A 72,089-nucleotide genomic window follows, 5' to 3' on the forward strand; every position below is an offset into this window, starting at 1 on the left:
ACTCAAAAATGAATAAGCACACGTTATTTAAAAATGAAAAAAATAAAACTAACAGGCATAACTTGCGGGACATCAAAGTCTGAAGAATCTTTCGCAGGCCAGCACCACTAATCCAGAATCTGGTTTCCAGCATCTGCAGTCATTGTTTTTACCTAACTGGTCGCAGCCAGTTTGGTTTGTGAGGCCTGTGGATGCACTGTCTCCACATGGAGTGATGTGTTGCTGTTGTGATGCTCCTCAATGACGCTTTCAGAGTGTCATCTCAGAAATACTTTGAAGGAAGGATCCTCACAAAGACCATCTCTCAGAAGTTCTTGGAAATGAACTAACCGAGGGCAGGCGGAAGGGATTGGTTTAATTTGGCATCATGTTGGACACAACATCCTGGGCCCAAAGGGTGTGTTCCTGTGCTGTACTGTTCTATGTTCGATGATTGATCATTCAACTCAGAATCCTGTACTTGGTTTCTTAGACACAGAACATAGAACTGTACAGTATGAGAACAGTATGATGTTGTGTCCAACATGACGCCATATGATCCCTTCTGCCTGCCCTTGGTCCATATCCCTCCATTCCTTGAATATTCATGTGCTTTGGAGAAAGTGAGGATGCAAATTCTGGAGATCATCGTTGCTGATGAAGGGCTTATGCTCAAAACATCAACTCTCCTGCTCCTCGCATGCTGCCTGACCTGCTGTGCTTTTCCAGTGCCACACTTTTTGATTCATATTCATGTGCTTATCCAAAAGCCTTTTAAACGCCCCTATCAAACTGCCTCCATCACCACCCCTAGCAAAACATCCTATTCTTTGTGTAAAAAACATGCCCTTTACTGCACCTTTTAACCTTCCCCTCTATTATCTTAAATGCATGCCCCCTAGTATTAGATATTTCAACTCTGAGGAAAAGGCTTTGACCACTAACTCTATGCTCTCGTAATTCTAAAGATGCCTATCATTTGATGATGAGGCAGGTTCAATGGGGCCGAATGGCCCACACTTGTTCCTATTTCCTCAGCTTCATCTGCGCAGAATGTTCCAGATGCAGATCGGCCTTAACTCGCCCACTGGAACCCTACCCCAAAGTCTGAATGATCACCACTAGCAACAAAAATAATTCCCTCGATCAATATCACAAATTATCTTCGCATTATTATTTCGCTGTGACATGAAAATTTGCAGTCGTTGTTTTTCTTAGAATGCAAATGGTGTGGAAGCAGGCCATTCAGCCCATCAAGTCTACACCGCCCCTCTAAGGGTCAACCCACCCAGGCCCATCACATAACCTTCCCCTTCCTGTAGCTAACCCACCCAGCCTGCACATCCCTGCACAATTTAGCATGGCCAATCCACCTGACCTGCACACCTTTGGACTGTGCGAGGTAACCGGAGTTCCTGGAAGAAAGCCGTGCAGACATGGAGTAAATGTGCAACTCCAGCAAAGAGTTACCTGAGACTGAGATCAAATCCGGATGCCTGGAAGTATGAGATATCAGTGCTAACCACTGAACCACAATGCCAACCATGCTTTTGTTCAAAAGGGCCTACACTTCAAAGGTGCTTTGTTGGCAACAGGGTGTTTTGGAACATCCCAAAGGTGGAGAAAGGTACTATAGTCAGGTTTTTTCTTTATTTAATATTTGGATTGTTACAAGATGAAGGAATTGGTGTTCAAGGAGAATAAAAAAAGCACCAAGGTGAAGCCACCAATATATGTGGCAAAAAACCCTGAAGAAGACATGGCTCTCTGAGACTTCAAGTCAGAATGGAACCAATTGATTCGAAGAAGTGACCAGCACAGAAAAGGCAAATGTAAGGGGTGGTCAGATTCAAAACTCATGCACGACATATGTTTTCACTAAAAAAAAGGTCAATCAGACACAAGAAGCCATTAATATGAATTTGTTCAATTACAAATTAAATGGATTTCTTCCATTAAATTGCATTTCCGAAACAGCATGGTCTGCGCCTCAGAGGCATTCATTGGAGGAAATTTCTTCATCTGCCTCTCCTGCTCCTTTAATTTTCTCCCACAAATTACAGGGAACACGAGAACATTTTCCAAATTCCTGTAGCCACTAATGTTAATGTGCATGGAGCCAGTGCTCTGAAGTCGCCCAGTGTCAGCGTCACACTACACTCCCCGATCAGGTCAAACGCAGACTTGGGACAAAGTAAATTTCAAGTGGAATTTGCCCCAGAAATGTTGAGGCACGGCTAGTTCCATTAATCCCTGCACTCAGCTAGCTTCCTTGTCTGCTGCAAGAACAAATATCGCCAACTTCACTGAATCTGGACAAAGAATACTACAACAAAGGAACAGGCCCGTTGGCTCACCAAGTCTGTAGCGATTCGTGATGTCTTCCGAAACAAACAAAAAACCTTCTGCCTCCACGCAGTCCACATTCTTTAATTGCCTGCATATAAAGCATCTTCAATGTTGCTACTGTAACTGCTCTGTGTGGCGGCCGTGGAAAATTGCTTGTTCCAGTCCTATTCTGGACTCCACCCACAACTCTTTCTCCAACATATCGACGATATCATCGGTGCTGCTTCCCTCCTTCATCCAGAATTGGAAAAGTTTACCTATTTTGCTTCCAATTTCCTCCCTGCTCTCACTTTTATCTGGTCCATCTCTGACTCTTCCCTTCCCTTCCCTTCCCCGATATTACTGCTTCCATATCTGGGGGATAGGCTGGTCACCAGTAACCATTGCAAAACCACTGACTCCCACAGTTATCTTGACGATACATCTTCCCAACCTGCTTCCTGTAAAACCTCTATTCCATTCTTCCAGTTCCTCCTTCTTTGACGCCAACTTTGACAAGGGTGCCTCTGAAATGTCCGCCTTCTTCCTCAACTAAGGATTCCCCAGCACCAGGGCCTTCAGCCAGGTCTGACTAATTGGCCCCCAACCTGTGTATTCCCTCCCACAACAGCGGTAAGGTTCCACTTGTCCTTCCCTACTATCCCACCAGTTTCCACATCCAGAGGATCATTAGATGTCTTTTGGAATATTGTGTGAAAATCCAGTCTCCTTCCTACCGGAAGGATGTTGCGAAACTTGAAAGGGTTCAGAAAAGATTTACAAGGATGTTGCTAGGGTTGGAGAATTTGAGCTACAGGGAGAGACTGAATAGGTTGTTTCCCCTGGAGTGTCGGAAGCTGAGGGGTGACCTTATAGAGGTTTATAAAACCATGAGGAGCATGGATAGAATAAAGAGACAAAGTCTCTTCTATGGGGTGGGGGAGTCCAGAACTAGAGGGCATAGGTTTAGGGTAAGAGAGGAAAGATAGAAAAGAGACATAAGGGGCAACTTTTTCACACAGAGGGTGGTACATGTATGGAATGAGCTGCTAGAGGAGGTGGTGGAGGCTAGTCCAATTGCAAAATTTATGAAGGTATTTGAATGGGTATATGAATAGGAAGAGTTTAGAGGGATATGGGCCGGGTGCTGGCTAATGGGACTAGATTGGGTTGAGATAACCGGTCAGCATGGACAAGTTGGAGCGAAGGGTCTGTTTTTGTGCTATACATCTCTATGACTCTGTGATTCTATTTCCATCACCTCCAGTGGGATGCCACCACCAGGCACATATTCCATTCCCCTTCTGTCCCTTGTCAACCTTCGGCAGGGAATGTTCTCTCTAGGACTCCCTGGCCAACTTTGCCTTCACTCCCAACATGAACCCACAGCCTCAGGGCAGTTGTTATATTCATTCATAGGAATAAGGGCAACATTGGCTAAGCCAGCATTTATTACCATCCCTAAATACCCAGAAGGTAGTGAGAGTCAACCACATTGCTGTGGGTCTAGAGTCAGATGTAGGTCAGACTGGGTAAGGATGCCAGTGCTGCTGAAGTGGAGTTAAGACCAGGATAACATCAGCCACAGTCATGTTAAATGGTGGAGTGGGCACAATGCGATGAATCGCCTACTGTCACTCCTAATTCCCATGTAAAAGAAGCTGCTCACTGTGTCTTGGTTTTCAAAGTCCACCTGATAATGTTCTGGTTAGGCTGCTTACTTCCAGAACATAACCTGTGGTGTTCCAGAATCTTCACTCAGCAACCATGAAGGAACAGTGATGAGTAGAGAGATAAATCAGGATCCGGATTAGTGGTGCTGGAAGAGCACAGCAGTTCAGGCAGTATCCAAGGAGTTTCGAAATCGACGTTTCGGGCAAAAGCCCTTCATCAGGAATATTCCAGCTCTTCCAGCACCACTAATCCGGAATCTGGTTTCCAGCATCTGCAGTCATTGTTTTTACCTCCTAGATAAATCAGGATAAAGAGTGATGTGAAGACAAATCTTTGGACTGTGCAAGGCACATAGAACATACAACATACAACAATGCAGCACAGAACAGACCCTTTGGCCCTCGATGTTGCGCTGAACTGGAACTAATCTAAGCCCATCCCCCTACACTATCCCATCATCATCCATGTGCTTATCCAAGGATTGTTTAAGTGTTCCGAGGCGGAGACTGGACGCCTCCTAGCAGAGTGCTTTAGGGAACATCTCCGGGACGCCCGCACCAATCAACTACACCACCCAGTGGCCCAACATTTCAACTCCCCCTCCCACTCTGCAGAGGACATGGAGGTCCTGGGCCTCCTTCACCGCCACTCCCTTATCACCAGACGCCTGGAGGAAGAACGCCTCATCTTCCACCTCCGAACACTTCAACCCCAGGGCATCAATTTGGACTTCAACAGTTTCCTCATTTCCTCTTCCCCCACCTCACCCTAGTTCCAAACTTCCAGCTCAGCACTGTCCCCATGACTTGTCCGGACTTGTCCTACCTGCCTATGTCCTTTTCCATCTATCCACTCCACCCTCTCCTCCCTGACCTATCACCATCATCCCCTCCCCCATTCACCCATTGTACTCTATGCTATTTTCTCCCCACCCCCACCCTCCTCTAGCTTATCTCTCCACCCTTCAGGCTCACTGCCTTTATTCCTGATGAAGGGCTTTTGCCCGAATCGTCGATTTCGAAGCTCCTTGGATGCTGCCTGAACTGCTGTGCTCTTCCAGCACCACTAATCCAGAATCCATTTGCCACCTCTCAGTCCAATTGTGCAGTTTATCAAAGTCCCCCTGCAACTTGTAACATTCTTCCAAACTGTCCACCATTCCACCGACTTTAGTGTCATCTGCAAACCTACTAACCCATCCACCTATACCTACGTCCAAGTCATTTATAAAACAGCTGTGGTCCCAAAACAGATCCTTGTGGCACAGCATTCCAGGCTGAATATTGTCCATCAAACACCACTTGCTGGCTTCATACAGAAAGCCAGTTTCTAATCCAAGCTGCTAACTCACCCTCAATCCCATGCCTCCACATTTTCTCCAAAAGCCTACCATGTTGAACCTTATCAAAGGCTTTACTGAAGTCCATGTACACCATTTCAACTGCCCTACACTCATCCACATGCTTGGTCACCTTCTCAAAAACCTCAATGAGTTTGTGAGACACAACCTACCTTTGACGAAACCATGTTGACCAATCAAATTATTGCTTGCCAGATGATTATAAATCCTATCCCTTATAATCCTGTCCAAAACTTTTCCTAAAACAGACGCCTTACGTCTGTTTATAATTTCCTGTGTCATCTCTCCTGCCTTTCTTGAACAAAGACACATTTGCAATCCTCCAGTCCTCTGCTACTTAACCTATAGACAATGATGACTCAAATATCAAGGCCAAAGACTCTGCCATCTCCTCCCTAGCTTCCCAGAGAATCCTTGCATAAATCCCATCGGATTTATCTACTTTCACATCTTCTAGAATTGATAACACCTCCTCCATACTAGCCTCAATCCTTTCAAGTCTAATAACCAGTATCTCATTCTTTTCCTCTACACTATTCTCCTTTTCCTGAGTGAAATCAGATGAGAAATATTTGTTTAGCACCTCTCCGATCTCCACAGGGTCCATACACAACTTCCCACTTTTCTTTGACTGGCCCTATTCTTACCCTAGTCATCCTTTTATTCCTCACATACCTATGGAAAGCTTTAGGGTTCTCCTTTATTCTACTTGTTTAAAGACTGCTCATGTCCCCTCCTCGCTCTTAACTCTCTCTTTAAATCCTTCCCAACTAATCTGTATCCCTCCATTGCCTCATCAGAACCATCTCACTTCAATGTCACATAAGCCTCCCTCTTCTGCTTAACAAGAGGTACAATTTCTTTAGTACACGATGGTTCCCTTATTTTACTTCTTCTCTGCCTGACAGGGACATACCTACCAAGGACAAGCAATATCTGTTTCTTAAACCAGCTCCACATTTTGAGTGTGCCCATCCCCTGCATCTTGCTACCCCTTTCTATGCCTCCTAGGTCTTGCCTAATCGCATTCCACACTTACAGTGGAAACAGGCCCTTCGGCCCAACAAGTCCACACCGATTCGCCGAAGCGTAACCCAGCCAGACCCATTCCCCTAACACTACGGGCAATTTTAGCATGGCCAATTGACTTAACCTTCACATTTTTGGACTGTGGGAGGAAACCGGAGCACCTGGAGGAAACCCACGCAGACACGGGAGGATGTGCAAACTACACACAGTCAGTCGCCTGAGGTGGGAATTGAACCAGGTCTCTGGCGCTGTGAGGCAGCAGTGCTAACCACTGTGCCACCGTGCCGCCCACTATGTCCTTTCCCCATCTATAACTCTTGCCCTGTGGCATGTACCTATCCTTTTCCACCGCTAAACGCAACTGAATTATGGTCACTCTCTCCAAAGTGCTCACCTACCACTAAATCGAACACCTGGCCTGGTTCATTACCAAGTACCAGATCCAGTGTGGCTTCCCCTCTTGTCGGCCCTTCGACATACTGTATCATGAAATCCTCCTACACACATTGAACAAAAACTGATCCACCTGATGTACTAGCATTTCGAGTCAATGTTGGGGAAGTTAAAGTCCCCTGTAATGACCACCCTGTTCCTTTCAATCCTACCCAGAAATGATTTGCCAATCCTCTCCTGGATCTTTGCAGAGGCCTATAAAACACTCCCAGCAGTGTGACCTTTCATCTCCTGTTTCTAACCTCAGCCCATTCCACCTCAGTAGGCGAGTCCTCACAAAAGTTCTTTCAGCCACCATTATACTGTCCTTGATGAACAAAGCCACACCTCACCCTCTTTTACCACCATCCCTGGTCTTAATGAAAGATCTAAATCCTGGAACCTGCAACATCCATTCCTTACCCTGCTCTATCCATGTCTCCAAAATAGCCACACCATTGAAGTCCCAGGTACCTATCCTTGCTGCAAGTCCACCTACTGTATTCTGGATACTCCTGGCGTTGAGGTACACACTTCATCCAGCTTGCTCTCTGCCAAGCACATTCCTGTGACCGTGAAATGCTGTCCATGTCCTCCCTACTCTCATCCTCCTGTGCACTGGATTACACCTCAGGTTCCCATTCCCCCCCCCCCCCCCGCTGAGTTAATTTAAACCCACCCAAATAGCATCAGCAAATTTCCCACCCAGGGTATTAGTACCCCTCTGGTTCAAGTGAAGACAGTCCCACCTTCCCTAAAATTGGCCCCAATTATCCATATACCTGAAATCATCCCTCTTGCACCATCTTTGCAGCCACGTGTTCAGCTGATATCTCTCCCACATGCTCACCTCGCTATCACGTGGTACGGGTAACAAACCAGAGATAACAACTCTGTTTGTTCTAGCTCTCAGCTTCCACCCTAGCTCCCTGAAATCCTGCCTTACATCCCTATCCCACTTCCTACCTATGTCGTTGGTGCCTACATAGACAACGACTTGAGGCTGATCACCCTCTACCTTCAGGATCCCAATACACAATCCAAGACCTCACGGACCCTGGCACCTGGGAGGCAACACATCAAACGTGAGTCTCGTTCGTTCCCAACAAACCTTCAGACTATCTAACTGTTGAGTCCCCAATGACTGACACTCTCCTCCTTTCCTTCTGTGCCAGAGACCTGCACCCCAGTGCATGTCCACAGTAAGTTGTCCTCCCCAACAGTATCCAAAATGGTATACTTATTTTTCAGGGGAATGACCACAGGGGACCCCTGCACTTTTTTTCTCTCTTCTAACAGTCACCCAGCTTTCTTTGTGCCTAGGAGTAACTGCTTCCCTGTAACTCTCACTTCCATAGACTCTGCCTCCCGAATGATCCGAAGTTCATCTGGCTCCCGCTCCAGTTCCCTTATGCAGTCTTGGAGGAGCCAGAGTTGGGTGCACTTCCTGCAGATGTATTTGGATGGGACAGTAATGGCGTCCCTCACCTCAAACATCATGCAGGAGGAACATTCCTCTTCCTGCACTGCCTTATCAGAAAGGAAATAAGAGATCTTACCTGATGTGTCCCTAATGTTTAATATTAAAGGAGGTGGATGGGTGGGATGCTCTACAAGGGTAGATTCTCGGGTTTAGAAAACACTCCCTTATATAGCTGAGGGGGAGAAAAAGTCTCTCCTTTCCCAGAAACCTCTGCTCTCTGATGTCAGATGTAAAGATTTAGAATTAGTGACTCACCTTTCCCAGCAGGCCCGTGGTCCAAGCTCCTGCTCTTCCTGCTGCTGCAGAAGCCCACAGAGACATAGGGAGAACACGCAAACATGACACAGACGGTCACTTGTGGGTCAAATTGGACCCAGGTCCTGTGAGGCAGCAGTGCTCACCACTGAGCCAACCCAATCTGAAGCAGTGATACATACTGACTGCTTATTCCCTTCCATGCCTTTCCAGAAGTTTGGGAGACAGTGGGAGCAGGCGGGAAAGTGGAGACGATGTGACAATCAGATCCCCAAAGAACTTACTGAATGGCCAACCACGCTCGGGGGAGGGGTGAACTGAATGGCTGTTCCCACTCCTTATTCCTATGGTTTCTCATCTGTTTGCACCCTCGGGCATGGTAAAAATTAAACTAGCCGGGATTGCCTGCTGCTCAGTTACCCTTTGTGCTGAGTGAGAATGAGACTCTATGCCACTCGGTAATCCCCATTATAATGAAATAATTTTGCCCGGTCTTGGACAAGAGTAAGAGTGGCAGGTTCAGGATGGACCTGAAGAAAAGGCAAAACTAAAGGAAGCATATTGCTGTGAGTTTGTTTGATGAAATGGGTGAGGGAGGGGGACTGTTTCAACACAAGAAATGACAAACATGGGAACCAATTTAATGACTAAACAAAGTAATCAACAGAAGTCTTTCATTACTCAGGTTTAATTACTTTTTACACTGGGGGTTATAAGCTGAAGCATATTTACAGATCTTTTAATTGCAAAACTTAATTCCAGTCATTAACTATTAAAAAGGGATCTCTCTCATATACCATCACGGAGCGCCCTCATCCAGTGAGGTTTCTGGTAGGTAATCAGACTGGCAAATGATTGGAGTCTAGATAACGAAGATCCCACTATTTTGCTCAAATATCTTTGATCCTGAAGAGCTTTGGAATTTTTCCAAGTCCAGTCACTAATGCGCTTAAAGTGGACAAAGCTCTTCCTGATTTCATTCCTAAATTAGCAAGGTCCAGGTATTTGTTAAAGAGAGAGATGGTGAAAATCAGATGCAATGTCAAGAGCGGGCATTTCCACTGATTGCTGGTTGTGGGAGAGCTGCGCTATTTGGGAAACAGAGACTGGAGAAACTTGGACCTTTTAACTTCCAAAGGCAGAAGCTGAATGGCAATGCCGCGGAAGAAGGAGCAGGGCATATTGCAAAAAGCAGGAACTGCAGTACTGGCAATGGGACCACTAGACAAAAGAGTCAAACTTAGTAAAACGTCAATTTAAGAGCAACATTAAAAAGCCTCAAATAAAAAGTGACTCCTGGCTACAGTACTGGAGGTAAAAGTCATGCTGGCATTTTAAAAAGGTATTCTTAGGAGAATTCGAAACTAAAATAACCCTCACCTCATCATCATCTAAATACTCACTGCGATGGACATTATCAGTTTCAGATGCCAGGTTCACTAGAATATTATATTTGCTTAACTGGTGCAAAAAAAAATTGGTTTGCACTCAATGTCCATTCAATGACTATTGTTCATTTCAGAATAGTTATGGGGTGTGGAGATTTACAGGCCTGAAAATTCAATGGCTGCTTGCTGTTGAGTTTGACCATCTTTGTCATGGAGTTAAGGAGTCGGCATTACCTGGTCGCCAGTAGGAACACACGAAACACTACCCAGCAACAGCCAGATATCGTTGCAGTTGCTATAATCCCAGAGGACAATGCGGTTGCTCTCTCGCTGGGCATCTCAGTTAGCACAGGACTCAAATGCACACCACTGGCATTATTGTGCATTGCAAACTAGCTGTCCAGTCAACTGTTCTAACCGACTCCTTATATCAGGCGTGCAGGAAATCATCCCACAAAACCCAGTGAAATCTGTTTGGGCCCTGGGTTGTGGTGACAGAGGCAGGGGGCTAAGGTTGCTGATTAGATGCCCTTTTAGCTGTGGTTCAGTCAGTCAGTGACAGCGCACCTGACTCAGAAGGTGGTGAGTTCAAGACCCACGCCAGAGACTTGAGTGGAAGATCTAGTGCCGTAATAATGGAGTGCCACACTGTCAGAGGTGCTATTTGAGAGGCTTTTGGTTTTGTGGTATCATTTTGAAGAGCAGGGAGTATAGCATCCTGGTCAATATTAATCCCTTCACCAAAATCACTACAAAGCACATCCTGGCTGTTATCTGATCACTGCTTGTGGGATCTTGCTGTGTGCAATCGGTTTCCCACATTAGTACAATGCTTCAAGCGTAGCTTTAAGGTGCCCTACGTTGTGAAAGAGCCCAAATTAGTATTTCTTTTCTATCAGCTGCAGTCTTTTTTCTAAGCTAGAAGCACTGTCACTAAAGCAGCAGACCCTTTGTTGTGAAGGGATAAGGGGAAAATGTAGTCCCTGAGTTCTGCCTTAAACAGGGGAAGGGTGGGCTGAGAGTTGAAAGCTCCACCTGCTTAAATTCATTTACTGAAAGTGCCTTCTGTGGGAGCCGGGAGTTACTTCAGTCCCAAACTGAAAACACAGTGTCTGATCTATCCAGCCACTTGTTACTGTGCCCACGAGGTACTGCCTTGACCAGAGTAAGGGAGGGAGGCACCTGACCCTACTGAGCTCTAAATGGAATGACAGAATGTGACAGATTTCACAGCTGTATCAAAATTAGCACAGTCCTGCATCGGAGCTGCCCAGGAGCTGAGCGAGGTCAACCAAGAATTGACTTCATGGAGACAAGCATCTGAAGGTTTAATTCACGTTCGGGTTCAGGTCATTCTGGGTTCACTCACCAATCAGTCAGCAGTGTGTGGATGTATATCATCTGACTTTTGTGCGCCGATCAACTCTCACCTTGGTGCTAAGAGAGTTGCACAGCATCAGCAACTGGTTATGCAAACCATTCCATTCTCAGTCAATCCCCCGTTCTCCAACAGGGAGATGCAGCGAAAAATCTATCTTCTGCAACAATGGTCTGCAGGAGCACTGTTGACGCCCACCCCTCCACTATTCTCCTCAGACTGTGTACCAGGATCATTTTTCTAGGGTTCACATCCAACTGGCTCAACCTGAACTCGCTGATTTATACATCTTGCTTGTATTCACTTGCAGGATGCTGACAAGACCAACACTGTGTTCACGGCTCTTCCCTAACTGCCCATCTTGAACTGGTTTCCAGCCAATTTTTGGGTTTTTTTAAAAAAAGAATGCATAATAATTAATTTGCTTTCGTTGCCATTACCATGACAGCATCACAGATTTCCCAACAAGTCTGGATTGATGAGCGCTGGTCAAAGTGAAGCTGGGGTTTTCTTTTTGGCAACACCAGGCAGACAAAATCACTGTCAAGATGCATCGGTGTTAATGTGGAGGGAGGCCAAGTGACTTTTTTTTTAAACCCTCAGATAAAATGACTCAGGGTCTGGGGAAACATGTTTTCCAGGACTTGAATACAGGAGGGACGTGCATACGTGTGGCCGTGCGTTGACCCGAGTGCACACACCTACACACTCACGCACATGGGCTACACACACACAGACTGCGGCAGAGGTTCCGAGTGCAAGACGTGTGTTAGTAAGAGAGATTCCACCTGCACCCGCGAGAGCCGAGGAACAGCAGCAGCCAACTACCCGTGCTGCCGGAGATAATGCGTATACAACGAGGATAATTACAGGGTGGGGTGGGGGAGCAAAGCAAACACTCAAACGAGGAGTCAGGGTGGGTCGAGATGGGGTGTAAAGTAACTGCGAAGACACTTCGAATCACTGTAACTTTTATCGGGGCCTGCTGCAGATGTCCGTCGAACCGAGGGACGACTGAGGAGTTCGGTGTCAAACCTCTGCCATTTGTCAGGTACGGACCGATCTTCTCGGAGGGTACTTACAAGGTGCTCGCTGGTGATGCAGCCAATCGCTTGCCGATATATATTCTACAGTGGGAAATACAGAGCAAAATCAAACAGCATCAGGTGGGTTACAATTGCCATCGAGCCGCACAAATTGGCTGCTGCGTTTCCTACACGACAACAGAGGCCATGCATTGAAAGGGCTTTCTCCCCTAATAGGCACTTCAAGCATCCCCCGATTGGGGCAGACGTCACAGCCTGGGTCATTCAAACCCCCATCACCCCAAAACATTAAATGGCCCAGACGGCTTTCTCATGGGTAACATCACAGAATATGGGAACGGAAAATTCCCCTGTTTGTACTGTTCCAGAACATGTTTCCAAATGCAATCAGTGGAGAACCATGGAGACTATACATATCAAATCAGCACCAATAAATTCAGTAGGGATTTCAGGAAAAACCCCTTTACCCACACCGTGGTATGACATGGAGGTGCCAGTGTTGGACTGGGATGGGCATGGTCAGAAGTCACATGACACCAGGCTATAGTCCAACAGGTTTATTGAAATCACAAGGTTTCGGAGCGCTGCCCCTTCATCAGATTAAGTCATCATTACCTGTCGAACGAGCAGCACTCTGAAAGTTTGTGATTTCAAACAGACCTGTTGGACTATAACCTGGTTTCATGTGACTTCTGACCTTGCCCCATAGAGGTAGGCATGTGAAAAGGCCACCCAAGAATAGGTGAAGTGAATAGCATAGATATATGGTAGAGGATATAATTTCAGAATAATTTCATGTTCAAGACAGAGGATGGTGGCTCAGTGGTTAGCACTGCTGTCTCACAGCACCAGGTAAGCAGGTGCAATTCCCGCCTCAGGTGACTGACTGTGTGGAGTTTGCACATTCTCCCCGTGTCTGCGTGGGTTTCCTCCGGGTGCTCCAGGTTTCCTCCCACAATCCAAAGATCCAATTAGCTGAACTGGCCATACTAAACTGCCCATAGTGTTCAGGGATGTGTAGGTTAGGTGCATTAATCAGGGGTAAATGTAGGGGAATGGGTCTGGGTGGTATACTCTTTAGAGGGTTGATGTGGACTTGTTGGGCTAAAGTGCCTGTTTTCACACTGTAGGGATGCTAAGGACAACATCTTCTCAAAGGTTGGTGAACCTGTGGAATTATTTACTACAGACAGCTGCCAAGGCTGGGTCTTTAAGTATATTCAAGGTTGAGGTAGATTTTTAATCGGTATGAGTGTCAAGGATTATGAAGAAAAGGCAGGAAGGCGGACATGAGGATAATCAGATCAACCATGATCTCATTGAATGGCAGAGCAGACTTGATGGGCTGAATGGCCTACTTCTGTTCTTCTGACTGATGTTCTTATTTGAGGAAAGGTTAGACAAGCACAAGGAGGAGAAAATAATAGAAACATATGCTGAGAGGATGAGGTAGAATAGCAGGAGGTTCATGTGGAGAATAAATTCCCGCATTGATCAGTGAGACTGAGTGACTTGTTTCTGTGTTATAGATTCAGTGGAACAGATAGTCAAAACTAACAATGGTGGCTTCAAATTCCTGAGACTGTGTAATGAAATAATCAAATGATAGCATTCTGTAACAATAGGTATGTATGTATGTGTGTTGAGTGTATGGTGCCATTTAGGAAAAAGTGAGAGCTGCACTTCCTGACGAAGGGCTTAAGCCCGAAACGTCAATTCTTCTGCATCTCGAATATTGCCTGACCTGCTGTGCTTTTCCAGCACTACACTCTCAACTGTGTGGTGCATTTGTATGTGTGTGCATTTGCATACATGTGAGTGTGTACAGGCGTGCTCGAACGTGTATGCGCGTGTGTGTGAGGTAGTGTCTTCAAACAAGGGTTACACTTACTCACGACAAGAACCTGTGTAATGAGTCTTTTAACATGAAAATGCTGCTGTACTGCCACAGTTCTGACTGATGGGGGATTTCTCCTGCTTTTATTACCTGCCCAAGGACTTACTGATTGAGAATCAAATTATTCGGTTGCATTTAAGATACTCCCACTCGCCCCTCCCTGCAAACCAAGTTCTGAGGTGGAGCTTGAACCCGGAGCTTCTCATCAAGAGGGTGGGGTGTTACAAACTGTGCCAAAAGACCAGGTTTTTAAGGATACGCTATGTGCAACACGAATGCAAAACATTAATCATGGACATACCCGACTCCCAGCACTAGCAGGTGAGTGATCAGGAGAGAGGGGATGAGGAACACTACAAACTCAGAACTGAAGATCCCTCCTTTCTTCATCACGCCCGTCTTCCGTACACTCAAGCTTGAACAATATTTTGGATGTTTGAACGCAAATTCCCTAAGAGCAACAAAAAAAAACAAGATGCATTTGTCACTTCCATCCAGTCAAAGCACAACTGCATTTACTCTGAGCCTCTACAATGTTATCTTTTGGATGAAGTGCTCATACAGTTTGTCCTGCATAAGGTAATTTCTGTCAGAGTAGCAGTGTGAGTTGCTTTAGGCTAATGAAAGGGACATCCATTATCTAGGGCTAACCATCCTCCTATGATTCTTACTTGGTCACAACCCAATGATTATCCACTGGGGTCACTGAAGTTCTCCTTACATTCTGGGCTCGCATTTGAATTGGCCCATTGGTTTCAGAACTGCCTTGCTTCAGATTCATGTAGTTGAGCGGCCAACCTGTGATCCAAGACGAGAGTAACAGGAAAGTTGATGAGAGTTTGGTTCCAATGGCTGGAAAATGGGGTCACCACCTCACAGTAAAAGAGTTTCAAATTCCCTACCCAAGATTGGTTGATGGATTTCTGAATGACTTAATGACTTTGAAGGATATGGGAACAATTTAGGAAAATGGCTGTGAGGTTAAGAGATCAGCCATGATCTAATTAAATGATGATGCAGGTCGAATGGGCCAAATGGTCTACTCCTGCTCTGGTTTCCTGATACATAATTCTATGGACACTCAGTCATTGAGCAGATTCAAGATAGAGAAGGGTAAATTTGTGGTCACTAGGAGATTTTTTAAGAAATGTGTTGATGGAATGTGGGATTTGCTGGAAAGGCCAACATTTATTACTCATACCTAATTGCTCAGAGGGCAATTAAGCATCAACCACATTGTTGTGGGTCTGGAGTTACATGTAGGTCAGACCAGGTAAGAATGGCAGTTTCCTTCTCTGAAGGATGTTCGTGAACCAGACGAGGTTCCACAACAATAAACAGAATCCCTACAGCATGGAAGTAGCCATTCAACCCATTGAGTCCAGACCAACCTTCTGAGGAGCGTCCCACCGAAACCACCCCATCCTTATAACTACGCATTATGCCCATGGACACTATGGGCAATTTAGCATGGCCAATCCATCTAAGCTGCACATCTTTGTACTGTGTTAGGAAACCCATGCAGACACAGGGAGAGTGTAAACTCCATAAAGACAGTGTCCCAAAGGTTCTCTTTGATTGAACCAAGGTCCCTGGCACTGTAATGCAGCAGTGCTAAACACTGAGCCACCATGCCATCCCACAAATAATAGCTTTGTAGTTACTACTGGGTGACTGTCTGTGTGGAGTTTCTCCCCATTGCACCTTCTCCCCGTGTCTGCGTGGGTTTCCTCCAGGTGCTCTGGTTTCCTCCCACAGTCCAAAGATGAGCAGGTTTGATGAATTGGCCATGCTAAATTGTCCATAGCGTTAGGTGCATTAGTCAGAGGGAGATGGGTGGGTTGCTCTTTGGAGGGTCGGTGTGGACTTGTTGGGCCGAAGGGCCTGTTTCCACACTGTAGGGAATCGAATCTAATAAAAAATTATTAAGACTGGCATCTAATTACAGAATGTATTAATTCAAATCTTACCATCTGCTACGACAGGATTTGATCCTATGCCCCAGATTATTAGCCTGAGTTTCTGGATTACTCCTCAGTTAAGGAATATGGGAGTAGTGGGACAAAGTGGAGTTAAATTAGAAGACCAACCATGATCTCACTGAATGGTGGAAGTGACTCAAGAGGTGAAATGACCTTTTACAACTCCAATTTCATATGAAGACCCTGGAGACTGGAGTTACAAGAAGACTAGATCAAAGGGCTTGGCAGACTGGCATTATTGAAGGACATTTGTGAACCAGTAGGGTTTTTAGGGCAGTTCACCAGCTTCTTCCTCATTTCTATTCAGATGCCAGCCAAGAGATTCACAGATTCAATTAACTGGACTTCACATTTTATCCGGGTGAGATGTGGACTTCAGACCCTTCCAATTGCACCGCAACCACAAGGATTACCACATCTAAAAACACCACAGGAAGAGAAATACTTTAGACAGCCCCTTCTAAACGCTCAGCCACTGCTAACTAGAAGGACAAGGGCAGCTGATACATGGGAACACCATGATCTGCAAGTTCCCCTCTAAGCCAGTGTCACCGGGTGAGATAATATTGTGGGTCTATCTACAGCACATAGACTGCAGTGGTTCAAGAAAGCAGCTCTCCAACAGCATCTAAAGGGCAAATAGGGCTGGGCAATAAATACGGGCCCTGGCAGTGATGCCCACATCCCACTAGTCAATAAGAACAGTGTACAGAATTGCCACTCACTTTGGAGGTACATTTTCAGGTCGACTGGACCAGTACCAGATCCACTCCGCATTGCTCCTCAACAATTGCTCAATCTCTCCACTTCTCTCCTGGTTCTCATCATCAGACTGTGAAAAGATGCAACAACAGGATTAGTCACTCTAGGAAGAGGTCAGTTGTAATCCACAGCATTCCCAGTGAAAGTACGATCACAGGAAGGAATACCCTGAGATTTTCCAGATGGCCGGATTTGCAGTTCACATGGAAAATGCAAAACAAAAAGAAAAGATATTGAAACAGCTGTGGAGATACTCTGCAATACTTGGAAAAATAAACAACAGATTCCACTCATTCCCAGATAACTCTGGCAGCCATTTTTGGTTCACTAATCTGGGGCAGCAAAGGCATGGTAAGAGGACGCGTGTGGATTGGACACCAAGGTGAGAAAACAAAGACATAAACAATGGAAGAATGAAGACAAACAGAGGGAAAAAAATACTTGAAAAGGGACAAATTGATAAAAAAAACACTTCCCATTGAGCCACACCCCTACGGCTAGTACCTGCCATAATTTCGAATCTAAGTGAACACATTCCTATTTTGGTCAGAATCACAGAGCTGTACAGTGCAGAAATAGAACCTTCAGTCCAATTCATGCGTGCTGACCAGATATCCTAAATTAATCTAGTTCCATTTGGCCCATATCCGTCTAAACCCTTCCTATTCATGTACCCAACCAGATGCCTTTTAAATGTTGCAATTGGACCAGTCTCCACCACTTCCTCTGACAGCTCGTTCTATACACACAACACCCTCTGCGTGAAGAAGTTCTCACTTAGGTCACTTTTATATCTTTCCCCGCTCACCTAGTTTCCAAGTCATCCCAAAGTGATAGCATTTATAATATCCCTGTTGCATTTTAGACCTTCTTCCCCATTTGGCTGGAGTTTCTTTTAGCTCCTATGAACTACCAAAGGAACTGGTAGAGAAGGGTACAATGAAAAAGAAATTGAGACAGGTACATGGATAGGGAAGGTTTAGAGGGACATGGGCCAAATGTAGGCACATGGGACTAGTTCAGTTTAGGAAACCTGGTCAGCATGGATGAATTGGGCTGAAGATCCTGTTTCCATGCTGTATGCCTCTATACAATCAGAGAATTTGTTGACAAAACTCTGACAGAGGGGAGGAACACCATCACTGGCATTAAGAATGGTTGTTTCCTGGTTGGGTATTCCTATTTTCCCATCCAGACCAGATCTGACATTTCTCGTTCTCTAGCCAATACAGACCTTCCCTGGGGAGCAATTAAGTTCATTCTCCAAAACAGCAGAAACACTATTACTTCAGAGTCACTCTAATTAGCCACAAAAGGCTCGAAATCCCTCTCCTTGTTGAGTCCTCACATACCTGAGTACTGTTGGTATCTCCGATGCTTCCAGTCTCAAACTCGGCAGGAACATGAGATGTCTGGGGGCTCATCAGTAAAGGGGGGCTGTAAAACAGGTTAAACAAAACTTTGTAACATGGGATGGATTCAAGGCTTCCTTTTCTTTCTGTCAGGACACCACAATCCGTCAATATGGTCAATCCTTCTCTCCTCACTAGGTCCCTTCTTGCTGGTGAAATGGATACCCAGGTGTACTGGTTACAGTAATAGATAATCACAACCTTCCACTCATCTTTAACCACCCACCCACCCACCCCACAGCCTGGCAGAAAGATATCTTTATTCAAAGATTACAATTAGGGCCCACTTGTTAAATATGAAGGGTCTCTCATTTAAACTGGAGTTGAAGAGAATTTTTTTCCTCTCTGAGGGCCTTGAGTCTTTGGCGCTTTCTTCCCGAGAGAACGGTGGAGGTGAGGACACTGAAATATTTAAGAGGCAGATAGATTCTTGACTGACAAGGGAGTCACTGGTTCTCAGGGATAGGCAGGAATGTGTAGTTGAGGCAATGATCAGATCAGCCATGAACTTATTGAATGGTGGGCTCAGTGTGAAGGGTCAGATTACCGACCCCTGCTCCAACTCCAAAATGTTCCTACATAAGTTATTAGAAAGGTAAAGTTCCCATAGTCTGACCAGACCGTAGGCTTGCTCTCTAATTAGAGAGAAAGAGAGAGAGGTGGTGGTTAAACCTAAGGGTCACCACACCTTAGGCTGGGGGAGAAGGTGAAAAGCAGAGTCCTTCATGGTAACCTCAGACAGTGTGGGAATTGAACCTACAAACCAGCCATCCAGCTAAATGACCCCCCACTCTGCCCTGTTAGTTATTGTATCACAGGACAGATCTCATTTCCAGCCGACATTCCCCAGAGTATTGAAGATTAAAGGGGTGTTCTCATTGTGATGTATGCATATGCTTTAAGGTGTTGATTGGGTGTATAGGCAAAATCTCATTTACCTGGTGGTGGCAGAGTTTGGAATGAAGTGATATAATTACAGCAAGGCCATTCAGCACAGATATCAGGAAGCACTTCTTAGAACAAACAGGAATGCATGTTTAGACATTCCCCGTCCCTCCCATTCCTCAATAAAGCTGTGGATGTTGGGACAATAGAAGCTCTTAAACGGTGAGACTAATAAATTGTTCTGAGGAAGTGTAACTGAACCTGAAACGTTAACTCTGTCTCGTCTCCACAGATGCTGGCAGACCTGCTGAGTTTTCCCAACAAGTTCTGATTTACAGCGTCCATGGTTCTTTGTTTTTTTTTTAACTAATAGATTGTTTAAGGGCGTGAAGGGCTACAGAACCACAATAGGTGAACTGATCAATGATGGAGAGAAGCATAATTGTTTCCAATCACAAACTAAAAGAGATGAGAGAGGGCTTAGATGGAAAGTGATGTGGAAGTGAAATAAGGGTGATCTGAGAAAAAGCTTTTTCACTCAGCAGGAAAGAGTACGGAATTCACTGCCTGGGAATGTGATGGAGGTAGGTTCAGTTGAGGCGTTGGATGGTTACTTGGACAGAAGTAGTGTTCAGGGATGTGGGGTAATGTGGGAGATTGGCACTTGATAATAGACTGGTGCAGGTGCGATGGGCTGAATGGCCTCCCTCTGTGCTGTACTGACTGTGTGGAGTTTGCACGTTCTCCCCGTGTCTGCGTGGGTTTCCTCCGGGTGCTCCGGTTTCCTCCCACAGTCCAAAGATGTGCAGGTCAGGTGAATTGGCCATGCTAAATTGCCCGTAGTGTGAGGTAAGGGGTAGATGTAGGGGTATGGGTGGGTTGCGCTTCGGCGGGGCGGTGTGGACTTGTTGGGCCGAAGGGCCTGTTTCCACACTGTAAGTAATCTAATCTAATCTGTAAGTAATCTAATCTAATCTAATTCTGTAATTCTATGAAACCACAATTGAATTGAAGAATGAGGGTTGAGTAGGTGACTCCTACTTCCACATTCCAGTGACTGCACAGTTGGAGGACATTAATGACCTGTAAGTTGCGAGTAATGTGCTGAAGAAAGCAGGCAAAGTTAAAAATCTCTTTTTGTAACAATCAGACAATCACAGATACTCACTTATTTCAATTAGAGCTTAATTAAACTTGAAAATCCATCTCAGAATATGCCATTCAACTACCAATGTCTTTCAAAGTCAACGCATGACAAGAGTTCTTTAAGAATTCAAAAGTGTTTGATCGGACAGGTGCTAATAAGATATTTCCACTTGCTGCAAGACCAGAACTAATGGCCGTAAGTATAAAGTAGTTACTGTAAGTAAATCCAGTTTGGAATTTCAGAGCAACTGCATTACCAAGAGAGTGGTGAGCAACTGGAACTCCTAGTGCACGAAGTGAATAGGCATTTAAGAGAAAATTACATCAAGATATAAAGAAGGAGGAATGAAGGATATGCTGACTGGGTGAGATGAAGAACAAGATCATGTGAAGCATAAGCAGTAACTTGGGCCAAATTGATTGAATAGCCTGGTTTGTGCTGTCAGTTCTTGCAACCCACACTGGCTAAGGTGGCCATGAAAGCCCGATCTTCTCCACCTCTCCCCTTGCCGAAGGCATAGTGACTCTTCAGTTAACTCACCACCAGTTGACTCTCTCTCTCTCTCTCTCTCTCTCTCTAATGAGAGAGCTGTCCTTTGGTCTGGTGGAACTACGGCATCTTTACCTCATTTGTGTTACTTTTAGAGAGGGCCGTAACAACATCATTGGAGTGTCTGCACGGGTCTATTCCACAAGACAATTAATCCCACTTCTCCTGACTCTTTGCCTATAGCTCTTCAAGACTAGGGTGGCATGGTGGCTCAGTGATTAGCACTACTGCCTCATAATGCCAGAGACCTGGGTTCAATTCCAGCCTTGGGCAGTTGCCTGTGTGGTATTTGCATGTTCTCCCTGTGTCTGCATGAGTTGCCTCTGGGCACTCTGGTTTCCTCCCTCTGTGCAGATTAGGTGGACTGGCCATGCTAAATTGCCCTGTCGTGTGCAGGTTAGGTGGATTAGCTGTGGGAAATGCAAGGTTATAGGATAAGGGGTGATGGTGGAATACTCTTCGGAGACTGAATGGCCTGCTTCCACACTGTAAGGTTTTTTTTTTAATTGTCCTTTCAAGAAGTGAACATGCTGCTGTTAATGGCTAAGGTGGGTATAAGGGTGTTAAAATCAGGGTCCTGATTTTGGTCAATTCCCCAACACGGTTTTCCTTAAATATCTCAAGTCACAGTGGGACTGTGCCTTTAATAGTTCTGAAAGACATCACCGCACCAGCCATGTGCACTGCAGCCACTTGCGAATTCCATGGAATCAGCGACTTTAGTTTTCTGTCTCTTCTGGCGAGGCAGAATTTCCTGAAACTAATCCTCTTTTGAGATGGTCAGGCCACAGGACAAGCTGGGACTCGATGTGAAAAGGGAGGATGCTGTCAAATGGTGTAGCAATCACTTGGCTGGTTTTATTGAGACTTTGTAGGCATTTATTGAGCCAGCAATCTGACACATTGTCTGCTTAATTCACTCGTACAGGATCAGTTCCAACATTTGGGAAGTGCTGACTCAGATAGTAATTAGTTTCCTCCTCCACCCCAGCCCCCAAACTCACCATTTTGGATCTTTCTGTCCCATTCACTGCATCTCAGGATGGACTCACTGGGGCTTAAAAGATTAAATTAAGAAGGAAGGATGCATAGTAGGCTGGTACGCATTCCCTGGTGTTCAGAAGAGTAGGAGTTGATATATAATTTTAAATCACCCTAATTAAAAGATTTCAATAAAGTAGATTAGAAGAAACATTCAGAGCCAGTTCTGATGAAGAGTCACCAGTTAACCCAGTTGTGGGCGGCACGGTGGCACAATGGTTAGCACTGCTGCCTCACAGCGCCAGAGACCTGGGTTCAATTCCCGCCTCAGGCGACTGACTGTGTGGAGTTTGTACATTCTCCCTGTGTCTGCGTGGGTTTCCTCCGGGTGCTCCGGTTTCCTCCCACAGTCCAAAGATGTGCAGGTCAGGTGAATTGGCCATGCTAAATTGCCCGTAGTGTCAGGTAAGGGGTAAATGTAGGGGTATGGGTGGGTTGCACTTCGGCGGGTCAGTGTAGACTTGTTGGGCCGAAGGGCCTGTTTCCACACTCTAAGTAATCTAATCTAACCCTGCTTCCACTCCCAACTCTGCTGAGTTTCTCCAGCAATTTCTGTTTTTTTGTTTTAGAAAACGGAGTGTGTTCAAAATGAGGATTTAAATGCTAGGGCTAGATGCTGTTCGAGCAGGCAACTTTGACATTTTGTGTGTTTTTCTCGTTTTTTTTTAAAATATGTATTGCATTTATACTTTGTGTTAAAATGTAACCAGCCAAGCTCAAGGAAGGAACCTCCTTACTTCTTTTCATTGATTCTCAGAATATGGGTTGAAAAAAACTCCACAGAGGTCGGGATCCCCTCATCGAGTCACCCTTTATTTACACATGGAGAGTCCTTGACCCTGATCCAGCTCCCCCAGAGCCAGCTCTCAGACTGAACAGAACCTCTGACACAACTGGTTATATCTGGCAGCCAAGGCTCCCCAAATGGACCAGGTTAGGGGCTGTGGCAGGATTCTGCCTACAGGGCATTTATCATCAATCACGTTGCTGTGGATCAGGAGTCACATGTAGGCCAGACCAGGTAAGGATGGCAGATTTCCTTCCCTTAAGGACATTAGTGAACCAGATAGGAATTCTTCTGAACAATTGACAACAGTTGCAAGGCTACCATTATGCCAACTTTTTATTCTCGATATTTTATCTAAAATTTCACCATCTCACACCCAGGACATTAGTTAATTCATAATACCGCACATGCATATACTTCCTGCCTTCCCAAGATACAGGTATCATACCCATTTCTGACATATACTTACAGAAATGCTCTGCAGAGAGCAGGCTCAGAAAGTGGTATAAAACCACCATCCTCAATACACTGCAGACAAGAAGAGTGACGTGGTCAATCATGGGAAGATAGGAACTGTGGAGATATCATTGGCAGAGTGAGTACTGAGAACTTGTGAATGATGGACCTTATGGAGAAACCACTGTAATGAGTATATGCCATTTCTGAGGGAGTTAATAAAGGTTTTACCCTTAAAGTGGAGATTGGATCCACAGTTTGCTTTGTGCCGTTGTTCTATGGGGTCTTAGAGAGCTGTGAGACCTCCCTCCCCATTGAAGAGTCTCACAATATTTAGGAGTAACATTAGGAAGCAGTTTTTCACACAAAAATAAGCGAAAAATTTGGAACTTCTCCCCCAAAAAGTAGGTCAATGCTGAAATCAAAAGCTTGTTTCCATGGAGAATAGGTTCCAAGGGATATACATTTTAATTACAAATTTATTATAAAGTTGGGTCTCTTAATTACTAGCTGAGGGACAATATTTACCCATTACCTCAGCAGAAGTGACAGCACAGTAATAGTATACTAGAAACTGAACTGGACTAGCCACAAGTGCAGATCAGAGGCTAGGAATCCTGTAGACATCCTGACTCCCCAAAGCCTATCGACCACCTACAAGGTACAAGTCAGGAATGTGATGGAATGCTCCTTATGTGCCTGGATGGTTGCAGCTCTAACCACCCTCAAAAAGCTTGACACCATCTAGGACAAAGCAGTCCACTTGTTTGGCACCACATCCACAAGCATCCACTCACTCCACCACCAACACTCAGTAGCAGCAGTGTGGGCTATCTACAAGATTCAGTGCAGAAATTTACCAAATATCTGAGACAGAATCATAACCACTTCCATCTAGAAAGACAAATGCACCACTACCTGTAAGTTCCTCTCCAAACCATTCACCATCCTGACTTGGAAATATGTTGGTATTCCTTCACAGTCACCGGGTCAAAATCCTAGAATTTCTGCCTTAATCTCATTGTGGGTCAACCTACAGCACATGGATTGCAATATTCAAGACGGCAGCTCACCACCACTGAGACAACGTAAACTTTGATAACTGTTCATGGACTGAACAAAATAGTTCCTTGAAAGTGGAGTCACAGGTAGATGAAGAGAAGAAATTGTTTGATGTGCTTGCCTGTATTGGTCAGTGCACTGAGTATAGTAGTTGGGATGTCATTTGCAGTTATACAGGACATTGGTTTGGCCACTTTTGGAATACTGCGTTCAATTCTGGTCTCCACACTGTAGGAAAAATGTTGTTAAATTGAAAAGGATTTACGAGGATGTTGTACAGTTATAGAGATGTACATCATGGAAACAGACCAACTTATCCATGCTGACCGGATATCCTAAATTAATCTTGTCCCATTTCCCAGCACGTGGCCCATATTTCTCTAAACCCTTCCTATTCATGTACCCATCCTTTTAAATGGTGTAATTTTACCAGCCTCCACCACTTCCTCTGGCACCTCATTCCATACACGTGCCACCCTCTGTGTGAAAAAGCTGCCCCATGAATGGCAGGTTGGCATATTTCCTTCCCGAAAGAGCCAGATGGACATTAATAACAACCAACAATGGTCACCATTCAAGTCAGTTTTAGTTTCCAGATTTAATAATTTAATTTAAACTTTAGTATCTGTTGTGATGGGATTCAAATCCCTATCTCTTGAGTTTTTGCCTGGGTTTCTGGTTTAATAGAGCATGACAACACCACTATGCTGCCATTTCCCCATGCAGGTTACAGTCAGGCAAAAAAATAAATGGTACCACAAGTTATCAGACCAGAACTTGGCCATTCAGCCCATTGAGTCTGCTCTGCTATTCAATGACAACATGGCTGATCTGATCATTATCACCTGCCTTTTACTGCTTGTTCCTCAGAATTCTCGATTCCCTTACTGATTAAAAATCTGTTTACCTCAGCCTTGAATATATTTAACAACCTAGTCTCGACAGCCCTGTGCAGTAGAGAACTCCAGGAATCGCCAGACTCTGAGAGAAGTAATTCCTTGTCATCTCTACCTTAAATATGTGGCCCCTTATTCTGAGCTGATACCCTCTGATGCTAGACTCTCTCACAAAGGGAATCAACCTTTCTGCCTCTTCCCTCTTAAGTCTCCTTTGTATGTTTCAATAAGGACACCTCTCATCCTTTTAAATTCCAATGGGTACAGACTAACTTTCTTCATTAGGCAATCTCTCCATACCTGTAAGACAAACTCACCATCAATCCAATGAACCTTCTCTCTAGTGTCACCAATGCCTATTTTGTATTACTTAAGAGACCCAAGACTTCATAGTATTTCAGCTGTGTTCTGACTAGTGCAGAGTAATTGTCACAAAGCCTCCTTATACAGGTAGGCAATCCTTTATCCGAAATCCCAAAATCTGAAAAGCTCCAAAGTCCGAAGGTTTTTTTGTGAAGATTTTTTTCTCATTAACAAGGTTGTTTGGCGTGCAAACAGTTAACCCAAGTTGACACCCACTTGATGCGTGCCACTCAGATGTGATGTGTGGGCGTGTGGCCTAGCACCGACAGGCCTCAATTTTGTTTCAGGCCCCGTTTTACTCAGTGTGTCTGCTTCTCCGGTAAGATTTTTAAAAGTTTCGCCATCAAACTGACACTTATTCAGAAAACAGCTGGACCTGAGCATTTTGGGTAAAGGATTGTGCACCTGTACTCTTTGAAATACAGGCCAATGTTCTGTTTACCCGGTGAACTTAGATCCTAGCTTTTTGTGAACCGTGAACGAGGACTCCCAAATCCCTCCGTATAGTAGCTCTCTGCAGTCTTTCTCCATTTAAATAATATTCAGCTCCTCTATTAGTCCCACCAAAATGGAAAACCTCATATTTCACCACATTATATTCCATCTGCCAACTAACTTACCCACTGCAGACTCAGCGTCATCCTCATTCGCTTGCCTTCCCAGCTTTTTTTGTGTCAGCTGCCTACAGTACATTCGTTTTCCACGTCCAAGTCACTGATATATATTGTAAGTAATTGTGGCCCTGGCCCTCGGTGGCACTCAACTAGTTAGAGATTCCCATCTTGCAAATGTCGTCCTTACCCCAACTCTCAGTCTCCTATTAGTTATCCAATCCTCTATTCATGCCAAAAACTCACTTCCAACATGATAGCCTGTTATTCTATTATCGGCCAAGTAGAAGCTTACCTGGGACACTCCAACCTCGAGCAAGCCCCACAGTTCGAGGGCAGTTAGGCACAGGATGGAAAACGCTGGCAATGACACCCACGCCCCATGAAAAAATAAAGAAGAAACTGCCGGGCTATATTTACTTTGCCTCTGCCTTCCCCTGCCCATGTGAAATATTGTCAGAGGCTGAATGAGTGGCTGTTAAAGAACAGCACAGGAACAGACCCTTCGGCCCAACAAACCTGCACCAATACATGATGCCTTTCTAAACTAAAAACTTTTAGCCTCTCCGCAGTCTGTATCCCTTTATTCCCTGTCTGTTCATGCATCTGTCAAGGTGTCTCTTAATTCTTGCTATTGCAGCTGCCTTCATCACCTCTCCTGTTAGCACATTCCAGGCACTTACAACCTTTTGTGTCAAAAACCTGCCTCTCACATCTCCTTTAAACTTTCCCCCTTTTACCTTAAACCTTTGTCCCCAGTAATTGGCATTTCTACTCTGAGAGAAATTCTGTGACCATCTGTTCTATACCATGCCTCTCATAATTTTATATCCTTTTATCAGGTCATCCCCTCTGACGTTAAAGTGTAAACCATCCAAGTTTGTCCAATCTCTCCTCATAGCTAACACCCTCCAAATCCTGGCAAAACTTTTCTGTACTCTTCTCAAAACCTCCACATCCCTCGGGGAGTGTAGCGACCAGAACTGTTTGCGTTATTCCAAATGTGGTCTAACTGAAGTTAATTTGGTCATCTCCTGGCATGAACAGGCCTAAAGACCCACAAGCTGCCCTCCCCCACCGCTGTATTATGGGAGACAGGTCAGAGGTGAGGCAGAAGGCCATGGGAAGACCACCCTGTCTATTTGACATGCCTCCCACTTTCAAATAGGGAACATAATATGTATCCCATGGAGGTTGCTGAACAATGATCTCAGTGAAGGGTGGAGCAGGGATTCTGTGGACCTATTCGTGTTCCTAGAAAATTGTTTTAGTTTTATGTCGACTTCTAATTTATTTGTCGGATCGGATAACTGCAAGCTTCCTGAAGAAACGTGACAAGGTCAGGTTAAGACTGATACATCACCACTTCCTGCCAGCAAAAAAAGAGCCCAAGGGGGTGGAATGGGTGAGGATCACCTGTCACAGTGGGAGCTGCCCCGCAAACTGTTCTTTTCCGATTCATTCTGTGCATCCAGCAGGATCTTCTCCATGTCACCATTGTGGATGGAGCTCGACGAGGGGATATGTTCCAAGACCCTGGGACTGCTGTGTTGGCTGTAGTCCAGCTCTACCCATGAACCTGAGAGAAAGAAAAAACACAAATGAAGGCAGTCACCTTGGACAAAATCACCATTTCATCTCTGAACCAGGGGAAAGGATTGCTGAAGGGACAGGGAGGGGAAAGGGGCAACAAAATGACTATTTTACAACAGTTCCTTTCCAAATTCCCCAAATCTTCTTCCTCCATTATATCCAAATTTCATCCCAAGGTGATGAGGAATTTCCAGGCTGGGGTATTGAAGTGGTTAACAAGATTCAGAGTTAAATTTTAGGATGTACCTTTAAATGCAGACTTTGAAATACAATTAGTTTGATGTCAAGCGCTCCAGGACACTACAAAAACTGTTAAAGGTGCAATCATCCTGACAGTCAGTAACACAGCGTGCTGGGTGGAGAGGAGTTACTGAGTGTGAGGGAGCTGGATTAATATCAATTGAGAGACAGTCACTAAAAAAAGGGGGACTGGGGAGAGACGGATTACTGATTGAGAGTGTGAGGGAGCTTGAGGGGTCACTGAGTTAGACTGAGGGAGCTAAATTAACACCAGTAGAGATACAGTCAGCAACACAGGGAGCTGGGGACAGGGATTACTCACTAACCGTGTGAGGGAGCTGGATTAACATCAGGACAGACACAGTCAGGAACACAGGGTGCTGGGGAGAAAGGTAATTGAATGATTATCTCTGGGAGCTGGAAAATATCAGTTGAGATGCCGTCAATGCAGCACCACACGGTGCTGGAAAAGGGGGTTAATAAGTGACAGACTGAGGGAGCTGGCTCAACAGAGATACAGTCAGTATTGCAGGGTGCTTGGGTGCAAGAGGGCACCGAGAGACAGAATGAAGAGAAGTAGAAATGTAATCAGTAACGCAGGCTGTTCATGCAAGGTTACTGAGTGGCAGTGTGTGTGGGATGCCATCCATCTTAATCATGTCCCTCAGTAACGTCACTCCCTCAGCATACTGGTAGACCTTTGTTGCATTCTTTCCATTCCAAAGCATCCTTCCTCAGATTATATTTAGACAGGGCTTTTCACAACCGCTGAACATCCCAAAGTGTGTTGCAGCCACTGAAGAATTTGTGAAATGTTGCAGAATAGTGGCAGCCAATATGCAAATAGTTAGTTCCCACGTTGTGATACAGGGCAATAACGGTTTTGACGATGTTAGGTGTTCAGAGAGGAAGGAAGAAAGATTAAAAGAATTTAAAATCTGAAAGAAACATACAGGATGCTGGAGAAACTCAGTACATCTTCAGTTCTGAAGATAAGTCATACCAGACTTGAAATGCTAATTCTGTTTCTATGAGACTATGGAATCCTAAAAAATAGGCCATTCAGCCCTTTGAACTGATTCTGCCATTCAATGTGCTGGTTGATCTGATAGTCCTCATGTCCACTTATCTGCCCTTCCCCCATAACTCTTGATTGTCCTAATGATCAAAACACTCTCTCATCTATATATATACACAACAACACTGCCCATGAGCCAATTCTCTATCTATGCAAATGTATTACCTCCAACACTGTGGGCTTTAATCTTATGCCTTGAGCTTTTGTAAGTTATCTTATCGAACGCCTTCTCCAAGTCCAAATACAACACATCAACTGATTCTATGCCAAGCGCTGTAGTTGAGACTTTCTTGAAACATTCATCGTCCTTCAACAGCACCTTCCAAGCACCTCCCACATACAGTCATAGACATGTACAGCACGGAAACACACCCTTCGGTCCAACGCGTCCATGCCAATCAGATATCCTAATCTAATCTAATCTCATTTGTCAGCACTTGGCCCATATCCCTCTAAACCCTTCTTATTCATATACCCATCCAGATGCCTTTTCAATGCTGTAATTATAACAGCCTCCACCACTTCCTGCGGCAGCTCATTCCAAACGCACACACAACCCTCTGCGTGAAAAAGTTGCTGCTTAGGTCCTTTTTAGATCTTTCCCCTCTCACTCTGAACCTACGCCCTCTAGTTCTGGACTCCCCTACCCCAGGGAAAAGACCTCTATCACTCAGAAGGTCATGAGCAACACCATCACCTGCAAGTGGCCCATCTGGCCACACAGCATCCTGAATTTGAAATGTATCACCGTTTCTCAGTATTGTGGGATTGGAATTCTCAAACTCCCACCCTAACAGCATTGTGGGTCTATCTACAGCACATGGACTGCTGTGTTTCAAGAAGATAACTCACTAGCGCCTTCTCATGGGCATCTAGGAATGTGCAAGAAATGCTGGCCCAAACAGCGATGCTCACGTTCAGTGACTGGATTTTTAAAAAGTTAGATGTGTTTAAGGGCGGTTTAAATAAATGTGTCAGGGAGAAAGGTACAGCGAGGAATGTAGATGGGCTGAGATTAAACCGAGGAAGAACGTGAGAACACAGTCATCAACACAGACCAAACGAGATGATATTCTCTGCTAATTATATCTAATGACAGGAACATCAGATGCAATGGGAAGTTTAAGAGTGGTACTCAAAATGATGATAGGTTTAGACTCATGAATAAGCTGTTTCCATTGACAAGAGGGTCAGTTACTAGATGGCATTAGACGACTTAAGATAATTGACAAGTGAACCACAGGAGAAATGTATCAAGCAACACGAGTTATTAAAGTCTGGAATGTACTTCCTAGAAGTTGAATCAACAGCAAGATTCAAAAGAAATTAGATAAACTCTTGAAAAGAACATTGCACAGGAAAGCTTGGAAATGAGATTCCATTATTCACTAGCTGAACGTTATTCTTTGAAGTCTGTGATACAATTAAACTGTCAATGGTCTTGTAGATCTTTAAAAGAAACTTCTGAAACTTGCTCTGCAAGATCACCTTGTCACCGAAGATTCCAATTGCAGAATCATGGAATTGTTATGGTGTAGGAAAAGGCCATTCAGCCCATTGTGCCTGCATCCTCTCTTTAGAAGACAGCTCAGCAGCGTCTTCAAAAGGGCAACTTGGGATGGCAATAAATGCTGGTAAGCCAGCAATGCCCACATCCCGCAAGTGAATAAAACAAATATTAATATCTTCTGGCAATCTACTGCTGCCCCCCCACATCCCCACTACACCCTTGCTCACTCTGCCTCTCAATTAATCATCTAATGTTCTTTTAAATGCTTCACTTGAACCTGCCTCCACCACGTTTGCACGCAAAGCATACCCTAACTCCTCGCTGAGTGAAAAGGTTATTTTTCTCACATCGCTCTTGTTTCACACACGCACCACTTTAAATCCATGCCCTCTCATTCTTTTCTCATTTACGAGCAAGGACAGCTTCCCCCAATCTGCTCTGTCCAGCCCATTCATGATTTCAAAAGTCTCTTCCAAAGCTCCTCACAACCTTCTTCTTCTCTGCAAGGAAAACAGTTCCGCCTTCTTCAGTCCATCCTCCTCACTGACGTTTCTCATTCTTGGGGCCATTGTTGTAAACTAGCTAACAGCAACATTTTCTTCCATGGGGCGCTAGAGTCACTGATCTGGGAGGCTCTAGCCACCATTTCAGAGGGTAATTAAGTGTCAATCACATTGCGATGTGTTTGGACAATGGGTCAACAAGAAAAGATGGTAAATTTACTTCCCCTAATGAATAACACCAGATAGGCTTTTACAACAATCAGTAATGCCATGGAAGTATTTCAGAAAAAGGTTTACCAGAGTAATACCTGGGATGGATGGGTTGACTATTGAGGAAAGGTTGGACAGTCTGGGCTTGTATGTGTTGGAGTTTAGAAGAGTAAGAGGGCGCTTGACAGGGTGAATAGAAATAGAGGCCACCGTTCAAAAATAATGGGTTGAATATTTAAGACAGAGATGAGGAGAATTCGAGACATAGAGTCATTGAGTTATACCGGCCTGTCTGGTCAGCATGGATGAGTTGGACCAAAAGCTCTGTTTCCATGCGACATAACTCTATGCCTCTATGTTTTCTCACACAGTGTCATGAGTCTTTGAAACTATCTTTCTTGAAAAATACCGCAAGCAGAATTTTTGAAAATTTTAAAAATATTTTGACAAGCTAGTTACAGAACAGATGGGAATAATGTAGAATAATCAGGTCAACCATGACATTACTGAAGAGAGAGTCAGCTCAAGGTCTGAATAGCTGACTCCTTCTTCTCACTCCTGTGTATGTAGACAAGTATTATCATAAGGGTCTCAGGATTATTTTTTATTATTCATTCCTGGGATGTGAGCATTTGTTGTCCAGTATTAATTTTCTCAACAAGATGGGAGTGGTACTTAGGATGGACTCAGTTTGAGTTATAAGGAGAGGCTGGAAAGGCTGGGACATTTTTCACTGGAGCTCAGGAGGTTGATAAACCTTACAAGAAGGTGAATGGAAGGTGTCTCCTCCCCAGGATGGGGGATTTCAAGACTGGGGGACATTTTTTTTAAGGTGAGTGGAGGAAGATTTAAAGAGGCATAAGGTGTAATTTGAAACTTTCAGAAGAATTGGTGGAAACGGGTACAGTTACAAGATTTTAAAGACATTAGATAAATACAAGAGTCAGACAATTTTGGAGGGATATGAGGCAAGCATAGACGGGAGGGACTAGTTTGGGATTATGACTGGTTGGTCCAAAGGGTCTGTCTCTGTGTTGTATGACCCGATGATTCCTGTTGTGGGCAAGAATGCTTGCTCCTCAGTGAGGCATGGGTGACACTGTTGGGTCAGCACACTTGATGAAGATGGATAAGGGGAAGGACAGTTGTGGAGATTTGGCAACAATCCAGCAGTTTCTTGAAGGTCTGGTCAATGCCTACTCTTTCAGTTCTCAATGTTTCACCCTCCTCCTCCCTTAACATCACTGACTGAAGACTGGGGAAGGGTTTCAGGTCGACAGGTGCCATCTGACCTCTGAGTAGAATCTTCCCAGCGTCTCATTAAGGTCGACAATGAGACCAGGCAATCCAAAATAAACATCAATCTCACACTAATCATGAACAACTGATTTATCATCCAGTGCGTTTTCACTGGGTCTTTTATACGTTGCAACTGCATCCATATCCACCCCTGCCTCTAGAAGTTCATTCCACACTCGAACTACTCTCTGTGTAAAAAACTGCCCCTCTTGTCTTTTTTATCTCTTTTTCCCCTCACCTTAAAAATACACCCCCAGACTTGAAGTCCCCCACCCTAGGGAAAAAACACCTGTCATTCACCTTATCTATACACCTTATGATTTTATAAACCTCTATAAAGTCACCCTCAAAATCTTCACTTTGCGCTAAGTTCATTCCTGAAGTATCGTTGATTAATTTTCAGTCTGTTCCCTGAACCTAGACTCCATAACAAAGAGAAGACCATTCACTACCACATTCTGAATAGCAATTATTGCCAGCTTTAGTTTTAAACCCAAATTCAAATTCAGTTCTTTGAAGTATTTTGCCCTCTGGATCACTATTGCAGTATTAGAAAGCGCAGACATGTTAACAAAACAATGGTAAACACTCTTCACATTTTACACACTTCTCGTCACTATACTGTCTTCTCATCCCCCACAGAGCTCTCCTATCATTTATGTTCTCCTTCTCCTATTTCACTTCAAGCTCTCACACCCCTCCACTCAGCATGCCCTCTGAACTCCCCTCATTCCCCTCACTACACTGCCAGCCATATCTTAATTGACAGCCTTTCTCAGGAAGGCTGTGAGTTAATCCCAGGTGAAGGTGAGGACTGCAGAAGCTGGAGATTAAAGTCGAGAGTGTGGTGCTGGAAAAGCACAGTTCAGGCATCCGAGGTGCAGGAGAATCGGTTTTTCGGGCAGAAGACCTTCATCAGGAATGAGGCTGTGAGCCTCAGGGGTGGAGAGATAAATGGGAAGGGGGTGGGGCTGGGGAGAAGGTAGCTGAGAGTGCAATAGGTGGATGGAGGTGGGGGTAAAGGTGATAGATTAGATTACTTACAGTGTGGAAACAGGCCCTTCGGCCCAATAAGTCCACACCGACCCACCGAAGCGTAACCTACCCATACATTTACCCCTTCACCTAGCACTATGGGCAATTTAGCATGGCCAATTCACCTGACCTGCACATTTTTGGACTGTGGAAGGAAACCAGATCACCCGGAGGAAACCCACTCAGACACAGGGAGAATGTGCAAACTCTACACAGTCAGTCACCTGAGGCGGGAAGTCTCTGGTGCTGTGAGGCAGCAATGCTAACCACTATGCCACCCACTAACATCGGAGAGGAGGGTGGAGCGGATAGGTGGGAAGGATGATGGACAGGTAGGACAGGTCATGAGGGCGGTGCCGAGCTGGAAGGTTGGAACTGGGGTAAGGTGGGGGAGGGATAAGGTGGGGGGAGGGGAAATGAGGAAACTGGAGAAATCCATATTGATGCCCTGGAGTTAGAAGGTCTCGAGGCAGATGATGAGGTGTTTTTCCTCCAGGTGTCGGGTGGTCAGGGAATGGCAATGGAGGAGGCCCAGGATCTGCACATCTTTGGCAGAGTGGGAGGGGTAATTAAAGTGTTCAGCCATTGTGCGGTGGGGTTGGTTGGTGCGGGTGTCCCTGAGATGTTCTCTGAAGTGATCTGTGAGTAGGCGTCTTGTCTCCCCAACGTAGAGGAGATAGCATTGGGAGCAATGACACATGTGGAAGTGCAGGTGAAACTTTGACAGATGTGGAAGGGTCTTTTGGGACCTTGGACGGAGGTGAGGGGGGAGGCGTGGGCGCAGGTTTTGCAATTCCTGCGGTGGCAGGGGAAGGTGCCGGGAGGGGAGGATGGGTTGTTGGAGGGGCATGGACCTGACGAGGTAGTCACAGAGAGAATAGTCTTTACGGAAAGCGGATAGGGATGGGGAGGGAAATATATCCCTGGTGATAGTGGTTATTCCCAACCCAGCGCTTTAAGCAGAAAGTGTAGGTTGTTGATCTCAGTGCAGTACTGAGGGAGTTCTGCACTGCCAGGGATTGTGCCTTTCAGAACAGAGACAAAACAATCGCCCCATGTGATATCTTGGGAGGCTTTAAATATCCCACAGCAATATTTTGAAAAGCAGTGGAGTTCTCCTGTGTTCTGGTCAATATTTATCCCCTCTTGCAACATTACTAAAATAGGTGATGTGGTCATTCTCACATTGCTGTTTTCACATTGATATGTGTTGACTGCTGCATTGCACATATTAATAAGCAACTGCATTTTAAACAAATTGGCTTTGAATCACTTTGGGACATCCTGTGGACATGAAAGAACACTGTATAAATACAAGTCCTTCTTTTGAAGTCTTTCAAAAGAGATGTGATACCTCACTGATCAAATAAATACACATGACAACATGCCACAAAAGCCAGTAAACAACTCATTTCCTGAGATTTCCAAGGGGAGACAAGCAGTCCACGAATTTTCACTCACGCCCACAAACACTCCTTTCACAGAGTCATGGAGATGTACAGCACGGAAACAGGACCTTCGGTCCAACTCGTTCATGCTGACCAGATATGCAGAAACATTATGTTTTTCCATGTTCTAATTGCCTCCTAAGGTGATAAAACCAATTTCTGGTTCTGAGTGTTCGGCCCTTCTCCCTGAACCTCATTGATTTAAGGCAGGAGAAGAGTTTCAGATCAACAGCTGCCATCTGACTTCGGTGACAGAATCTTCCCAGCGTCTAATTGAGGTGGACAATGCAGAGTGAGTTTGATTTAACTTGTGGTTAACATAGAACAAGTGTCCATCTCACATCATTGTGTTTTTGTAAAAGAAATTCCAAACTTCCACTATTCTTTGTGCTCCCTAAGTTCACTCCTGGAGGGTCTGGCTCTATTCCCTGATCCTGCATCACCAGGAGAAGGCAGCTCACCCCCACCTTCTCAAGGGCAATTAGGGAGAAGTGATAAATGCTGGGCCCAGCCAGCGATGACATGCATGGCCCAGAATCAATAAACAAAAACTCAATCAAATCCGCTGCCAAACGTTTGGATGAAGAACTTGCACAGACATTTTCGCGTCCACAGCTTTAATCACCTCCTCAATGACGTGGAGAAGTGTCACAAGATCTGTAACATTTTCACAAATGGTCTCATTGGTTCCAGCAGTGTTGGAATAGGCACGCCTAAACGTGAACACAGAATCCCTACAGTGCAGATAGAGTCCATTTGGCCCATTGAGACTGCTCTGACCCTCCAAAGAGCAACCCACCCAAACACATGGCCAATTCACCTAACCTGCACATCTTTGGACTGTGGGAGGAAACCAAAATACACGGATGAAACCCACGCAGATATGGAGAGAATGTGCAAACTCCACACAGACTGTCGCCCGAGGCTGGAATCGAACCCGGGTCCCTGGCGTCGTGAGGCAGCAGTGCTAACCACTGAGCCACCAGGCAATGAGGAGGAAGCATCAGGCCTGATGTCACCATCCTGCTCATGCCCCCCTTTTCACTATCACTTTTTTTTTTCTCGGTTCGAGCAAAGCTGACGTACTTGCCAATGTACCTTGGAAAATCTTTTTTTAAAGACTGCCATTCCTGTGGGAAGATGAGACAACATGTTTTGACAGAGTGTCTTGTTATGATCTGGGAGGGACTATCTGTCAGAGCTGGAGATCTGATAGTCACTTTCAGAGGGAAAACAGATGGATGCATGAGAGACAGAGAGAGAGAGAGAGAATAACAACAAGTTTATGGTGAAAAGAAGAATGAAATCTGTGGTTCTCTCAAATAAACTCTTACAGTGCAGAACAGCCACTGTTGCTGGAACCTTGGCATGCCTAAATGCATTAGCTTACACAGCAACAATAGGTAATGCCCTCAAAGCCACTGTCACTGTGCATGAAGCCACTTGAGACTTCTCTGAGGTATAATTTGATCCAATAGAAGTCTATTTGTTTTATTTCTTTTCAGTCACTGCCAAGGTGGCAATGGAGTGTAATGAGTCTTAGATAAATCAACAGGCTTTAGAGAAATGGTAAAAATTGGGAGTAAGCCAGTATTCTCAGCCCTTGTTGTTAAATTTATTTATACTGTTGGGCGGATAGCCAATTGCATCAATGATGTAATACACACACACACACACACACACACACACAAAACTTCCCAATAAATACGTATTAAAAATAGCCAAAGGGAGAGACATTGGTGTCAAAACTGTTGGTAAATCTTCCCCTTCTTTTCAAAGGGTAAAAGCCACACCATGCCAAGCTGCGTTTACATTGTGCCTTTCATTTGTAAAGGTGCTTCACCAGAACTTGCCCCAGGAAGTGGAAATGGGGCTAAATATTCACAGCACAGAAACAGGCCATTTGGCCCACTGTCTCTTTGCCAGGTGAAAAGACAGCAATCCTATTTTCCCATGGACAGGAACAGAAAGTCAGCGGATCTGGCAGTGTCTGTGCAAACAGCAACAGAGTTAAGGTGTGAAGTCCAATGTGACCCTTTGGCAATCCAGAGTGTGACCCTTTGGCAATCCGGAGTGGGTGCCAGTGAGGGATGGTAGTGGCAGTTTTACTGAAAGCTGGGGAAAGTTCATGGCCTGAGTTGCTGAGCTCCTAAAGTCTGTGGAGCTGTTCCTCCAGCTGACATTAGGCTTCACTAAAGCAGGCAAGGACAGAATCATTAGCATTTGAACAAGATCCTAGAATCATAGAATGGAATCATAGAATCCCTACAATGTGGAAGCAGGCCATTCTGCCTATCAAGTCTACACTGACCATCTGAGAAGCATCTCACCTTGACTGAATGCTCCACCATATCCTTGTAACCCTGCAATAATCATGGCTAATCCATCTATCCTGCACATCCCCAGACAGCATGGGCAATTTAGCATGGCCAACTCAACTAATGGGGAATTGAAGTGGCTATGCTTGTAGACAGAGCAAAAGCATTCTGCAAAGTGGTCACTCAGTCTACGTTTGGTCTCATCAGTATAAAAGACACCACGTTGCGGACAGTAAATGAAGGAGACTAGATTTGAAAGAAGTACAAGTAAAATGCTGCTTTGACTGTAAGGGGTCTTGGACAGTGAAGAGTCAAAAGGTGAATAGGCAAGCGTTACACCTAGCTACTGCAGGGTAAGGTGGGAAGGGATGGGGGGGAACTGAGAAAATGTTAAGAGTGATGGAGGAGTGGGCCAGGGTTTCCAGGAAGGAATGGGCCCTGAGGAATGCCAACTGTGGAGGGGACAGGAGGGTGTGCTCGTTGGTTGCATCCTCCTGGAGGTGGCGGAAGTGACAAAGAATATTCCTTTGAATGCAGTGTCTTGTGGGATGGTGAATGAGGACAAGGAAAGCCTTATTGACAAGGGGAGGGGGGTAAACAATAGGGCAGAAGTGTGGGAAATGGGCCAGACACAGTTAACGGCCTTGTTTAGCACAGCAGAAGTGGGGACTGGAAGGGGAGGGGGTGCTGGAAATCAGCAGTTGTGGACAAAGGAAGTCATGTTAGAAACACCTTCATGAAATATGTGGCAGATATGAAGAAGCTGGGAGAATAGAATGAAGTCCTTATAGGAAGCGTGGGAGTCAGTGGCTTGTCATAGATATTGGTAGACAGTCTATCCTCAAAAATGGAAACCGTGAAGTTGAGGAAAGAAAGTGAAGAATTAGACATGGACCGGGTGATGGTGAGAGAAGCTAGCAACAGCACGGACAATATCACAGACATGCTGAAGAAAGAGTTTATAGGAGGGTCTCCCCATGTGTAGGACCAGAACAAGGAATGTTCTGCACGCCCCTCACAAAAGACAGGCATAACTACAATCACAGGTTAAAAACAATGACTGCAGATGCTGGAAACCAGATTCTGGATTAGTGGTGCTGGAAAAGCACAGCAGTTCAGGCTGCGTTCCGAGGAGCAGTAAATTGCCAGACAATGGAAAAAGTGTGACAAATTAAGGGTGAAAGTGTTCACTGAGAAATTCATCTCAGCCAGGCAGAGGAGGGGGATGGTGATGATGGATGGCAGGTGCTTTATCCTCTGTTCACAAAGAAGTGGACTGCTCTCAAATCATACTGGCGGGAGATGAAGGTTTAGAGGGATTGGAGACTCATACTGAAGAGGAGGTAGCTAAGGCCAGGAAACTCGACGTTGGTGCAAAACCGGAGGACAACAGAAGGCCCACAAATGGAGTTGGGAAGAGATTGGACAAGGTGTCAATAATGAAGAGTAATGATAGGAAAAAAAACAAGCTCAGTGGGGCAGGAACAGGCTGAAATAATGGGTCTTTCAAGGCAGTCGTGTTTAGAGGTTTGGGGAAGATGACAGAAGCTGGCTACGTGGGTTTGGGTGACTATGATGTGGGAGAAGACAGGAGCTGAGGACAGTGACAATCCAGGGAACAATGGTGGATGTTCAGTGGTGGGGTCATGATGCAAAAGGTGACAGGAAGAAGAGTAAGAGACACTATCCTGTAGGTTATGAAAACTCACGTGCAGGTCTTGAAAGATGTGTTGAGGGTTTCTGCCTTTACCATTCTTTTATAGAAATAGAATCCCTCCAGTGTGGAAACAGGCTCTTCGGCCCAACAAGTCCACACCAACCCTCCGAAGAGCAACCCATGCAGGCCCATTCCCCTCCCCTATTATCCTATATTTATCCCTGATTATTACACCAAACATACACATCCCTAAACACTATGGACAATTTAGCATGGCCAATTCCATGACAATTCCAACACCTCTATGGAGTACCCCTTCGGTGGGATTAGGCATAAGGGTTACAGTGGAGGTAGGACAGCAAGGCCTAGATATGCACCCCCTATGTAGCAATTTTTCTCTTCTTCTGAGGCTGGCATCCACACTGACCATCACCACTCTGATAGCAGCCTCTTCCCTCACAGAGTTATACAGCATGGAAACAGACCCTTCGGTCCAACTCGTCCATGCCAACCAGGTATTCAAAACTTAACTAGTCCCATGTACCTGCATTTGGCCCATATCCCTCTAAACCTTTTCTATTCATGTATCTGTTCAAATGTCTTTTAAATATTGTAATTGTACCAGCCGCCACCACTTCCTCTGACAGCTCATTCCATACATACACCACCCTCTGCATGAAAAAGTTGCTCCTTAGGTCCTTTTTAAATCTTTCCCCTCTCACCTTAAACCCATGCCCTCTAGTTTTGGACTCTCCCATCTCGAACTCTCCAGGGTCAGGATGATGTGACGCTGTGCTTGAAAGAAAGATAAATTGACGTTTGTTACCATTGTTCCTCCTCTCGTGCTCACTGCTTCCAAAGGCAAGTGTTCAGTCTCAGTCAGAAAGAGGGATCCAGAAGGACAGTGTGACTAAACAACTTTGACAGCTAATAGGGACATAGAGACAAGCTCCTCCCTATCAGCTTGCTTGCATTCATCAAACCTCTGCTGCAGCCACATCAGACTCTGCCAGCCCCCTTGTCACTACTTCAAAAATCAGCTGAGGACTTCAACCTCTTCCCACTACTTCAGCAAGGGCTTTTCTGTATAGATGTTCCATCACTCACACGGAGGTCGCCACTGCATACCCTCAATTCAATTTTTCATCACTGGATCATTGAATGTTTCTGGTCTGCCCTCGAATCTGTCCAGCCTCCTAGACTTGGTGAAAGGAGTATCCAACCAGGAGCGGTGCTTCATTGCTCTGTGGCATCAAGGGAAAGCATATGGAGAAACAACCCTGCCTGCATTTGGCAAATAGCTAAGCTTCTAATGATCCTAAACAAAAACAGAAATTGCTGGGAAAACTCAGCAGACTCTGATTTCCAGCATCCACTGTTCTTTGCTTTTTCTCTCCCTCTAATGATCCCAGTTCAGCCTCCCTCAGACTCCTGGTGAGTTTCAGCTCTTCCGCCATCTTGGCCAAGCGACGTAGAAGCTCTTCCACCATGACTTGATGCTGTGGAATTCTACTGCCTCTGCCAGAAATCTAACAAGAACTACGAACACAGGGAAGACCCAAAAATCATGAAACAGTGATTCTCTTTGTTGCACCGGCATCAGGAAATTACAATAAAAAGAAAGATTAAGTTTAAAAACATTTCCAGTGTATATGTGGAATGAAACCGGTGGTTGAAACTAGGTTGAAAGATCCTGAAGCTCTCTGCTCTTCCTTCCCACTTACCCAGCTTCCGACAAAGACAGCTTATTTTCCAAACAGGCTTTGGGGGCTTCTGTGCCCGGGCCTGTCCTCCTCACCCGTTTTTTTCCACTCTTTTTCCTTTTCCCAGTCTTCTTTTCTCAGTTTAATTAAGCTTTCGCTCAAACTTACCGGATAAAGAGAGCTCTTTGGTTGGAAGGTGGTTTTGACGGGGTTCTGGAACAGCAGCGGCAGCTTCAAAGGCAGCGTGGTTACACAGCCAGGTGGACTGTGAAGCCCGGAGAGGGAATCTCGAACCTGCATGGAGTGGGCCCCTGGTCATGGCATAGCATGGACTGGTGTAGCCTGGATTGGGACACTAGTGGCAGTACAATGCGTGCTGGTGTAGCCCAGAGTGGGGACTCTAGCGGCAGTACATTGTGGGCTGGTGTAGCCGAGAGTGGGGACTCTAGCGGCAGCACAGAGTGGGGACTCTAGCGGCAGCACAGTGTGGGCTGGTGTAGCACAGAGTGGGGACTCTAGCAGGAGCACTGTGTGGGCTGGTGTAGCCCAGAGTGGGGACTCTAGCAGGAGCACTGTGTGGGCTGGTGTAGCCCAGAGTGGGGACTCTAGCAGGAGCACTGTGTGGGCTGGTGTAGCCCAGAGTGGGGACTCTAGCAGCAGTACATTGTGGGCTGGTGTAGCACAGAGTGGGGACTCTAGCAGCAGTACAGTGTGGGCTGGTGTAGCACAGAGTGGGGACTCTAGCAGCAGAGAAGGAGAAATGGAACTCTCTTTAAGTTATCTTTCTTTATGTTTTATTGTTTTTTAAATGTTGCGAATGGTGTCTATGCATGGTGATGCTACATACTTTTCACTATACATTCAGTTCTGCTATAACACGTGTTTCTTCAACATGAATTGACTAAAATGCAATTGATGAATTTAGACCGCTATTTGTAGAACAAAAACTTTCCTTACCTGCTTTGGATATAATGTGATTCCAGTACTATTGGTTTAAATGGTGCTGCTATACGCAATGTTCTTATAACGCTGAATCGCATGGAAACAGAACTATCACATTAAATCAGAACACACTGCATCTTTTTTTTCTTTTTTACAGAGTCAGTCACCTAAACTGAGGAGATTCTAAATCTCCTGGTTATATTTTCTTTCCCACACTACCGCCTAACAGCGGTAGCACGCTGCATTTGTTTTTGCAGGTGTGAGACACAGTGAAAGACAGCAGGTGTACAAACCTTTATTCAATTCCCACCACCAGGAAGAAAGGAAACATCCGAGTGGCCAGTGACAAGCAATGCCGTTCTCAAAGGGCAATGTCGCGCGATCAAAAAGTGAAGGGGAGGGCAGACAATAGACAATAGGTGCAGGAGTAGGCCATTCTGCCCTTCGAGCCTGCACCACCATTCAATATGATCATGGCTGATCATCCTTAATCAGTATCCTGTTCCTGCCTTATCTCCATAACCCTTGATTCCACAATCCTTGAGAGCTCTATCGAACTCTTTCTTAAATGCATCCAGAGACTGGGCCTCCACTGCCCTCTGGGGCAGAGCATTCCACACATCCACCACTCTCTGGGTGAAGAAGTTTCTCCTCATCTCTGTCCTAAATGGTCTACCCCATATTTTTAAGCTGTGTCCTCTGGTTCGGCACTCACCCATCAACGGAAGCATGTTTCCTGCCTCCAGAGTATCCAATTCTTTAATAATCTTATATGTCTCAATCAGATCCCCTCTCAGTCTTCTAAACTCAAGGGTATACAAGCCCAGTCGCTCCAGTCTTTCAGCGTAAGGTAGTCCCGCCATTCCAGGAATTGACCTCGTGAACCTACGCTGCACTCCCTCAATAGCTCGAATGTCTTTCCTCAAATTTGGAGACTAGAACTGCACACAGTACTCCAGGTGCAGTCTCACCAAGGCCCTGTACAGCTGCAGAAGAACCTCTTCGCTTCTATACTCAATCCCTCTTGATATGAAGGCCAGCATGCTATTAGCCTTCTTCACGACCTGCTGTACCTGCATACTTACCTTCATTGACTGGTGTACAAGAACACCCAGATCTCTGTGTACTGCCCCTTTACCTAAATTGATTCCATTGAGGTAGTAATCTGCCTTCCTGTTCTTGCCACCAAAGTGGATAACCATACATTTATCCACATTAAATTGCATCTGCCATGCATCTGACCACTCACCTAACCTGTCCAGGTCACCCTGTAAACTCCTAACATCCTCCTCACATTTCACCCTGCCACCCAACTTAATATCACCAGCAAATTTGCTAATGTTATTACTAATACCATCTTCTATATCATTAACATATATTGTAAAAAGCTGCGGTCCCAGCACTGATCCCTGCGGTACCCCACTGGTCACTGCCTGTCATTCCGAAATGGAGCTGTTTATCAGTACTCTTTGTTTCCTATCAGCCAACCAACTTTCAATCCAAGTTAGTACTTTGCCCCCAATACCATGCACCCTAATTTTGCTCACTAATCTCCTATGTGGGACTTTATCAAAAGCTTTCTGAAAGTTCAGGTACACTTCATCTACCGGATCTACTGGATCTCCCTCGTCAGTATAGAGTTGGACGGGGAAATAAGACACTCCACTATGCTGCATTTTGTATTGGATACAAATGATAATAAATGATTGAATTCAATTCATTGAAATCCTCAGCTGCCCTCCTTCACCATGACCCCCTGCTAACTGTGGCTCTGCCACAACTGCTCGAGCTCCCCTGCTCGGCACTCTCCCTCACTGTTGCTATCTGCTACTGGAGGTTCCATTACACCAGGTTCCTCTTTAAAATGCAACCATCTTATTTACTGCAGCTGAATGCCTTTATGCTGTTGATGTGCCCATTCTTACTACTCCTTAAGTAAAGGAAGTTCCTCTTGAATTCCCTATTCAAATTATTTCCTCCTGTCTTATATTCATGACTAGTTGTTTCAGCCTTCCCATATGTGGGAGCATACTCCCTATGTTAACCTTATTAAACGTTTGCACGATCTTATACATGAGGACCCACCCCCCCCCCCCACCCCCCATCCCAGTCTTCATTTCTCTGCAGCAAAGAGACATAGTCTTTTCACTTTATTGCTGACAGGTATAAAATGTCTCTATTTACATGGAACAGTCAGAGGAATGAATAGATAAATATCCCACAGAACTCTGTTACTGAACAATAAACTGTTGTTCATTTCAGATATTTGCTTGATGAACCTTGAAGAACTGGTCAACACCAAACAACAGACAGTAAATGGCAAGCTAGCTATGCACAGGGTTGTAAAAGGTTATAGCACTGGGGAATTCAGAGATCATAAACCATACGAGCAATCACGGAGGAAAAATATTAGTGCAACTTCAACTTTACAGTCTCCAGATAAGCTAGATAAAGGTGATCTCATCGAAGTAAATAAAGTTACATGAGCCCGATAAGGCAATCTCATGTTATTACTCCAAAGAGAAACCAATTGAACCAGGGGAAATTAGTGCAAGAGTATTTTTAGATGATGTTGACAGGGAGAACTCAGTAGAAACCTCCACGGCAACAGACAGCACAGAGGGAGACCATTCAGCCTCTCATGCCTATACCAGCGCTTTGTAAAAACACCAAGTCCCACTCCACATCCTCTCTCCCATTAGCCCTGCAAAGTTACTTTTCACATCAAATTGTTCCTTTGGGAAAAGATATTCAAAAATACTAACATGACAGATCAACATGCATCCCCTGTCATATTTCCTCATCACATTCAAACAAGCAATCAATTATAATTTACAAAGAGAGGTGCCCCAAAAAAAGAAGAATTGGCAAAGGAGACAAAAAAATGTATGTCCACAGATTGGGTTTATCAGTCAGACTTGAAAAATGACACGAAACCCTCTCTATCTGACCTGTAGCCTAAAGAAGCAGTGAACTGTGATCTCAGCCACACTTTGCTTAACAGCTCATAGACTCTGTTATCACGGAGAGACACAACTTCATATCATTCAACAGATTAACAGGTTTTCTGATCTGCTGCACGCAGTTGCATGGAATATGTGCTAACGTGTACAGAATATCATGCAACACTGTATATCTACAGCTCGGCAGCCACCAATGTAAACCTGATATCACTACATTATAGACAGGATAAGAAATAGAGGCAAGACGGAGTCATTCAGCACAGAAAACCTGCTCTGCTATTTAATATGGTTATGGCTGATCTAAGTGTAGCCTTGATGTCAGTTTCTTGTCTCCTTGTCCCCACAGCTCTTGACTCTGTTTAAAATGAAAAGTCCATTTAACACAGCCTTGAATACAATCAATGACTGGGGAAGAGATCATCAACCCTCTGACAGAAGAATTTCCTCTTTATCTCCATTGGAATTGGGATATCCGTCACTTTTCAACCATGCCCCTTTGCTCCAGATGTTCTTACAAGGGGGAGCATTCAGCAACCACTGCGTAAACCATCATAATCTGATATATTTCAACAAAATTGCCTTGTGTTCTACAAAACACTAAAAAAACCCTGTTCAACTTTTCATTGAACAAGCATATCTGACCATTTAGGATGGAGAATTAGCCAGTGGAGCCCTTATCATAGAGTCTCAGAGTCTTACAGCATGGAAACACACCCTTTGGTTCAACCAATCCATGCCGACCATAATCCCGAATTAAACAAATCCCACCTGCCTGCACTTGCCCCACATCCCTCCAAATTTTTCTTATTTGGATATTTATTTAAGTATCTTATAAATTCAGTTATAAATAAATATATCCACATCCACTACTTCCTCTGGAAGTTCATTGCACACATGAACCACTCTGTGTAAAAAAAAACTCTTTATGACTTTTTAAAATCTTTCTCCTCTCACCATAAAAACATGCCCCCTACTCTTGAAATCTTGAAAAGACACCTACTGTTCACCTTATATATACTCCTTATTATTTTATAAACCTCTGTAAAGGTCACCTCTCAGCCTTATGTCCCGTGAACAAAGTTCTACTCTGCGAAGAGGGATATGCTCCTTGTTGTAACCTTGTGTACATACAGAGCAGTACCAGCTTATTTCGGTAAACCTGGATCAACATTTTCCATCCAATCATCAATTGAGTAGCATGTTATCTCCAGGCCACGAGGTCTCACCCCAACAGACTTGAGCACCAACTCTTTAAAGGCACCTCATGCCAATCTGGCTATTGTTTACTCCTCGATCAACATATTACAAGGCAAAATGTTTCTCATTCCATGAGCTCATTTGGTGGAATTGTAGAATCCCTACAGTGTGGAAACAGGCCATTCAGCCCAACAGGTCCACACCGACCCTCCAAACAGTAACCCACCCAGGCCCATTCCCCTACCCTAATACTCTACATTTACCCCTGATTAATGCACCAGACTTACACATCCCTGAACACTATGGGCAATTTTAGCATGACCAACTCACCAAAACTGGACCTTACATATGCGCTAAAATGTAACATATTTTCTATATTACAACAGCTTTGGCTATGCTAAGTTGCACTGTAGTGTCCAGTGATGCGCAGGCTAGGCAGATTAGTCCTGTGGGAAATACAGGGTTACAGGTATAGGTTAGTTCTGGGAGGGACACTCTTCAGACGGTCGGTTAGGAACCGATGGGCCGAATGGCCTGCTTCCAAACTGTGGCGATTCTATGATTCGAGCGCTGCACTCCGGAAGTAAGGACAGGTAAAGTCATCATTGTCGTACCAGGCCATAAGGTCGTGTGTGTGTGTGTGTGAGAGAGAGGGGGCTAATAAAATTTTAACCTGAGAGTCCCCACATTGCGAGAGAAAAGGGAGAGAGATTGAAAAGGTGAATCCTCATGGTAACCTCAGCTGGTAGCACGGATTGAACCCACGCTGCTGGTAGCTCTCTTGTGTTGCAAACCGAGTTAGCCGATCCCCCAACTTTAAAAGTAGAGTGTTTTCGGGACGTCTGCAGATTGTGCAAGGGTTTCGGGGTGAGAGGGTGGAACAGTGCTGGACGAACAAAAACATCAGCTGTTTCCGTCGAGGAGCACTGTTGCTTTAAGTCACCGAGAAGCCCAGCCCCTTCCAGGTCTGCTGTCAGCCTCTCGCCCATTCATAAAGACGCCAGCAACTTGACGGAAGCAACAGTAGCACAAACCCCGTCGTTTCGACCCTGTCAGATTCAATTTACCAGAGCAAACCGCACGCTCAATTCAGAGAAAAATCAATTCATATGGAAAACAGCACGAATGCAAAACATACTTGGAGGGAAACATCTCTGTCAGTTCAAATCTCCATTACAACTGAACACCTTGAAGCTAAATATCAACTGCAAAACAAAAGGATTATTTATTTTAAATGAGGCACAGAATGTTCAAATAAGCCTCTTGTCACCGCTGCAACAAAGGTGTCAATTGTCTACCCTCACAAGGATGCTCATAACTAAATAACACTGAACACTATTAAATACAAAACCGCATCTTTAGGTCTAACAACGAGTCCCTCTGGAGTAGTTGTAATACTTACTGTGTAAGCTTTCGTCTTCTACATTGAAAACGGACATTTTCAGTCTTTTTTCTTCTCTATCTTCCCCCCCCCCCCCCCCAAACACACAATATATTTCAGCTCTTATTTTCTAAATGTTTCCTTGCTGCGGTCGGTCGATCAAAAATCTGATCAGGAATCTGATGTTGTTCTCTAATAATGTCTCTTTTCTTCGCCCGCACCCCCTGCTTTACCCTTCTGTTTCCCCACAGTCGGTTCAACTCTCTCCTCTCCCTCTCTGTGTTTCCCTGTCTTTCTGCCCGTGATCTGCCGAAGCATATACCCGAAAAAAAAACAGAACGTGCAAAGATGCACGTCAAAAGCTGCTCTGCTCAGCTCCAATGATCATGTGAGCTTTGGGAGTGAGCAGCTATGTAAACAAAGAGCGAAGGGAACGTCTTATAAAAGCCCTTCCTCTCCAACGGGGAAAAAAAAAGAAGCATTGAACCCACACAGCTTCAGCCTGGAAGGAACAGCCGGCACCACAAGGTAGTACAGGGAACAACTTTTTTTTTCCCAATCATCAAGTCTCAGCTCCAGCAGTGTAGACAGTGAGATGGTGCACAATACATTAACGCTGCTTGCATTGCAGTGTACCAAATGGAAGGAGAGGTTAAAGAAAATGTTTTCTCTAGGGCGTAGGAGGCTGACGGGGCAACCTGATAGAGTCATCCAGGCGTACAGCATGGAAACAGACCCTTAGGTCCAACCTGTCCATGCCAACTAGATATCCCAACTGAATCCAGTCCCACCTGCCAGCACCCGACCCATATCCCTCCAAACCCTTCTTATTCATATACCCATCCAACTGCCTTTTAAATGTTGCAATTGTACCAGCCTCCACCAATTCCTCTGGCTGCTCATTCCATACTCGTACCACCCTCTGTGTGAAAAAGTTGCCCCTTAGGTCTCTTTTATATCTTTCCCCTCTCACCCTAAACGTATGCGCTCTAGTTCTGGACTCCCCGACCCAGGGAAAATACTTTGTCTACTTATCCTATCCATGCCCCTCATGATTTTGTAAATCTCTATAAGGTCACCCCTCAGCCTCCGACGCTACAGGGAAAACAACCCTAACCTGTTCAGCCTCTCCCTATAGTTCAAATCCTCCAAACCTGGCAACATCTTTCACAACACCTTTCCGATAGGAAGGAGACCAGAATTGCATGCAATATTCCAACAGTGGCCTAACTAATGTCCCGTACAGCCACATACATTTCTATGACTCTATGACTCGAAATGAAAGCATACCAAGCGCTTTCTTCACTATCCTATCTACCTGTGACTCCACTTTCAAGGAGCTATGAACCTGCACTCCAAGGTCTCTTTGTTCAGCAGCACTCTCTAGGACCTTACCATTAAGTATATAAGTCCTGCTAAGATTTGCTTTCCCTCGCGTTTATCTGAATTAAATTCCATCTACCACTTCTCAGCTCAGTGACCTAACCAATGTCCTGTACAGCCACAACATGACCTCCCAACTCCTGCACTCAATACTCTGACCAAGAAAGGAAAGCACACCAAACGCCTCCTTCACTATCCAATCTACCTGCGACTCCACTTTCAAGGAGCTATGAACCTGCAGTCCAAAGTCTCTTTGTTCAGCAGCACTCTCTAGGACCTTACCATTAAGTATATAAGTCCTGCTAAGATTTGCTTTCCCTCGCATTTATCTGAATTAAATTCCATCTACCACTTCTCAGCTCATTGGCCAATCTAATTAAGATCCCTTTGTAATCTGAGGTAACCTTCTTCGCTTTCCATTATGCCTCCAATTTTGGTGTCACCTGGAAACTTACTAACTGTACCCCTTATGCTCGCATCCAAATCATTTATGTAAATGACAAAAAGTAAAAGATCAGCACTGATCCTTGGGGCACTCCACTGGTCACAGGCCTCCAGTCTGAAAAACAACCATCTACCACCACCCTCTGTCTTCTATCTTTGAGCCAGTTCTGTATCCAAATGGCTAGTTCTCCCTGTATTCCGTGAGATCTAACTTTGCTAATCAGTCTCCCATGGGGAACCTTGTCGAACGCCTTACTGAGGTCCATATAGATCATATCTACTGCTCTACCCTCATCAATCCTCTTTGTTACTTCCTCAAAAAACGTAGTCAAGTTTGTTAGACATAATTTCCCACGCACAAAGCCATGTTGACTATCCCTAATCAGTCCTTGCCTTTCCAAATACATGTACATTCTGTCCCTCAGGATTCCCTCCAACAACCTGCCCACCACCAACGTCAGGCTCACTGGTCTACAGTTCCCTGGCTTGTCCTTACCACCCTTCTTAAACAGTGGCACCACAGTAGCCAACCTCCAGTCTTCTGGCACCTCACCTGTGACTATCGATGATACAAATATCTCAGCAAAACTTCTTAACCAAATATCTTAACCAAACCCTCAATTTCTTTAGTCATCCAGCCTTCCCTATACCTACCAGCCTTTCCTTTCACCCTAACAGGAATATACTTTCTCTGGATTCTTGTTATCTCATTTCTGAAGGCTTCCCATTTTCCAGCTGTCCCTTTACCTGCGAACATCTGTCCCCAATCAGCTTTCGAAAGTTCTTGCCTAATATCATCAAAATTAGCCTTTCTCCAATTTATAACTTCAATTGTTAGATCTGGTCTATTCTTTTCCATCACTATTTAAAATCTAATAGAATTATGGTCGCTGGCCCCAAAGTGCTCCCCCACTGACAACTCAGTCATCTGCCCTGCCTTATTTCCCAAGAGCAGGTCAAGTGTTGCACCTTCACTAGTCGGTACATCCACATACTGAATCAGAAAATTGTCTTGGACACACTTAACAAATTCCTCTCCATAACACTATGGCAGTCCCAGTCTATGTTTGGAAAATTAAAATCCCTGACCATAACCACCCTATTATTTTTACAGATATCTGAGATCTCCTTACAAGTTTGTTTCTCAATTTCCCTCTGACAGTTAGGGGGTCTATAATACAAACCCAATAAGGTGATATCCCTTTCTTATTTCTCAGTTCCACCCAAATAACGTTCCTGGATGTATTTCCAGGAATATCCTCCCTCAGCACAGCTATAATGCTAGCCCTTATCAAAAACGCCACTCCCCCTCCTCTTCTATCCTTCCTGTAGCATTTGTATCCTGGAACATTAAGCTGCCAGTTCTGCCTGTCCCTGAGCCATGTTTCTGTAATTACTATGATGTCCCAGTCCCATGTTCCTAACCATGCCTTGAGTTCATCTACCTTCCCTGTTAGGCCCCTTGTATTCTAAGAAATGCAACTTAATTTATTAGTCCTACCTTGTCCCTGCCTGCCCTGACTGTTTGACTCACTTCTGTTCTCAACTGTACCAGTCTCAGGTTGATCTCTTTCTTCACTATCTCCCTGGGTCCCACCCTCCCACCTTACTAGTTTAAATACTCCCAAGCAGTTCTAGCAAATTTCCCTGCCAGTATATTAGTCCCCTTCCAACTTAGGTGCAATCTGTCCTTCTTGTACAGGTCACTTCTACCCCAAAAGAGATTCCAATGATCCAAAAATGTGAATCCTTCTCCCATACACCAGCTCCTCAGCCATGCATTCATCTGCTCTATTCCTGCACTCACTAGCTCATAGCACCGGGATTATTCCAGAAATTACTACTCTTAAGGACCTCCTTTTTAAATTTCTGCCTAACTCTCTGTAATCACCCTTCAGAATCTCAACCTTTTCCTTTCCTATATCGTTGGTTCCAATGTGGACAATGACCTTTTGCTGGGTCCTCTCCCCCGTGAGAACATTCTGCACCCTCTCTAAGACATCCTTGATCCTGGCACCAGGGAAACAATACACCATTCTGATTTTTCGCTGCTGGCCACAGAAATGTCTGTCTGTACCTCGGACTACAGAATCCCCTAACACAATTGATCTCTTGGAAGCCGACGTACCCCTCGTTGCATTAGTGCCAGTCTTAATACCAGAAACTCGGCTATTCATGCTACGTTCCCCTGTGAATCGATCACTCCCTATATATTCCAAAACAGCATACCTTTTTTGAAATGGGTATAGCCACAGGAGTATCCTGCACTAGGTGCCTACCTCTCTTACCTTTCCTGGAGTTAGCCCAACTATGTGACTGTATCTAAGACTTTCCCCCCTTCCTATAACTGCCATCCATCACATACTGTTGCTGTTGCAAATTCCTCATTGCTTCTAACTGTCTCTCCAACTGATCGATTCGATCTGATAAGATTCACACCCAACAGCATTTATTGCAGATATAATTCGCAGTAACCCTTAAACTCTCTTTAAACTCCCAGATCTGACAAGCAGCACATATCACTCGACTAAAGGCCATTTTTGCTCCTTCACAATCTACAGACCCGGAAAATAACACTGTCTTATTCTTCTACAAAACACTGCCCCAGGTTAAATTAATAGTTATGGCTTATATTTTAAGTTTAATCAAGAGACATATCTCAAAAAAACATATAATCAAGAATGAACCCACTCTACCCATTACTGCAGACTTTCTGTTGGCCACTTAAATAATTTACTTATCTGATTCTGTGTTGTGAACTTTGCCAAAACAGATTCCTCTGAGTTGTGAATTCCACTGTTTGTTAATTTTCCCAGATGCACTCCGATGTCCAATGATACTTGAATTCAAACAGCAAAGGCAGTAACTATGCAGGTACACTCCAGTGTCAGTTTCTTTCTCTCTCTCTCTCTCTCTCTCTCTTGCACCATGTGCTTCCTTTGTCTGTTCTTCTCCCTATTAAAACTGCTGTTGTTTTAACTTTTTTTTTCCAAAGTTCCAAAACAATGCAACAGCATATAAAACAGTAATTGCTGTTCCTGGAATTCAAGGAAATCACCTCCAGCACCTAAAATACCTCAAAAAAAGAGCAGCTGTTACAGCCAGAAAATTTTCCCGTCCTCCAGAAGTATATAAAATTGTGAAAGGCATGAATAAGGAGGATAGTCAGAGTCTTTTTCCCAGAGTGGAAGTGTCATATACTATGGGGCATAGGGTTAATGTGAAAGGGGGAAAGTTTAGAACATAGAACATGGAACATTACAGCGCAGTACAGGCCCTTCAGCCCTCGATGTTGTGCCGCCCTGTCATACTAATCTGAAGCCCATCCCACTACACTATTCCATGTACGTCCATATGCTTGTCCAATGATGACTTAAATGCATTTAAACTTGGCGAATCTACTACCATTGCAGACAAAGCATTCCATACCCTTACTACTCTCTGAGTAAAGAAACTACCTCTGACATCTGTCTTATACCTATCTCCCCTCACTTTAAAATTGTGTCCCCTTGTGTTTGCCGTTCCCATACTTGGAAAAAGGCTTTCCCTGTCCACCCTATCTAACCCTCTGATTATCTTGTATGTCTCTATTAAGTCACCTCTCAACCTTCTTCTCTCGAACGAGGACAGTCTCAAGGTCCTCAGCCTTTCCTCATAAGATTCCTTCCATACCAGGCAACATCCTATTAAATCTCCCTTGCACCCTTTCCAAAGCTTCCACATCCTTCTTATAATGTGGTGACCAGAACTGTACACAATACTCCAAATGTGGCCGTACCAGAGCTTCGTACAGCTGCAGCATAACCTCCTGGTTCCGGAACTCAATCCATCTATTAATAAAGGCCAAAACACTGTATACCTTCTTAACAACCCTGTCAATATGGGTGCTTTTGTTTCACAGAGTGCAGTAGGTGCCCGGAACATGCTGCCGGGGGAGATGGTAGATGCAGATACAATAACACCATTTAAGAGGCTTTTAGACAGACACATAGGAATAGAAGCTTACAGACCATGTGCAGGAGGATGGTATTAGTTTAGAATGGCATCATGGTCAGCACAACTTTGGTGGGCCGAAGGACCTGTTCCTCTCCTGTACTGCTCTCTGTTCTGTATTCTGTGAAAAAAGTGATCTAATTGTAGCATCTAAAGTTCCTTCAGCATGATTTACAGAGTAGATCTAGATCAGCCCTAAGTTATTGAGTGTATTTAAGTCAGAGATAGTTAGGTTCTTGGATAGTTAGGGACCAAGGTTTATTGGGAGAATGCAGGAGAATGGGGTTGAGAGGTGTATCAGCCATGATCGAATAGTGGAGTAGATTTGATGGGCCAAATGGCCTAATTCTGCTTCTAAATCTTATGGTAAATGTTGTGAGAAATAAATTGGTCACAGCATGGGGAATGGGCAGGTGTTATCGCAGGCATGCAGGTAATGTTCTGGGGAGCTGCTGGCACTGCCAGTGATGCTCACATCCCATGAATGAATTTAAAAAAAAACACTGAGGAGGGGTTGCCCTGACTGCCACAATGTTCATTCAGGATTTTGATACTGGATGGTATCTCAAAGTCTTCCTAGAGTTCATGGCACCCTCTCGCTGCCAGTGGGTAGCTACTCAATGCCCATTCAAGCCTTCCTCAACATCAGGAAGGCAGCTGGCCAACATTGCATTACCCATCCTGATAATCTGTTGTGCCTGTGTGCTGGCTTTCTGTGCTGCATGCACAAGTGCCCCCAAGTCCCTTTCCGTTGAAGCTCTCTGCAGTTTTTCTGCAATTAAAGAATATTCTGTTCTTTTCTTCTCTCTTCCAACTCCACACATTCCCTAGTGTTCAGGCCAATATCTAATTCTCAATCAACATCACAAAAGACCAGATTAGCTGGTCATTGTTAGCCACGTTTGTAAAGCCTGTATTCAACAACAGGAGCCAATGGGTGGTTTAGGTTGTCATCAAATTCTATGTTGCGTTAAGGCCATCTACAGATTTGTAGAATTCCAGCTCCTCCAAAGGTAGTGGATAGAATGCAACCAGGATACAATCCAACTAACAGCTCCATCACTCATGAATCACAGGCCATGGAACACATTATATCAACCTGTCCAGTCAAATCTGTTGCAAGGAACCCCTTGCTTCTGCTCTCTGCGTCTCAATAGGCCACTGAATGGATCACCAGAGTGGACACTCATGATAAGCTTCTTCCATGATACTTTGATGTACAGCCGCTGTTGCATTGTGGGAAACACAGTTGACAATTTAGGCACTGCAAGCTCCCAATCAAAGAGCAATGGGGATATGACGAGATCGCCTGTGGTGAGGCATAAGTAATGGCCAGGAAACCCAGGAGAACTTCTTTCAAATTGTGCTATCCACATCTGCTTTAGACAGCCCACAAAATTACTGCAGTACGGAAGGATGTGATTTGGCCAATCATACTGATACCAGCTCTCCAACTGAGGATTTCTCTCTGTGCCATTCAGCCCCCTCCTCTCCAAAACCCTGCACATTCTTTCATTTGGGAGAATCACCCAATTCCCTCTTGAAAGACTCAGTTGTGCCTGGCTCCACCACACTCTCTAGCAGCTCAATGTGGATCCTAACCATTTGCTGTGTGAAAGAAAAGCTTTAATTCTGGGTCTGTTTAATCTTGATCTCTTCATCAGTGGGAACAGTGTTTCCCTCATTATCCAGTCCAGACTCCTCACGATTTTGAATAGCTCTGTCAAAACATCTCTCAATCATTTCTTCCTCCAGGAAAACCATTCCATCTTTTCCAAACTGTTTATGTAAATGAATTTGAACCCAAGTCCACAGAACATAATCTAATGATGATATCATGAGGCCTTCCTGCACACCATTTAGAGCTGTGGCCTGTATTTATATTGTCTCTCCATTAATCACTTCACATGTGGAGCATCAGAGGCTGAGAGGTGACCGTGTAGAGGTTTATAAAATCATAAGGGGCATAGCTAGGGTGTATAGCCAAAGTCATTTCCCCAGGGTAGGGGAGTCCAAAACTAGAGGGCAAGGGTTTAAGGTGAGAAGGGAAAGATTTTAAAGGGACCTAAGGGGCAACGTTTTCACACTGAGGGTGTTGCTTGCATGGAATGAGCTGCCAGAGGAAGTGGTGGAGACTGGTACAATTATAACACTTAAAAAGCATTTGATGGTAATATGAATATGAATGGTTTAGAGAGATATGGGCCAGGTGTTGGCAAATGAGACTAGATTAATTTAGGATATCTGGTCGGCACTGATGAGTTGGGCTGAAGGGTTTGTTTCCATGCTGTACATCTCTGTGACTCTATGTCTCCACATTGAATTTCATTTCCTAGCTGTCTGGCCATTCCACCAATCGTCAATGTTCTTTTGAAGTTCTATTCCTCCTGCAGTTCACAGTTCTTCCAAGTTTAGTATCATCCATCAACTTTGAAATTATCCCTCTGCACCTATGTCTAGATCATGACTATTTGTCAGGAAAAACAAAGGTCCCATCAATGAATCCTGGGGAACTCCACTACACACCCTCCTCCAGCCCAAAAAATACCCATCAGCTACTACTCTCCGCCTCCTATCGCTCAGCTCATCTGTATCAATGTTGTTACTTTCCCTTTTCATCTATAACCTGTAACTTTTCCCACAATACTCCATTCCTGGCCATTATTGTATCAATTAGAACACAGAAATAGAACATAGAAAAATACAGCGCAGTACAGGCCCTTTGGCCTTTGATGTTGTGCCGATCCAAGCCCACTATCCTCCATATGCCTATCCAATGCCCGTTTAAATGCCCATAAAGAGGGAGAGTCCACCACTGCTACTGGCAGGCCATTCCATGAACTCACGACTCGCTGAGTAAAGAATCTACCCCTAACATCTGTCCTATACCTACCACCCTTTAATTTAAAGCTATGCCCCCTCGTAATAGCTGACTCCATACGTGGGAAAAGGTTCTCATGGTCAACGCTATCTAAACTCCTAATCATCTTGTACACCTCTATCAAGTCACCCCTAAACCTTCTTTTCTCCAATGAAAACAGCCCCAAATGCCTCAGCCTTTCCTCATACGATCTTCCTACCATACCAGGCAACATCCTGGTAAACCTCCTCTGCACCCGTTCCAGTGCCTCCACATCCTTCCGATAGTATGGCGACCAAAACTGCACACAATACTCCAGATGCAGCCGCACCAGAGTCTTATACAACTGCAACATGACCTCAGGACTCCGGTCTCAATTCCTCTACCAATAAAAGCCAGTACGCCATATGCCTTCTTCACCGCACTATTTACTTGGGTGGCAACTTTCAGAGATCTGTGTACATGGAAACCAAGATCCCTCTGCTCATCCACACTACCAAGTATCCGACCATTAGCCCAGTACCCCATCTTTTTGTTACTCATACCAAAGTGAATCACCTCACACTTACCCACATTGAACTCCATTTGCCACCTTTCTGCCCAGCTCTGCAGCTTATTTATATCCCGCTGTAACCTGTCACATCCTTCCTCACTGTCAACAACTCCACCGACTTTCGTATCATCCACAAACTTGCTCACCCAACCTTCTAGCCCCTCCTCCAGGTCATTTATAAAAATGACAAACAGCAATGATCCCAAAAAAGATCCTTGCGGAACACCGCTAGTGACGGCACTCCAAGATGAACCTTTACCATCAACTACTACCCTCTGTCTTCTTCCAGCCAGCCAATTCCTAATCCAAACCTCCAACTCACCCTCAATGCCATACCTCCGTATTTTTTGCAGTAGCCTACCATGGGGAACCTTATCAAACGCCTTACTAAAATCCATATATACCACATCTACCGCTTTACCTTCGTCCACCTCCTTAGTCACCTTCTCAAAGAATTCAATAAGGTTTGTGAGGCACGATCTGCCCTTCACAAAACCATGAACATTTGGTGTTTGCAGTTACTCTCATGGAACCCCTACAATGCATAAAGAGGCCATTCAGCCCATTGAGTCTGCATTAACCCTCCCAAGAATATCCCACCCAAACCCATCTCTAATCCTACATTTCCCACAGCTAATTCACTTAGCCTATATGTTCCTGGACACTATACTACAGCCAATCCATCTAACCTGCACATCTTTGGACTGTGAAAGGAAACAAGAACACCCAGCAAAAATCCACACAGAACTGGGGAGAACATACAAACTCCACACAGACAGCCACCCAAGGCTGTGAATTGAATATGGCTTCCTGTTGCTGTTAATCAACAGTGCTGACCACTGAGCCACCATAGAACATAGAACAATACGGCGCAGAACTGGCCCTTGATTTTGCGCCGACCTGTGAACTAATCTAAGCCCATCCCCCTACACTATCCCATCATCATCCATGTACTTATCCAAGAATTGTTTCAATCTCCCTAATGTGGCCGAGTTAATTGAGTTAACTAACTGAGTTAACCATGCCATCCTTCCTCTGCTGCATTTGGTAAGTCCATTGTCCTGCATAATTTCTGGTAAATTGGGAAACCCGACCAGTATTTGTGTGAGTTTGGATAGTGAGTATCAATGGGCTAGTTGGTCATGAGAGCATCACAGCTGACCCAAATCCTGGCCCCACCCGGTGACCGCAACTATATCTCTTTAATAAAATGTTGGCGTTCATTTCAAAGGAAATAGAATATAAATATAAAGAGGTTTTGCTAAGACTATATGAGCAGGAGTCAGACTCCATCTGGAATCTATGAATAGTATTTCCAATACTGGCTTTGGAGGCAGTCCAGAGATGTTTCGCTCGTCTGATCTCGGGTATGGAGGAGGTTGAGTAGATTAGGCATGTAATGATTGGAGTATAGAAAAATGAGAGGTGACCTTATTAAAACATGCATTCTTAGGGGGCTTGACAGAGTAGATTCAGAAAGGTTGTTTCCCCTTGTGTGAGAGTTTAGGACCAGAGGATATAACCTCAGAGTATGGAGTTATATGTTTAAACATAGAAAATAGGTGCAGGTGTAGGCCATTCAACATGATCATGACTGATCATGCAATCTCAGTATCCCATTCCCATCCTCTCCCCATACCCTTGGCACAAGGGCCCAGTCCAGCTCCCTCTTGAATATATCTAACAAACTGGCCCCAACAGCTCCCTGTGGGAGAGAATGCCAGAGCATCACAACTCTCTCTGAGTGAAGAAATTCTTCCTCATCTCAGTCCTGAATGGCTTCCCCCTTATTCTTAGACTGTGACCTAGACTTTCTCAACATTAGGAGCATTCTTCCAGCATCAAGCCTGTCCAGTCCCATCCGGATTTTGTATGATTCTAAGAGATCTCCCACCCCCACCCCACCATTCTTCTACAGAGTCTTTCTTTGAAAGAATTTAACCATTATGTGGAGGTGCCAGTGTTGGACTGGGGTAGCCAAAGTCAGAAATCACGCAACACCAGGTTATAGTCCAACAGATTTATTTGAAATCACAAGTTTTTGGAACACTGCTCCTTCATCAGGTGAAAACTTTATAACAGGGTCAGAAGATAAATACAAATGCTGTGAGTCAACAGATTAGAATAGATTCCATTCCTGACAGGTTGGACACAGGCCCTTTAGCCCAACAGGTCCACACCAACCCTCCAAAGAGTAACCCACCCAGACCTAATCCCCAACCCTATATTTACCGCTGACTAAGCCACCTGACACTATGGGCAATTTAGCATGGCCTGATGTAAGGCCAGCATTCCGAACGCTTGTGATTTCAAATAATCCTGGTGGACTATCACCTGGTGTCATGTGACTTCTGACATTAAAGAATTTAAGACAGAGATGAGGAAGAATTTTTTTCTCTCAGTCAATCTGTGGAATGTTTTACCACTTGAATGCCGTCCACTTTGGGTTGTTAGGTACATTTAAGGCTGAAATAGATCATTAATCAGTAAATAAACTGAGGGTTGGAAAGTGGAGTTGAGGAGTATTAGGTCAGCCATGATCTCCTTCAATGTTGAAACAGAGTCAATGGGCTGAATGTCCTAATTCCCCTCCAATGTTTTATGGTCTCTCCACATGGACCCAAATATAATCAGGTGACTCAGCACAGAATGATATCAGTTTAAATTGACCTACATGACTATGTGCCATATCAGATTAGATCATCAGTTTAAAGAAATAGTTACTGCCCAGCATTATCCAAACAGTACATTCCTAATATAACTTAGTGACAACAGTGCATCTGGAGGTCTAAGATGGACCGTGTCCACAGGGACACCATGTACACGCTCAGGATAAAGGAGGGAGGAATGTACCCAATACTGCCTTCATCCTGATGGCCACCTTTGTGTGTAGCTGCACCAAGCTGTGTGTAGACCCTCAGTACACAGACACCAAGTGTCACTGCATACAGAGGTTCTATTCACTTGACCTTACATCTTTGGACTGTGGGAGGAAACTGGCGTATCTGAAGGAAACCAACACAGACACATAGAATATGCAAACTCCACACAGGGTCCCAGGTTCAATTCATGAGGCTGGAATTGAACCTGGGACCCTGGCGCTGTGAGGCAGGAGTGCTCACCACTGAGCCACTGTGCTGCCCTGACCTTGACTTTTATTTGCTGACTGTCAAATTCCAAGGTCCAGGACTACATGCAGAGAGACATACAAAAGCTTGGAGCAGCTGCCGGCAAAGGGAAAGACCACAGTCTAAGGTCTTTCTGCTGAAGTTAAATGGGGGTCCATTCAATTATCGGACTCTCCTAGTGCCTCAAATATATGTAAATATAATCAGTCTGACATAGGACTGGGACACAGACAGGTTTCACACCGATTGTTAGAAAAGCTGAGCTATCTTGAGAATGTAATTTAAAAGAAGTTCTGAGGCTGACATATCAAAGAACAGAAACCAACGTATCCCATTATAAAAGATAAAAGTTTTAATCTAAAATTGTATTACATCTCCATCACGCTGGAATCCTTTGGCTATAAATTCTGTGAGCATGATCTGAACCTCCACAACCACCTGACGAAGGAGCAGCTTCCAAATCAACCTGTTGGACTATAACCTGGTGTTGAGTGATTATTAATCTTGTACAAGTAAGAGATGTCTTTTGTTTGTTCATTGAGTCCACTATTTGTTGGATTCTTCATAGTAGATTAGATTAGATTACTTACAGTGTAGAAACAGGCCCTTCGGCCCAACAAGTCCACACCGCCCCGCCGAAGCGTAACCCACCCATACCCCTACATTTACCCCTTACCTAACACTACGGGCAATTTAGCATGGCCAATTCACCTGACCTGCACATCTTTGGACTGTGGGAGGAAACCGGAGCACCCGGAGGAAGCCCACGCAGACACGGGGAGAACGTGCAAACTCCACACAGTCAGTCGCCTGAGGCGGGAACTGAACCCGGGTCTCTGGCGCTGTGCCACCGCGCCGCCACATGCTACTGTAGAGAACTGAACTACTTTAGTGACTATGTATGTATGTAAAGATATTTTATGAATAAAATATATTTTTAAAATAGAAAAAAGGTCTGGACAATTCAGATTGGAGATGGATGGGGCTATTGGACTTGCTATCTGTTTCATGATTTGCCTTCTGAAATGGCCTAGCAAGTAACTCAATTGTATTGAGGGGCAACTAGGGATGGGTGGTAAATCTGGCCTTGCCACTGGCATGCACATCCCATGACTGAATAAAAACATCTTCCACACTTCAGTCAAGTCACTCATCACTCTTCTAAACTCCAATGGAAACAAGCCCAGCTTGGCCAGCATTTCCTCATTAAATTTGTTTGATTGGCAACACATCCACTCCCTCCACCCCTAACGCTCAGCAGTATGTACTGGCTACAAGATGCACTGCAGAAATTCACCAAAGATCCTCAGACAGCACCTTCCAAACCCATGATCACTTCCATCTAGAAAGACAAGGGCAGCAGATATCTGGGAACTCCATCACCTACAAGTTCCCCTCCAAGCCACTCACCACCTGACTTGGAAATATATCGCCGTTCCTTCGCTGTTGCTGGGTCAAATTCCTGGAATTGCCTCCCCAATGGCATTGTGGGTCAAACTTCAATGGGTGGTCTGCAGTGGTTCAAGAAGGCAGCTCGCCACCACCTTCTCAAGGGCAAGTAGGGACAGGCAATAAATGCTGGCCCAACCAGTGACTCCCACATCCCACAGAATGTAAAATACTAAAAGATACACCCTGCTCATTGCAGGTGTCAATCTAATAAACCTCCACTGAACTAACTCCAACACAACTATATTGTTTTTGAAATAAGGAGAGCAAAATTGTACAGTGTCCCAGACATGTTCTCATCAATACCCTGCAGAGCTGAAGCATAACATCCTTACTTTTACAGAGACCATAGAACATAGAACAGTACAGCACCGGAACAGGCCCTTTGGCCCATGATGTTGTGCCAAACATGACACCAAATGAAACGAATTCCTTCTGCCTGCCCTTAGTCCATATCTCTCCATTTTTTGCTTATTCATATGCTTATCCTAAAGTGTCTTAAACGCCCCTATTATATCTTCCTCCAGCACCACCTCTGGCAGCGTGTTTCAGACTCCTACTACTTTCGATTCCTCTCATAATAAAGAAGAGCATTCCATTAAACTTCCTAATTGCATGCTGTACATGAACACTAGTCACACACTGGAACACCCAAATCTCTCCAGTGTCTTGCATTTGTGTAGTTGTCCATTTAAATAACAATCTGCATTTGCATTCTTCCTGCCAAAGTGAAAACCGTTCCACATTTTCTTAAATTGCACTCTGCCAGATTTTTGCCCACACATTCAATCTGTCTTGATCCATCAGAATCTGTCTTATGTCCTCTTTGCAATATATTTTCCTATCTTTCTTGATATCATCAGCAAATTTAGACAGGCAGGAGGCTGGAAGAACCCAGCAAGCCAGGCAGCATCAAGAGGTGGGGAAGTCAATGTTTCAGGTGTAACCCTTCTTCAGGACATGATATTATTAAGCTGGAGAGGGTTCAGAAAGATTTAGCAGGATGTTGCTGGGTGTGGAAGGTTTGAGTTATAAAGAAAGGCTGGATAGGCTGAGACTTTTTTCACTGGAACGTAAGAGGTTGAGAGGTGACCTTATAGAAGTTTGGGCTGGCACAGTGGCTAGGTGGTTAGCACTGCTGCCTCAGGGTGCCAGGTTCGATTCCAGCCTTGGGCGACTGCCTGTGTGGAGTTTGCAAATTATCACTGTGTCTGTGTAGGTTTCCTCCTGCAGGCCAGGTGAATTGCCTATAGTTTAGGTACATTAGTCAGAGGGAAATGGGTCTGGGTGGGTTACTTTTCGGAGGGGTCGGTGTGGACTTGTTGGGCTGAAGGGCCTGTTTCCACACTATAGGGTTTCTAGTCTAATCTAATAAAATCATGAGGGGTAATTTCCCTCATATGGGGTATTTCAAGATTAGAGGGCACAATTTTTAAGGTGAGAGGAGAAAGATTTAAAAAGGATATGAGAGGCTTTTTTTTACACAGAGGTTGGTTCGCATGTGGGAAGAACGTCCTGAGGAATTGGCACAGTTACAACATTTAAAAGGCATTTGGATAAGTACATGAGTAAGAAAGGTTTTGAGGGAGATGGGCCAGGAGCAGGCAGGGGGGGACTAGTTTAGGATTATGTTTGGCATGGTCTGGTTGGACTAAAGGGTTTATTTCCATGCTGTGTGACTCTATATAACTCTAAGTCATTGATGTAAATTGAGGCCCCAGCACAGACCCCTGTAAGATTCCACACATCACAGTCCACTAATTGGACATAAAAAAACCCTTTTCTTTAATCTTGGGTTCTCTGCCAGTCAACCAATCTCCTGTCTATTAATTAAAATAAAAATGCTCCTGACATTGAAAATCTGAAACAAATGATGGAGAAATTCAACAGGTCTGACAGCATCTATGGAGAGAAGAGCAGAGTTAGCATTTCAAGTCCAATGTGTCTTGTCTTCAAAACTCAGAACTGCGTTCAGAAGTCAAATCAGACTCGAAATGTTAGCTCTGTTTCTCTTTCCATAGATGCTGCTAATCTCCTATCCATGCTGATATGTTGCCATGACAACCATAAGCTCTTATTTTCTGCAATAGTCTTTGATGTAGCATTTTATCAAATGCCTTCTCGAAATCCAGGCACACTACCTCTACCAGCTCCCCTATACCCACAGGATATGATGTTCTTCAAAAGTGTTTACTGAGTATTGCTGACATAAGAACACTTTGTGGAAACTTTTCATCTTGCACGCATCAGTACAATGCACAAGAATACTTGTTCAAGGGAAAAAGAACATTTAGGCTTCTTGAAAAGAGAGTGCTGAATGGTTGGCCCGTAGACTCTGACTAGTCAAGGCGATGACATGGAGAATGAACCCGTTAGTGCTGACAGTTAACTGCCAAACTTTGATTAAATTATCTGACTGGCAGAGTCAGGGTGACAGCCCATGACTCGTGAAGTTCTGCAGGGGCCTTTATTGGGACCACAACTATTCACATTATATGTTAATGATCTGGATGAAGGAACTGAGGGTGTTGTTCCTATGTTTGCAGATGACACAAAGATACATGGAGGTATAGATAGTATTGAGAAAGAAGGAAGGCTGCAGAAGGACTTGAACAGGCTAGGAAAGTGGGCAAAGAAGTGGCAGGTGGGATAGAATGTAGCAAAGTGTGAGGTTAAGCATTTTGGTCGAAAGTATAGAGGCATGGACAATTTTCTAAATGGGGAAAGGCTTTGGATATCTCAAATAAAAAGGAACTTAGGAGTTCTAGTTCAGGATTCTGTTCGGTTAATATGCAGATTCAGTAGGCAGATAGGAAGGCAAATGCAATGTTTGCATTTATTTCAAGATGGCTAGAATACAAGACAACAGATGTACTGCTGAAGATATATAAGGCTCTGGTCAGACCATACTGGGAACATTGTGAGCAGTTTTGGCCCTTGTACCTAAGAGAGGACATGTTGGCTTGGGGCGGGGCATCAAAAGGAGGTTTACAAGAATGACCCCAGGAATTAAGGCCTTGTCATATCAGGAGCGGTTGTACACTGGACATCATGGTGTTAAAAGGATGAGGTGGGGAGGCGGGGGGGGGGGGGGGGGGGGCATCTGATTGAAACTTACAGAATCCTGAGAGGCCTGAATTGAATGGGTGATAAGAAGATGTTTCCACTAATACGGAAGACTAGGACCCAAGGGCAAAGCTTTAGAGTGAACGGATAACCCTTTAGAACTGAGATGTGTGGGAATTTCTTCTGCCAGAGGGTGGGAGTTGTGGAATTCATTGCCACAGAGAGCTGTAGAGGCCAAGTCAGTTAAGACAGAGATGGCTAGGTTATTGATTAGTAAGAGGATCAAGCGTTACAGGGAGAAGGCAGGAGAATGCAGTTGAGAAATATATTAAGCATAATCGAATGGAGGAGGAGACCCATGAGCGGAATGGCATATTTCTGCTCTTATATTGTACGGCTTGTGGTCTTATGGGTAAAACAGGCAGGTTCACTTTGATTCATCAGGGGCCGGAAAAATGGACCGATGAATAGCTGTGACCTATTTTGTTGAGTTGAAAGAGACAATGTCCATGTACATGTGCTTTCTGCTCATGAAGAAAACAATCCTACATGTTAACAAATACAGCTTCAAGTACGCTGAGGTGTACCATGGTAAGAGTCTGACTGACAATCCTAATTTGGTTGTCAGCATAATTCTTCAAAAAGCTGTGGCTAAACATTTCTTTTTTTCCGAACTTGTCAATTTCTGTACTGCCAACTAACTACTTCATGTCGAAAAATTGGCTCAACATAATTTTCCCTTTATTGCATCCCGATTGCCTTGCATCTTTCTAAATGCTCATTGCAACCTCTTTAATGATCCAATCTAACAATATCCCCATGACGCGAATGAAGTTCACTGAATGAGAATTCCTCGTTTCCTGCATGCCCCTCACTATACTTGCTACTTTCCAGTCTGATTGAACCTTGCCTGAATCCAGAGAATTTTGGAAAATTCCCACATTTCACTGACCACCTTGCTCTTCACATATTTTTTAAGACCCGAGAATGAGGCCCATCAAATTCTGGAGTGATGTCAGCCCAGTTTGTTCAGTACCACTTCCCTTGTTGCTATTTCAAACATCTCTCCTACCATTTCCCCATTTATAACAATGACTTGAATATTTTTGCATCCTTTCGTGAAAACTGAAGGAAATTATTTGATCACTTCATCAGGCATTTCCTTACCATTAACTTCTTATTTGCACTATCACCAGCAGTCACTTTACTTCTCTTCTTTTATCGTAGAATCATTTCCTATCACCTTTCTAGCTAGCTCCCTCTCCTCTAAGAATTTCTTTCTTCTATTCTAATTTCTTTCTCCTGTTCAATCTTTTAGTCATCCTCTGTATTTTTTACCAATCATTTTGTGAGATGTGGTTGTCGCTGGCTCGGCCAGAATTCATTGTGGGTCCCTAGTTGCCTCTTGAGAAGGTGGTGATGAGCTGCCTTCTTGAACCACTGCAATCCATCTGTTGTAGATTGACCCACAATGCCATTAGGGAGGGAATTCCAGGATTTTTGACCCAGCAACAGTGAAGGAATGACAAAATATTTCCAAGTTAGGACTGTGGAAGGGAACTTGAAGGTGGTGGTGTTCCCATGTATCTGCTGCCCTTGTCCTTCTAAATGGACATAGGTTGGAAGAAGGTGCTGTCGAAGTGAATTAGTCAATTTTTGCTCTGTGTCCTGTAGATAGTACACACTGGCGCTACTGAGTGTTATGATGGAGGGAATAGATATTTGTGTATCTGATGCCACTCAGTGGGCTGCTTTGTCCTGGATGGTGTCAAGTATCTTGAGTGTTTTTAGGGTTGCACCCATCCAGGCAAGTGGGGAGTATTCCATCACAGTTCTGATTTGTGCCTTGAAGATAGTGGACAGGCTTTGGGGAGCCAAGGGGTCTGTTACTCGCCTCAGAATTCCTAGCTTCTGACCTGCTGTTGTGGTCACTGTGTTTATGTGGTGAGTTCATTTGAGTTCCTGATCAATGGTAAGCCCAAGGATGCTAATAGTGTGAAATTCAGTGATTGTAACTCTGTTTGCTGTGAAGGGATGGTAGTGTCTCTTATTGGTTATAATCATAGCCTAGCATTTGTGTGGCGTGAATGTTACTTGCCACTTGTCAGCCCAAGTCTTGGTATTGTCTAGAGCTTATTGCGTTTAAACATGAACTATTTTAACATCTGAGGAGTCGGGAATGGTGCTTAACGTTGCACAAAGGTCGGCAAACCCTGACTCCGACTAGCAGATTGTTTGCCCTGATACCCTTTGATTCCAGTTTTGCCAGGGCTCCTCGATGCCATAATCAGTCGAATGCGGCTTTGATGTTAAGGGCTGTCACACTCACCTCACCTCTGGAATTCAGCTTTTTTTAAATCTATATTTGAACTAAGGCTGTAATGAGGTCTGGAGCTGAATGCCCTGGTGGAACCCAAACTGGACATCATTCAAGCAGGTGCTGCTTGACAGCACTGTTGATGGCACCATGCATCACTGATAACTGAGAGTAGACGGAGGAGGCAGTAATTGGCTGGGCTGGATTTGTCCTGATTTTTGTGTAGATTAGATTCCCTACAGTCTGGGAACAGGACCTTCGGCCCAACAAGTCCAAGAATATCTGACCCAGACCCTATATTTACTCCTGACTAATGCACCTAACACTATGGGCAATTTAGTGTGGCTAATTCACCTGACCTGCAACCAAAAGAGAAAATGCTGGAAAATCTCAGCAGGTCTGGCAGCATCTGTAAGGAGAGAAAAGAGCTGACGTTTCGAGTCTAACTGATCTTTTGTCAAAGCACCTGACCTGCACATCTTTGGATTGTGGAAGGAAACCGGTGCACCCGAAGGAAACCCATGCAGACACGGGGAGAATGTGCAAACACCACATGTCCAAGGCGGGAATCAAATACTGAGGCAGCAGTGCTAACCACTGAGTCACTGTGCCGCCCAACCATCCCACATGCTGGGCATACCTGGGTTATTTTCCACATTGTCGGGTAGATACCAGTGTTGTAACTGTACTGGAACAGCTTAGCTAGAGGAGTGGCAAGTTCTGAAGCACAGGTCTTCAGGACTATTACCAGAATGTTATCAGAGCCCATAACCTTTGTAGTGTCCAGCACTTCCAACAGCTTTTGATATTACATGAAGTGAATTGAATCGATTGAAGACTGGGATCTGGAATGCTGGCGACCACTGGAGGAGGCTGCAATGGGTCATCCACTCGGCATTTCTGGTTGAAGATTGCTGCGAAAGCTTCGGCCTTGCTTTGCACCGGTGTGCTGGGATCTTCTTCCAGCATTGAGGATGGGAATATTTGTGGTGCCACCTCCTCCTGTGAGCTGTTTAATTGCCACCACCATTCAAAACTGGATGTGGCACAACTGCAGAGTTTAGACCTGATGCGTTAGTTGTGGGATTGCTTCGCTCTGTTTGTCCCTTGCTGTTTATGCTGTTTGGCCTGTTTGATAACTTTACCAGATTGACACCTTGTTTTTGGCATGCCTAGAGCTGATCCTGGCACGTCCAGTTTGATTTATGATAAATCTATTTTAAATGTATAACTCTACACATTCTAACCTCTTACCATTTTAAAAATATTCTTTATGTATTTTCTTCCTGCAATTGTGAACAACTTAATATTTTTCATGCCGTGTTCTTTCCCATTCACTAAACTAGTCAAAATCCTTCTGAAGTCACTTTACAGTTTCCTCACTCTCTTGATCCTGTATCATCAGAAATTTGGAAATATTAATTTTGGTCTCTACATCCAAATCATTGATGTATGTTGTGAACATCTGGAGCCTTGGCACTGATTCTTGTGGGTCCCCACTAGTCATAGCTTGCCAATGTGAGTATGGCTGGTTTATTCCTAATATCTGTTTTCTTTCTATTAGTCAACACTTAGTTTATGTCAGTGCATTCCCTCCTATTTCATGTGATTTCCTTTTTCTAAGCAACCTTGTGGGTAGCACGGTGGCACGGTGTTTAGCACTGCTGCCTCACAGGGCCGGAGACCTGGGTTCAATTCCTGCCTCAGGTGACTGACTGTGTGGAGTTTGCACATTCTCCCCGTGTCTGCGTGGGTTTCCTCCGGGTGCTCCAGTTTCCTCCCACAGTCCAAAAAATGTGCAGGTTAGGTGAATTGCCCATGCTAAATTGGCACTAATGTTAGGTGAAGGGGTATGGGTAGGTTGCACTTCAGCGCGTCAGTGTGGACTTGTTGGGCCGAAGGGCCTGTTTCCACACTGTAGGTAATCTAAAAAACCTTCTATGGGGACCCTATTAAAGGCCTTCTGAAAATCCAAATCTATCACATCCATCCACTCCCCTTTATCGACCTTTATTGGTGACAAAAGACAGAAGTGATTGTGGAGTTGTCAGAGTGAGTTACAATTTAATGGTTCGTTCTTTATTCAGGAAAGGCCTTAGCCAGTCTCTTCTTTCCATTCTTTCACAGCATGGGGGGGGGGGGCTTTGCTGGCTTGCCCAGGGTTTATTGCCCATCCCCAGTTGCCCTTGAGAAAGTGACTGAAAGCTGCCTTCTTCAATCGCTGCTGTCCATTTGATGGAGGCAGACCTGCCAGCCAGGCAGTTAGGGAGGACGTTCTAGAAGCTTGACTCAGCCACACTGAAGGAATGTTTCCAAACAATATGTTTCCAAGTCGAAATTGGATTATTTATTTATTTTGTCGGATGTTGGCTGTTGCTGGCTGGGCCAACATTTCTTGCCCGTCCCTAGTTGCCCTTCAGAAGGTGGTGGTGAGCTGCCTTCTTGAACCATTGAAGTCTACCTGTACCCTTTCTTTTTCTACGCTTGCCTTTCTGGGTGGCAGAAGCTTTGGAAGGTGTGTCAAAGATGCATTGGTGAGTTACTGTGGTAAACACTGTAGATGGTGTGTTAGCGGTGAAGAGGATGAATGTTTCAGGAGTTAGATGAGGTGCCAGTCGGACAGCTGCTTTGTCCCCGATGACATCAAGCTTCTTCTGTGTTGCTGCAGCTGCACCTATCCAGGCAAGTACACAGTATTCTGTCACACTCCAGGGCTTACGTTTTGTAAATGGTGGACAGGACGTTGTGGGGAGCTCAAGTGTGTTTCTCGGTACAGAATCCATAGCCTCTTTTAGCCACTGAATTTCTAATGCTGGTTAATTTCTGTGTCTAGAGCTGACTCAAGTCTCACCTCCAATGCGTTTAACTCTTGTTTGCCCTTGAAAGTGGTCCAGCAAGTCACTTAGTTGCATCAAGCTGCAACATAGAATCTACATCAAATGAGGAGGGCAGCAGGGATAAACATGAAATAACAGCAACGCCCACATCAAGAGACACAAGACTATCTTCATTTGGTAATATGGAACTTGAGGATGGCTGATAAAAAGACACACTTTGTGAAAGTATTTCATCTTGTACACATCAGGACTGTTCACAAGAAACACCAACTTAAAGGGCAAAACAACATGAATGCTCTATGAGAGAAGAGTGCAAATGGATTCAGCTTGTTACTAACAGGATGCTGCTGTAAAGCAAGTAAAATGTTCTGCCTATCTCACAAGTGAACAAGGTGGTAAATAAATTGGGTATACAAGTTTGGAGCAAGCAAGGTACTGAATGTACCTAAACAGCTTGTGCTCACAAACCTCACAGCACAGTATTGAACATTAGAGATGGTTCTATAATTGGACAATGTTTGCTAGATAATCATCAGTGCACAAAGACAACTAATTTGGGATTACCAGTCAGACTGTCAATGCTGCGCATTTTGGTCTCCTGGAAGCAACAGACATGAATACACTGGGTCCTGTCCTTTGCAGTGAAAAGATACATATACAAACACTGCATCTGTTTCAATTCAACAAAATAAGTGGCAGCCATTTGTTGGTTCATTTTTCAGAGCAATGCATTGATGAATTAGAGTCTTACAACACGGAAACAGACCCTTTGGTCCAAGCCGACTGTAATCCCAAGTTATACTAGTCTCACCTCCCTGCAATTGGCCCGTAACCCTCCAAATGTTTCTTATTCATTTACTTATCCAAATATCTTTTAAATGTTGTAACTGTTTCTGTATCCGCCACTTCCTCTGGAAGTTCATTTCACACACTACCTATGTCTAAAAAAAATTGCCCCCAGATCTTTTTTAAATCTTACTCCTCTCACCTTAAAAACGTGTCATAGAGATGTACAGTATGGAAATATACCCTTCAGTTCAACCTGTCCATGCCGACCAGATATCCCAACCCAATCTAGTCCCACCTGCCAGCACCTGGCCCATATCCCTCCAAACCCTTCCTATTCATTTACCCATCCAAATGCCTTTTAAATGTTGGAATTGTACCAGCCTCCACCACTTCCTCTGGCAGCTCATTCCATACACGTACCACCCTCTGTGTGAAACAATTGCCCCTTAGGTCTCTTAAATGCCCCATGATTCTAGAGGTTGACTGTCAATCATGATTAACTAGTACATTCTCACAGTCAGCACTTCTCCAAACTCAGGGTCCCCTTGCTCAGGGTTCTCTCTTCTTATAAAGTGCATATTTTCGGTATTCCCCTGAAGTAATCGCAAGAGAAGCTGGGATCCCTTCACCAAGCCACCCCTTATTTACCCATGAACAGTACGTGGACTCTGAACAGCCAGCTCAAAGCCGGTCCCTAGACTGAGGACACTCTCTGAATCTCGTTTACATCTGACATTCCTGATGAAGATCTTATGCTCAACACGTCGACTCTCCTGCTCCTCGGATGCTGCCTGACCGGCTGTGCTTTTCCAGCACCACACTTTTTGACTCTGATCTCCAGCATCTGCAGTCCTCAATTTCTTCTTGTTTATATCTGTCAGCTAGGGCTCCCTGATTGGCCAGGTTAACAATCCCAATCAGACATAGTCAATGAGAACCATGTGGCTCACATTCCAGTCATTACATCCCCTTAAATAGATATTCTTGAAAAAATCCTGCTGAGTCTAAGAAATAAAGCTGTGACTAAATGTCTCTATTTGGCAATAATTAAGACTTCATTATCAATGTTATATGAGTATCCACTGAGCATTATAATTAGTTGCTGATACAAAACAGAATCAACACCTGTTTTTGTTGCAAAACCAAAACCTCCGCGTCAGGGAAAATTTCAGTCATTGAGAACAAAGCTGGTGGAAAGTGGAACATTTTCTTCCAAAACGTAAAGGGATGTGTGAAATAACTTGGAAATCGTTAGTAAAACTCAGTACGCCTGGCAGCATCTGTGGAGAGAAAGCAGTGTTAATGTTTCGGGTCCAGTACACAGATCCCTGAAAGTTGCCACCTAGATTGACAGCCTTTATTAATAGAGGGATTGAGTTCCAGAACCAGGAGGTTATGCTGCAGCTGTACAAAGCTCTGGTACGGCCACACTTGGAGTATTGTATACAGTTCTGGTCACCACATTATAAGAAGGATGTGGAAGCTTTGGAAAGGGTGCAGAGGAGATTACCTGGTATGGAAGGAATGTCTTATGAGGAAAGGCTGAGGGCCTTGAGGCTGTTCTCATTAGGGAGAAGAAAGTTGAGAGGTGACTCAATAGAGACATACAAGATAATCAGAGGGTTAGATGTTCTGCTCTAACGTACTTCACTCCGAGTCGTAATTTCAAGATAGTTCCTCTTTGTTCTGATTAAGCCACTCGACAAAGCAATCTCTGTGTCTACCTTATGAAATCAGTTTATCTTTTTAAAAACCTCCATTAGATTAATTAGCATTTGTAAAACTCAAAGTACAGCTCAGTACTGTGTCCAAATGTTTTACACCTTTTAACTCTAGTATTATGCACGTTGCTGGATCTGTTTGAAATCTGCACAGTGGGAGCACCCACAACACAATGCAAAGACAAACCGTCATCTCTGTGAAGACAGTGTGGTGGTCAGTCCTACCAATACTGTCAAGGGCAGATTATTGAGGAGATGGGCAGGCATGGT

The 72,089-nt window shown here is 44.5% G+C and overlaps 1 protein-coding gene across 1 annotated transcript; it reads right to left on the reverse strand.

The window, feature by feature from the left end:
- Positions 1–9,212: 9,212 nt before the first annotated feature.
- On the reverse strand, positions 9,213–47,660 carry LOC140481357 (BCL2/adenovirus E1B 19 kDa protein-interacting protein 3-like). The gene is made up of 6 exons (XM_072577419.1): positions 47,301–47,660; positions 27,619–27,781; positions 18,346–18,430; positions 16,957–17,063; positions 14,551–14,700; positions 9,213–12,433 (listed from the first exon to the last, which is right to left on the reverse strand). Exons 1-6 carry the CDS (start codon positions 47,335–47,337, stop codon positions 12,385–12,387), a joined length of 591 nt encoding a protein of 196 aa, XP_072433520.1. The 5' UTR covers positions 47,338–47,660; the 3' UTR covers positions 9,213–12,384.
- Positions 47,661–72,089: the final 24,429 nt, after the last annotated feature.

This window comes from Chiloscyllium punctatum, chromosome 1 (assembly GCF_047496795.1).
Source record: "Chiloscyllium punctatum isolate Juve2018m chromosome 1, sChiPun1.3, whole genome shotgun sequence".
NCBI classification, from domain to species: Eukaryota; Metazoa; Chordata; class Chondrichthyes; order Orectolobiformes; family Hemiscylliidae; genus Chiloscyllium; species Chiloscyllium punctatum.

Bases quoted from the DNA above. Each gene is read 5' to 3' on its own strand.
- LOC140481357 (XM_072577419.1), bottom strand. From the start codon at position 47,337: ATGTCCGTTTTCAATGTAGAAGACGAAAGCTTACACA. The intron at 14,701-16,956 runs GTGAGTGGCAAT...TGTTGCTCTTAG, and splicing joins CCTGAAAATGTACCTCCAAA to GGAATTTGCGTTCAAACATC. The intron at 12,434-14,550 runs GTATGTCCATGA...TTCCCACTGTAG, and splicing joins CTGCTAGTGCTGGGAGTCGG to AATATATATCGGCAAGCGAT.